At 43.1% G+C, this 71,542-nt stretch overlaps 2 protein-coding genes across 3 annotated transcripts; both read right to left on the bottom strand.

Moving 5' to 3' along the window:
• Positions 1-4,477: 4,477 nt before the first annotated feature.
• On the bottom strand, positions 4,478-34,841 carry SLC2A12 (solute carrier family 2 member 12). The gene is made up of 5 exons (XM_058835927.1): positions 34,560-34,841; positions 25,725-27,041; positions 8,322-8,444; positions 5,987-6,119; positions 4,478-4,763 (listed from the first exon to the last, which is right to left on the bottom strand). The coding sequence occupies exons 1-5, from the start codon at positions 34,672-34,674 to the stop codon at positions 4,667-4,669; spliced, it is 1,785 nt and encodes a 594-aa protein (XP_058691910.1). The 5' UTR covers positions 34,675-34,841; the 3' UTR covers positions 4,478-4,666.
• A 24,871-nt stretch (positions 34,842-59,712) lies between these two features.
• On the bottom strand, positions 59,713-68,168 carry SGK1 (serum/glucocorticoid regulated kinase 1). Of its 2 annotated transcripts, none has more exons than XM_058834658.1 (12): positions 67,787-68,168; positions 65,089-65,164; positions 64,579-64,654; positions 64,034-64,138; positions 63,521-63,604; positions 63,289-63,420; positions 62,892-63,004; positions 62,563-62,686; positions 62,121-62,216; positions 61,851-62,006; positions 61,654-61,743; positions 59,713-60,973 (listed from the first exon to the last, which is right to left on the bottom strand). In XM_058834658.1, exons 1-12 carry the CDS (start codon positions 68,022-68,024, stop codon positions 60,806-60,808), a joined length of 1,458 nt encoding a protein of 485 aa, XP_058690641.1. In that variant the 5' UTR covers positions 68,025-68,168; the 3' UTR covers positions 59,713-60,805. The 2 variants fall into 2 exon arrangements, with proteins under 2 accessions (XP_058690641.1, XP_058690642.1); XM_058834659.1 differs by lacking the exon at positions 67,787-68,168 and adding an exon at positions 65,265-65,403.
• Positions 68,169-71,542: the final 3,374 nt, after the last annotated feature.

A 71,542-nucleotide genomic window follows, 5' to 3' on the forward strand; every position in this document is an offset into this window, starting at 1 on the left:
TAAAATTGGCTCTCTGGGATCCAAGTGCACATTGCTGGGTCATGTCCATCTTTCATCCACCAGAACCTCCCAGTCTTTCTGGGCACGGCTGCTCTTGGTGTGTTCATTCCCAGCCTGTGTTGATACCAGGGGTTGCCTGGACCCAGGTGCAGGACCCTGCATTTGGCCTTGTTAAATCACATGAGATTTGCATGGGCCCACTTTTTGAGCTTATAAAAGGGGTCTTATAACCATGAAATTATGAAGCTGAGTTCAACAGTCAGGGAATTCAATATAGCATGCTATATGTAGAAAAGCTTGCTATACCTAAGTTTTCAAGTTTGTATCAAATAATGTGGACCTTGGCACTCCAGACATAAATAAGGAGGATCTTGTGCATAGTCAAAGAGCAATGAACAAACCACCATTAGGGAACACTAGTTATTTTTATTACAATTTAGAGAAAGCAGAAGGTATTTGAACAATGAACAAAATTGTAATGGGTTTTGAGGGACAAAGTTTAGTCCCAAACTGATGAATGAGGATTTGGCCATTACAACTACAATAGCTGTCATAGATAAGGTTCGCCTCTTCAAATCAAATTACAAAACTCTTGAGTGCTATCAGTGAATATCTGGAGCTTTTATGAAGCATAAGTATCTCCTAAATTTATCTGTGGAGAAAGAGAAACATTTTGCTTTGTTAGCACTGTCATGTAGTATGAAATCTGTCTCTTAGAATAAAAATGAAAGCTAATAATGAGCTGCAATGTATTAAAATGGGCACTGGTTCTTTTGAAGTGCTGCCTAGATCCATGCTAGCAGTTTGAAGCCTTTATAACAATCCATAACAGAGCCAAAAAGCACACTACCCAATTTGAAGGGTAGTATTGAAAAGAATAATAGCAAATAAAAGAACTCTTGAAATGTGTGCCCACCTGTCCTTCTAGCTCTAAGGGAGCCTCAAACTGTGAAAAGTAAATTTTAAAACCTCTGATGATGGAGGGCATCTGGTGGTGTATGCTTATTCTCAGGGATATCGCTCCTTTTCCTACTGCTCTAAATAGGCAGGCCCCCACCTCAGATTGGAATAGGCCTTGCTGCTGATGCTTTCTACTGTGTGCACACAGCTCCCCTTTGCCATTGTCACTAGTCACACTTTGCTCCTTTGCTGTGTTGTGCTGCCGCCACCCAGGCTCTCCCTACCAACTCCTGCATCCTCAATGGGCTATCCAGGCCAGACTGTGTGTCCCAGCGTGGTGGCTCTCACCGCCAGCGTGGGGAGCCATGATTTGGATAAACTTACCTGTCAATCAATCATCTCTTCCTCAGTGACCATGTTCCCTAGAGCACTGTACATCATGTCCCTGTTTCTCCATGTGGATCCCATGGAAAACTCCCCAGAGTGCTCAGCTGTAGCACTGGCAGTGCCATAAAAAGTTCATTTCACATTCTTTAGAGAGAAGGGTTGGTTCTATTTATACACCCTACTAAGGGCAGTAGATTGATAACTCTGACTCATTGCTGGCTTGTGGGTTGTCACAGCTACTGGAACTTTTCCTGCAGTTTCTATCACCATTTTATCATTCTCTGACTTGAAGTTAGTGTTACCAGAGAAAATTCTGCTTACATTTTCAGAATTGTATCCTGCTTTTTTCAGGGTATGGAAGGGATATGCCAAGTTATGAATTCCAATCCAGTCTTTCCCAGCTTAGTGTTGCCTGCATATTTAATAAGCATATTCTGTTCTTTAATCCAGTCCATTGATGAAGATACTGAATAATTTTAGATCAGGGACAGATTTCTTTGTGGAGTGCTTCAGAGATCTAGGGATGTGATTTGTAAAATGTATCCCTTTTTTCCCTTGTATTTTCATAGCTGATGAGCTGGTGAGTGCCAGCTCAGTGTCATCAGATGTGCAGGCTTTGTTATAAGAGACTGTACAATTATGGCTACATTTATAGGCTATATAAGGCTAAGTCTGTAGGACTACAGTGGAGACTGTAGATATAATGATTTTAAAAATCCTTGACTACAGCATCATCTCTTTTAGGAGTTATTTGAAAGTCTGTCAGTGTCTCATCAGTAAAACATTTATTGAAACTATCCCTTCTTCAGGAATATGGCATTTTTATTTATTTGTTACCACACTAAATAGGTGTGCATAGAAAAAATTTAGAAGAGCTTGCAATGATCCCAAAACCTGTAAACTGGGGAGACAATTTCTTTGGTATGTTCTAAGTTAAATCTATTTTTGTAAGAACATTCAAAAAATTTATTACAGCAGAGGTCTGTTTGAGAAGCTGCAATGCTGAGAAAGATTTTGCAGAAGCCCCTTACACTAAATGTAATGTAATAGAAATTAAAACCCAATATGATCTTGGATTGTATGTGCAAACATCTGCTATCTAGGGGCAGCTATCAGAAAACAGTACCAGCCACAGCAAATGGGGACACAAGAGGAAATGCAAATAGTCCACTACCTGGTAAAGTCCAGGATCAAGAAATAGGTTAATTTCCTGCAATATAGTCTTAAAATACAGTAATACTAACATTACTGGATCTAATCCCAGGTACTTGTTAGTATAAGAATGATGCTGACAGCATATTTGTAAGGCTAGCCAGAGTCACCTTATTTATATCTCTCATTTTGAAGCTGACCCAGTAGAATGCATGATACTGATAGCTGTCCTCCAGTATAAACATGAAGCAGGTGAAGAGATTTTCACAGAAAATATGTGCTATAAAATTAAGGCTCTCATCTTGAGGTAGCTAAATTTTCAGTGACTTCAGGCGAATAATGGCCTTAGCTTCAATGGTTTGTTTTCAGATTTTCAGCATGAGCTCCCTGTCTTGAGTAGACATGCTTATATAAATTTGTGGTGTCAGTATCTAGAAGCGTGACCATGTGAAAATCTGTTTAGAACTGATCTGCTTTGCTTAGAACTAAAACTTTATCTGTGTCAGTAAGTCACTTTTCCTTCAGTGCAGAGCACCGTCAGGTGGTTTTAATGCTATGAGACAGCAAATAAAGTGGGATCATGTGCTTAGTTCAAACTAGTATCTGCACTCCAGCTGACTCTGTCAGTCTTGCTGCCTCAATGAAATGCTGGAAGAAATGCCACTTTGTGGCTACAGAGATAGTCAACATGCTTTTAAAGCATGCTTTGGGTTTTTCTCTTTAAACAAAGAACCATTTATCTATCTGCTAATAAATATTTATCTACTGATCACTCTAACAACGTCTGTTAACCTGCTAAGAAAAAGAAGGCCAGTGTTCTTTTATGGGAGCCATATGGATAACCCTTTGTAGAGGCTTGTTGAGTATTTCAGGATACACTTGCTAAGCAAAAACCAAGAATTGGACAGAATTTGTGATCTGCAGTGATTACGGTTCTTGAACTCCCTGTGTGCTGCCATGTACCACACAATTCTCACTTTCTGAGTCCAAAAGTCAAAGTCTAGTGTGCCCTGTGTTGAGAAATAAAATTATTTTGGCATCAACTCTTGTGCCTTCAGTTTCCAACTTTCCTGGAAATGAGAGGCCAAAGAAATCCTCTCTCCTGTTCGGTAAGGCTGTCATCAGTTTAGGTTAATTGATTATGCAAATCATAGAATCAATAAGGTTGGAAATGCGCTCCAATATCATCGAGTCCTGTCTTTAAGTAAACACCACCATGCCAACTAAACCATAGCACTAAGTGCCAGTGTCCAGTTGTTTCTTGAACAGTCCCAGAGACGATGACTCCACCACCTCCCTGGGCAGCCCATTCTGATGCTTGACTGCCCTTTCAGTGAAAAACTTCTTCCAGACCAGCCTGAACCTCCCCTGGTGCAAATTGAGGCCATTTTTTTTCATCCTGCCACTGATTGCTTGGGAGAAGAAGCCTACCCCCACCTGGCTACAATATCTTTCAGGTGGTTGTAAAGAGTGATGCATTTAATGTCCCACATTAAACAATTTGACAGTGATTTCTGAGGAATATTTCCTAGGTCACTGAATCCTGGCCCTACTGAGCAAATGTATGTAAAATTCCTCTTACAAGTTGATTGTGCTCTGTGTTATAAATAATTAATTTCAGCTGAAGATCCTTTTTCAAATCCTGTTAAGCGGAATCCTAAATTAATTTATAAAAATTTTATATCCAGTAGTTCTGCACTAATGTCATCCTTTGCATTCCACAGTTGTCCATTTGTTGTTCCATAGCATTGTTTTCCCTAACTTACTGACAGGGAGTTGTTGACCCTTTTCAGCCCCATTTTTGCTAGCCTAAACAAACCTGTCTTTGGTAGGCTCCTCCTGTGAGACTTTCTTTTCCCTGGCACCTTGATTCTTCTTTGCACTTCTTCCAGACTGAACTCTCGCTGAATACAAATAGGAGAATTGTGTGCAATATTCCAATTTCTATTCACCTCCTGTATGCAAGAGGTGAGTAACCTCAGGGGATCGGAGTGAGGGATGCTGGTTTGAAACAGACAGAGCCCAGACCTCCAGTTAGTTATAAACTATAACGACCTTTAATGTTGGCTGTAAACTGCCACTGAAAGAAGCTCTATCAAGAAATATAAGAATATCTTGTGTATAATAACAATACCGCGTGTCCCTTAAGAGTGTGAGCATCACAGAGCATTTCATTTTTCTTCTTTTAATCAGTCTTTTGGTGAAGGTTGCTTTGCTTGCCCCGCGTCTAGTAGAGCTGCTCTTTCTCTCTCTTGGCAAGTTCCACCGGCACCAGTTTCTCTCTGCGCTGGCTCACCCGGCACAAGGGCGTCCTCACGTATTTCCTGCAGAAGCACAAAACCCCGCACACGCTGGGCACTCCGCTCTCCCTGCGGCACACACCTGCCACAGCGGGCGGGCTGCGGGGCCCGGCAGCACGGCAGGGCGCACCCCGGAGAGCCGCCCCGGGATGGCCCGGGATAGCCAGGGATGGCCCGGGATGCCCCGGGATAGCCCAGGATGGCCCGGGATGCTCCGGCGGCTGCCGGCGCTTCCCCGCCTGCCCGCTCGGGGGCGGCCCCGCCGCACGCTCCGCCCGGAGCGCCCGCGCACCGCCGGCCCCGGCCCCGGCAGGGATGGATGCTTTCCTCTAAACCCGAGGGCCAGTGGCTAGTCTGTAAACTAATTAGTCCATAAACGAGCTCCTTCAAGCCCGGCTGAGTTGCAAATATTCTCCTGTAATCTAAAAAATACAAATACAGGACGGTGCTAAGATGTTCACACATGAATTACTTTTACTGCCAAAATAATATATCTAGACTGGTAGGTTAATTCAGGCTGGAAAAGGCCTCTAAAATTGTCAAGTCCAGCTGTTAACCTAACAGTGTTATTTTCACCATTAAACCATGTCCCAAAATAACAAATCTAGATAATTTTTTAACATCTACAGGGTTAATGATTCCACCACTTCCCAGGGAAGCCTCTTCCAACACCTTATCACCCTTTCAGTAAAGAAATTTTTCCTATTATCCAATCTAAGCCTCTTCTGATGCAATTTGAGACCATTTCTTCTTGTCCTGTCTCTTCTTGCTTGGGGAAGAGACTGACCCTCACCTTTCTACAGCACTCAGTAAAGATACGAGAAAATCCAATCTACAACAGCTATCAAAATTCACATGGAGCCTTGAAGTGACACCCAGGACAAGCCAATTTGAAATACAAGATCTCTCCTTTCCATTTTCTGCATGCAACCCAAACCACACAGTCCTAAATGCAAGATCTGAGTCGTCCTCCCATCCAGGAATGCCAGACAGCAAAAGTGCTGGGGAGCCAGGCTTGGCTGCAAGTTCCTCAAAGGGGTGTTCAAAAACCACCTCACTTTTACGGCCAGTCCTTCAGCACCAACAAAATGTTTGGTTGGCTACTGAAGTCAACATATGCAAGCTCAAGCCTTGAGAGAATTGGAATTTTCCCACATAGTTTCCTTTTTTTTTTTTTCCAATATGTGCTGCTGAACGGCTTTGTCTCTCTGACATTTGGGGGATACAGTCACACACTTGGTACTTACTGTTTAGCTAGTTCCATGGATATTTGCTCCAAAGAGCATCCTTTTGTCTCTGGTATAAACATGATAACAAAAGCCAGTGATGCCAGGCTCATTATTGTGTAGATGAAGCACACCCAGGACAAGCCAATGAGCTCTACAAAGGAAGAAAATATGACTTTTTTCATTTTCAAATATGGCAATTTTTCTTCCCGTTGCTGTATTTTATAGGATGCAGCCCCTAAAGCACATGAGAAGTTAGAAAGAAGCTAGGCTGTTATTCTTAGCACACATATATCAAAAATGAAGAGTGGCTTTGCTTTTTCTAATACTTCTTATGAAATAAAATTAAGGAGTTCATATTGGCCTACTTAGCATGAACCTATTGGTTTATTTGCAATCACTCTGAATGAAAACAGTGAGTAGCCATTGTTACTGGTTTGTGGGAAGGCAGTGGGGATCACGAGTGCCTTGAATTTTTGCCTGTGTCTGGTTTTGGTGCACATTCTTTCTTGGAGCAAATCCAAGCATTTTTCACACTATTACAGTTGTGTCCAGCTAATCCTCCCCACCTGTCAGTGCCCAGCATTTCCATTGAGAGTCATGGGTTCTGTGCCAGAAAGTGGTCCAAGAGTGAGCTCCTAATGGGGCCATCCAAGAACTAGTGGTTTTGTGAGCCTGCAGTCCAGGGGCAGGTAGATCCGAGGGATGCATCTGCAGCCCCTGGAAAGTAAAGCGTGTACAAACCCAACAGTCTGCTGCAGCCCCCTTAGCCCTTTTCCCTGCTAAGATAAACCTGGACAGCTGAGACATTTGTCATTTGTGTCATGAGCTGAAAATTGCAGCTCAAGCTGCTAATCCAGCTGGTACCTCTGCATCAGCACCTGAGTACAGATGCTGCTGGCCACTGTGTCCTCCACGTGTATTCATTTGACAATAGAATCCAAATCCTGCCTTTCTGCCATAGACAAGGAATGCATATTTTCTTGTACTTACATTTTCATAAATCCGGATTAGACCCAGCTAAGCCAAGGGAGTTACTGTGGCTTTACAGTCTTTGAAACTGAGACCGGGATAACAGCGAGATGTACATTAACAAGTAACACTGCACGACAAGAGGGGATCTCCCGGTGAAACAGCTGACACCAAGCACTTGAGGTCTGCACTAGGTGGTTTTGGGGACATTTCCTTAGGAATAGCTCAAGTCTGGTCCAAGGACTGAGCAAGTGTTCGTAGCTGGACTGCCTACAATATGCATTTTCTGATTTGGTTTTGTCCAAAAGCTTGCACAGCTCTGTGATGGGCAGTGAGACCAAGGGTCTTCTTTAAAAGGAAAGTTTCCTTTTAAAGAAGACCCTTGATCCAATTAAAGTGAGAGTGTGAACACACTGAACTTCATATTCATGTCACATATGACATATATATGTCATATTTTTCCTAGTTTTAATCAAGATAGTACTCAGGATGGAGGATGTGTTTTTTTCTTTCACTCTTTTTCTTTGAAAGCAAACACAAATGTGAAACCCATTTTAGTAACAGATCAACAGATCACACTCATTTTAGTACGAGATCACATGCATTTTCAAATCTGTCTTTAACAACATCTACTGGGGTCAAAACTACCTTGACTTTTTGTGAGTTGATTGTCTGCCTCTGGTGGAGAGTAATGTAGACTTAAGGGAAACCTGGAATTTCTGCTCTCTTATATATTTTGATTTTCAGCACATATTTTCCTCACAATAAGACCAAAAACTAAAATTTGCAAAGCCTCATATAATATAAAATTAGAAAAATAAATTTGCTAATCAATAAATTTCAGCATCAGCATTTAACCTTCCCCTTTGATTATCATCATATTAGAAGTCATATACGGTAGTCTACTTTCTCACATTCAAACGTGAAAGACTTTTACCTCACAAAGACACTTTTTTCTAAAGAAAATTTTCTGAAAGCCAAGACATTCCTGTGAAAGAGAAATTAATTAAATGAGATTGTGCTTAAAAATGTCTGATCAGAAAAGCTGTGGTGTGATCTAGAACAGAACTTGCATTGATTTCAGAAGATGCAGGACTTAATCCTAAACATGATGTATTTTCAGCCTACCAAGGCAATGGTGTTTTTCAGACCTGAGTCTCACAGCCTGTGGAGTTGATGTGCGAGGTGGTCTGACAGCCAGCACTGTGAGGCTGAACTTACTGGCACCAACAAACATGTGGTGGGTGAAGTTACACCGACACCTAAACAGAGATCTTGTCTCCTGGGCTTTCACAGCTGCAATTTTAGCAATGCTTTTGTAAAAGAGAGACTTGTTTTGCCCACTAGGAGAATATCAGCTTGGAAGTACATGGAGAAATCTTACCAGTTACAGTCAAAAACGTCAAGGAGATGAGGAGATTTATACCCCAGTTCATGCTAGATGTCAAAGCCATGGCCCGTCCTCTGATCCCACCGGGGAAAATTTCACTCAAGACCAACCAGGACACTGAAATATAAAGAAAAAAAAAATATTTCTTTGAAAGGAAGGCTCTCCTTGATGTAAATCTAGGCACTCCATGGATTCAGGTGAGGCCACCTGAAAGAATAAGTTGATTTTCAGGGGGTTAGGATTGTGAAGGCCCATGCTCTGCAGGCAGCATGTGCAGCAATCAGCATCACCTCAGGTCACCATCCCTTCATCCCTGCCCAGTGGGTGCCTGAGCCAGTGACAGGTGGCACTGGACTGGGAAGGTGAGCTCTGACTGCACATCTGGGTATGAAAGGCAGTTCTGACTAAATAACTCTCGGGTGACATAGCACTAATGGAGGTGGGGCAGCAAACCAAAGCAATCTTCAGCCTCAGAGGGGCACTGTGTGTTTATGCCACCTTATAAATCAACCTGCCACACTGAAGTATGCTTGCTATTCCAGCTCTCTGCTCCACATAAATGAGATTGGTGAGGTATAAATGAAGAGGGGCTGATTTTTGACTCTTTCATATCACGCCACACCACACCACACGTGATCTAAATGCTGGTGCTGCTAGCTCACAAAAACAAATTCAGACACGAAGAGCTGGCCATGTAATCACCTTGATAGCAAGAGAAAAAAAAAAAAAAGAAAAAGAAAAATTTTTGTACCGTTTCTGATTACCAGAAAACAAATGAACAAAAACCCATACACAAACAAACCCAAAGCCCAGCCAAAAACCTGCTCCACCCTCTCCTTTTGCTGACAAGCAAGATGCATTAGCAAGAGGTTGCTGTCTGGAGAGGTTGTGGGTTAGCAGATAACTACAAGAGCACAAGAGCAGCGAGGTACTCATGGATAAGCTTCAGTGTCTTCAGACCCTTGGACATAGCCATTATAAATTGCTCATCTGTGCTGAGCACAAGCAAAATGACAAATGGGAGTTTACCCAGAACACTTGCACTGGGCAGTTCAAAAGATACATTTTAAAAATAGGCTCCTGTATGTCCAAGTGTGTTTCACACTATACTATCCCTTTGGATGCTTGTAGAATTCCTGTGTGACAGCACTGGTAAAGGTAGGAAGAAAAAGGTGCTTCAGGAGGAAATTAAAAAGGACTAGCTGAAATGGGAAAAAAACCCCTGAATTTAGAGTCAACAGAGCAAATTTCAGCAAATTCTAGATTTCTTTGTACCATAGATTTGTATTAATTTTTTTTCAAGGGACTTGGCCCAGATTTTTATATTTTTTAAAGAAAAATAAAAAAAAGCTTCACTCCTACCATGGGAGTCACCCAGAAGAGTGATAATTTTATTACTCAGGATCAAGGCCACACTTCCTAATGGCCTAAGCCTGTTGGGCTTAGTCAAGTGGCCATAACACAGCCACCACATCAAACAGCAGCCATGAGAGACTTTTGCTTCCTTTTTTTTTTTGTAAAGACTTGGATCACATCAAGCTTTAACACACTTGCTGCTGACAAGACAAATGTTGCTGTGAAGAAGCACCATCGGCGTGTTCTGTGGTGTGCCCACAGACGAGGCGGGAGCGAAGAAGAAGCGAACTGACTTCTCAAGCAGGTGTTTGTCCCTGCCAAGCCAGCTAGCCCTGCACCTGAGCAAATTCATGGGGATGTCATGATTGCATTTTGCACCCCCTCAGCACCAACTAATCGAAAGTTAGTCACAAAACTTCAGGAGCTGAAAAGCAAAGGAGCAAGGAAGCAAGAGGTGTGAGGTGTACATTCACAGCACCATGGCCTGCCAGCCAGCACAAAAGCTTGGCTGAAAAAATTGTTGCACATCAAAAACTGGCAAAAGAGATATTTGCCGTCACATTAGAATTAAAATAAAGGTAGAAAGAATCCAAACCCACTTTCTGCTGGGCATAAACCAACCTCCAGGAACAAAGCAGTGTTCTGGGCACTGGAGGATGGATGGCTCATGTTGCAGCTAAAATGTGTGACACTGTGGCAACTCCAATACCATGCAGTTTTCCAAGGACAATCTGGCCCTTTCAGCCTAACTGATAATTTGTCTGGAGGTTTGAATTGTGTTGTTTTCCTGTTAAGAAACCAAAATACTTGAGGATCTGCATCACCTGTAATAGTGGTTAGCTGCTTTTATTGCAACCACTTATTTAGTTTAGACAGATGCCACCAAAACACCAGGACTGTTCTTCGTGTCTGCTAATGATAGCTACACCCGCTGGCATGGCCCTGACCTCTGCTTAGCTGGCAAGGAGTGGATAGGCTCATTCCCCCGGGGGGAAAGAGCAGTTGTAGAAATCTGACACTACAGTCTGTTTACTCCTTTCTCCAAGCTGAAGCAGCAATAACCATCGATTCTTTGCTTTTAGCACCTCTCTGGGATTGTGTTTTCTATTTGTGCCTTTGCCAAAAAGCAGCAGCTGCTGTAGGTATGGCAGGGATGTGACTTGCTCTGGGGAAGCCAGCAGCTAGGTTCAAGCTCCCATTCATAATGACTGCCACTACCTTCTGGGCTGTGCACACAGCACTGCAGAAATTTAACCTTCACACTCCCAAAGTCACTGCCAAGCCACCCGTGTGCTCTGCCTTCACCAGCCTAAGCAGTGGCATTCTACAGGGGAAACCAGCCTGTCCTTGAAAAGAGGATCCAAGTACCACCCTCCACCCTGCCACTGCTCCATCTGCTGTGTAACCCAGCAGTATTTCCAAAGGATGCTGTGGTAGTGACCACACTGCACAAATTCTGTAGGTTTCAGTGTCTGCTCCAGCCACCCCTGGCTGGTGTTAGTGGAATGGATGGGAAAAGAGCTGGTGATCCCCAGGTCAGATGTAGGCAAGAGATGAGGCTAAGGGCTGGACAGCATGGTTCTCTGTACTCGATTCAACAGCTGCGGGATTTGTTGCTGCAGGCAGTAACTCACCTTTGCTGACCCGCACTGTGTTGTGTGTTGACGGCAGTTAAGAAAAATTGTGCAGTTTAATGGTTCTTTATTATGGTACAATATAGAGAAAAGAGCACACACTGCAAATGTAGACAGAAATATTGCATTGGATCAGAAAGCTTAACTGATTCATTACATATCACAGAAACTAGATTGCCTGATATTCCTTGCCCAAGTGAAAAGGGCAGAGGATTCAGCTATTATAAACAGCTCCATGACCAGGATGGTGGCATCCACCTCTAAACAAAGTCACAGGGGCTGTACAAGCAGGAAAGAGAATAGTAATTGAAGATTTCAGCTAGTCCCATTAAGACTGAATAAATCGCATAATTGAGCACAGTGCTGGGAGTACATTTTACAAAGCAGATATGATGGTTCCTTTTAGCACTTTGTTGGATATTTAATGAGAGAAAAAAAGGCAAATCGTGTTCCAGTGCTGAGCCTGGGTATTTCAGGATGCAACGATGATTGAGATGCTCTGTTACACTGGTTCTAACATTTAAAATTCAATATTCTTGTAGAAAGGGAAAAGTCAAGAGCCTAGCAGATTTTGTTTTGAAAAGAGAACAATATTAACACAAACATACTTTCTATAAAGACCAGGGTAAGGGCTTCAGTGGTGCTCCGGAGAATGTTTAAACTACATGGCTGAAGGCTTAAAATATACATAAAACCAAATAAATGAGAAATAGCTCAGCACAGATAAACTACTGAATGAAGAAAACTGTTAGAAATAGGGAAGCGCCTTTAGAAAAGGTGTAAATTGTGCCCAGGCAAAGGAAATACAGTATGATTGCTGAAATACTACTTGCAATATCATCATCAGGCAGCCAAGTGTTTTGAGTGTGCTGGCTAAGAGGATGAGAGGCCAGGGACAGAGGCAGCGACATCCCAGAATTAAAGGAATTCCAGTGGGATGCAGGAGGGGATCACCCCACCAGACAGTACCAAGATCCTAGCTGGAGCTAGGATAAAGCTGACTAATATCAGGTAGAAAGGGGGATATGTACAGTGTCTTGAAGAAGAGTCCTAAGGAAAACCCTGTCATTTTGAAAGAGTTAAGGAACAGGGTTAGAAATGAATGAGCCACTGTGCTTTTCAGCCTCAAAAAACTTTGGTGAGGTGCTGTGGGATAGAAGAGCAGAGGATTTAGTCACATTCTAAAAGATACAAACCAAGAGAATCCAAGTGAAATTACCAGGTACAGCAGTTAGGTGAGGCAGAAGGATATGCTTTTTCACACAATGCGTATTTATTTCAGCCATGGAACTCACTTTCACAAGATAGTTCCAATATGAAAAATATTAGTCAATTAAATCATTAAATGCTGGCTGTCAAAACATTATTTATCCATATGTGTGGAAAAAGATCCATCCAGAACTATTGTTCACAATAGTAAAAATAATTTGTCAATATTTTTCTCAAAGTTTTCTAAACTACAGATAGGCAGAAGGACAACTGTGCATGCTGCATGGACCTCCTCTTCTCTCTTCTCTCTTCTGTGTTGTCTCTCAGCACTTGTTATGTAACCTGGAGGTTATATGGTTGGAGGCAGAGTAGCACACTGATTAAGTGGACTTTTTGTCTGAGCCAACATGGCTAAACTAATGAACTTTATACCTGGGCTGTAAGCAAAGAGATGTCTCAAACTTCATGTGACATCTTCCTTACTTCCTTACTTTACTGCTACCCAGTAAATAAATTTTAAAAAGTGAAATTAACATACATCAGAGAAGCAGAAAAATCTGAGAATAACTGAAAAATACTGTGAGATTGAGGGTGCTCAACATTCAAGTGAGGTAGATGAATGAAAAACGTCCTTGTTTTGACCTTTTCCTGCCAGGAGGTAGAAGCAAATTGGAAGCTGCTCAGCAGCTCTTATTAATGAAATATTAGATTCCCTTGGTATTCATTTGTTGCTTAGCATTTTTTTCCCTATACCTGTATTGTGTGAGATCAAATTATTTATGGTGAGATTCAGAAAATTGCCATTGCAATACTTGAAAGAATTCAAGTTTCTGAGGTATAAACTCTGGAAAGTGATTAGTTTGGCTTACAGCTTAGGAGGGAAGTAGGCAGAAGTATTTTAGATTTTGAAAAAGAGGAGTGGGTTTTTAACAAAACAAGGTCCAAGGGAAGATAAGGGAGGGATTGAAGTAACACAGACAGACTATCTAAGAGTGTGCAACAAATGATGAGTGCTGGGGAAGGATACAAACAAGTCCTTGCAAAGCTACCATGAGCAGCAGGACTTGTCTAAAGACTGGCTTTGCCAAGACCAAATTGTTATTCCAGGCTTATGAAACTCAACAGGTTTTTAAGTTTCCTGGCTTCTGGCTTTGCTGGGTATTACCAGAAATATCCAAGTGGCCAACCACTCCCCACTAAAGGCCAGCTTCAGCAGTGTCTGGTCCTGATTTCAAAGGGCACATTGTGCCATCAAAGGGGATGGCACAAGCCTTCAGTGTTTGTGGTGGTGAGGTGTGTGCCTGTCACAGAACTGGCACAGAGCTGGGCTTGGGGGACACATGTGCTGCTGTCACACACCAGCACCATCCCTGCATGGCTCCCAGCACCCACACAGTGTAACTCTGGCAAAGGCTTTCACAGCAGATCCAGTGAAAGTCATCTGTGGGGCTGGCAAAAGTGAGGGAAGCTTAATCTGGAACAAGGAGAAGGTGGGAGAGAGCTGGTCCTTTTCCAAAGCATATAAAGAAGATAGGACACAGAAAAAGTGGACTTAAACTCTGTCCACAATTTTGTGCAAGAGGACAAAGTAGACAATTGTGACTGGCATTAAAAATCTATGACTTTGCTTAACAAGAGACATCTTTCTCTCTGGCTCTCCCTCTTAATATGAAAATGAAGTGGATGCTCAAAATTAATAACTGGCAACTATAAAGCAAATGAGCAGCTTTATTGCTTTGGAGAGCATGTAAGCTGCCAGCAGAGAGCCAGTCTGACAGGGTCAAGTCCTACACGGTGTGTGCACATTAGAAGGAATGGAATTGCTGTATTGCTGAGTGATGGGGGAGTCAGGAGAAGCCTCAGCTAATCTCATGTCATGGCTGCATCCTGATCTCTGCAGATGAAGACCATAAATATGCACTTTAATTCTATGGCTGCTGAGGTGCTTTTGTCCAAGCAGCAGACTACTGGCTGCATGATGCCTGATGCCGCTGATGATCCAAGGAGAGAGATGTGACAAGGTGTGCCAAATCTGAATTCTTTTTCTTTTCTTCTGGTACACAACAATTCTGTTTCTAATGGTTAACCCTTTAGGCTGACTCCTTGCAGTAACATTATTAGGATATGTGGGACTTAATCCTTTTTCTCTGAGGCTGTATCACAGCACATAAAAAGTGTTGCCCACTGTTTGCACTATTTGCATCACTATCTAATAGACGAGCTGAGCACTCCCATGCGACTTTTTAAGGAATCTTGAAGTGGACCATTGAAATCACACATGTCTCCTCCAGTTTATGACAGAGCAACAGGAGGGGTTTGGGGAAAGATACTGATTCTAAAACATTACCTCCATCATCTGTGCTCTGGGCCACTTGAGAAGGAGGGCAGTGAGATGCAATTCACATCAAATTTCCTAGTGATCCTTTCTCCCTTAGCCTTCTCATCACTGTAGGCCTGCACTTTAATGTTTGTTTTTTCTACTATTCAAATTTTCGTCTCCATGAACTCAAAAGAAATGCTATGGCTCATATGGGCTTTCTTTTTAAATGAAAGCTGTTCAATATATTCTTAAATTTGTTGTCAGTGGTCCTCAATTACTGTCCATTTTCCTCTGGAAAGAATAGTCACAAATGAGCGTTCTTAGAGGAGGTGATTCCCATCTGAAGGATTACTGGGCAAGTAGTGGTACATACATAAGGATCTAGAAATGGTAGAATTATCTCAGTTAATGTGATTTGTAGACCATCTTGCCCAATAAAAGTGCTCAGCAGAAAATCTATCAGTGGAATCCTCCTGTTTCAGCTGGCAGAGAGTCCATTTTCTTCTGAGTAGCTGGTACAGTGCTGTGTTTTGGATTTAGAAGGAGAACAATATTGATAACACGTTGATGTTTTAGTTGCTGCTAAGTAGTGCTTACCCTAAGTCAAAGACGTTTCAGTTTCCCATGCCCCGTTTTCCATTCCCAGTGAGCAGGTGCACAAGAAAGTGCGAGGGAGCATGGCCAGGACAGTTGAAAGGATCTGGCCAAAGGGATATTCCATACTATAGAGCATCATGCCCAGATTATAAACTGGGAAGAGTTGGCTGGGAACCACTGATCACTGCTCAGGAAAAGTCTGGTCATCAGTCAGTGGGAGGTGAGAATTGTGTTTTACATCACTTGTTTCTCTTGGTTTTCATTCCTCTCTCTCTCTCTGCCTCTTCCCTTTTCATCACGGTTATTGGTACTGTTGTAATCATTATTATAATTAGAATTATTATTTTTGTTTATATCAATTATTAAACTGCTCTTATTTCAACCCATGAGGTTTAACTTTTTTTTTCCATTTCTCCTCCCTAGTGGGCAAGGGGCAGGGGAATGAGTGAGCAAGCAGCTGTGAGGTACTTAGTTGCCAGCTGGGGTTAAAAAAGAATGCATCACAGCCCTACTGTTGGCAGATATGTAATAGTCTGTACCTCCCTTCAGGTACCCTAAGAAAAGTTGTTTTGAACCAATGTGTGAGATGACAATTCTGTTTGCAAGTGGATATCACAGTCACCGTTTCTCTCATCCTTTGTTATGCAGACACTCAAATTCTCCCATCAAGGCAGAACAATGTGCAGAGCAGCAGAAAAGGAAAAAAAAAAAAAAAAAAAAAAAGAGAGAGAAAAAGGAAAAAATTAAACAAGCTTTCAAGGGAGAATGTGCTTATTATAATAAAGCACATACTGCCATCCAAAAAAGGGCCTTTTAATTAAAACCTGCAATATGTATTCGTGTTTGTAGGTGTTTATTTGTTCAGAATAGTGAATCCAGGATAATCCTCTGAGGCATTTGCAGAGGAATGACTGCAGAAGCCAGAAGCCCTAATTCATGAGGAAGTTCTATGTGAATTAGTTCGGCTTATCACATATTTCACTTCTACAAAGTATGCAGAGGAGAAATTACCCAGTTGGGTGGGATAAGTGAACCTGTTTTTCCAGTACCCAAGGCTACTGGTAGTCCTTGAGGGGTTGCACAGCAGGAAAAAAACCTGTTGTGAACAGCAACTGGGGGCAATTTAGGCCTTTGCTCTTGAAGAACAGAGATTTATTTGTGTGCATGCCTTACTAAACTCCCAGTAGAAAGGATAAACAATATTTTACAACAGTGACTTAGTTAGTGAGAGGCCTGTGGTGATCCAGGTTTTTTTAAGTTCCTCACTCGAAACTGCTGCTCATCCTTTGCTTTGGCTGCTGCTGGAGGAAGGCAGAGAGGAGGAATGTGTGAAGGCTCTGGGTTTAACCACCAGAAAGTGCCTTTTAATTCTGTTTCCTCCATAAGAGTCTTCTGCACTTGGGGTTGATTTTCAAAGAAGCTGGGTGCCCTCCTGCATGCCCTTTCCCTTTGTGGAAACCTTCCTGGCTTTCTTCACAGAGCTCAGGGTGGCACAGGAACTTGGATGCCATGGGAGAAACAGTCTCCTGGCTGCATGCACTGACTTACTGCGCTCTGTGCTTTGGCTGACAGTCTCACCTTCCTCAGCAGCGACAGTAAATGATGTGATTGATTACACATTTCTACCTTTTCAGCATAACTACTTTCTCATACTTTATAATGCGTGTTTTAGTTTCATGAACTTCACAAGGGAAATAAAATCCTGACTTTGCACCTGAAGTCCTACTGACAGTTTTAGTTTCTGCACAAAGCTGGCCCAAGATCAGCTTGCCTCTAAAAAATTCTTCCCTGGCCCTCTTTCCTGAAGGAAACTGGATTTTATGAAGCTTGATAAATGACCTGCAAAGTTTTTCACATATTTCAGTATCACAATGGTCTTGTCTCCTAGAACATGGTTAAGGAAACTAATACAAGTTAAGCTGTGCATAATTTTAAGCACAGGCTCCACTTCTCTTAAGCAGCACCTTTGTGTCAATAGCCTTACTAACACAGAGCTATTGGTAAAGAGATATTTACAACAGGCAGAGCACCAAGCTCAGGATACTGACTCAAATCCCTCAAAGTGGAGCATATTATGCCAAACCACAGGAAGTCACCTACCTTTTCAACAGGAGATTGAACCACTGTCATTGCAGAGACATAGGAAGAGTGGCTGGGGCATGGTGTGGTCTCTCCCTCTTTTCACAGCAGCCAGGGCTCTGTCTCTCAGAAGCCAAAGCCTTTGGCCTGATCCACCAAGACTTTCTCTCATTAACATATTAGAGTTACAAACAGGAACATAAATGTCAGTGAAGATCATGTCTCTGATTTCAGGTGCACTTCGATATAGAGTTTAAATTCAGTCTTGGGGTTTAAATATAGTAACATAATAAAAAAATTAAGAAGCTCTCACTGATATTCCCATGTCTCATTATCACAAAAACAATTTTTCCTTCTTATGACCTTTTTGATATTTACAAAAGCCCCCCAAATTTGTAGGTTTTATCAAGGGAGATAAGACAAACCTATTCATCTGACATTTTAGGAAGCACCTTCTGTAATTTGAGATCCTATAATTAACATCCAGCTACCCAAAATTATCTTAAATTGGCTTGCACTTCACTACTACCAACCAGCCTTTTTGAAAAGGCAAACCTGTTCCTGGGATAGCTGATGTGCTAACAAGAGGCTTCAGATAAACTTTATCTGGGGCAAGGAAATAGGGAGAAGTGAGCAATTTACAACCTTTGCTTTATTTCTCATTTTGGTATGCCTTGTCTTTCTACTGCAGCTTGGTAGTAGAGACACAGTGTGAAATAAAGGCCATGTGAGGCAGCATTTGAATAGCACAGGAATGATGAACTAGATAAGCACATGGAATGTCATATTCAAACCACATGGATGCATGCATTAAAAGATGATTCAGTACAAATAAACAGTGCTAGGAATCTGGTCATAAAACAAAGAACCCAAGATAATTTTTTTTATTATGTGAAATAGGACTTTCTGTACCGTTTCTCAGTGAAACATGTGCATTCCCGAAAGTTTATTATCTTGATTAAATTCCAACATAGCATTTAAGCGCTTGGTTGGTTTTGAATACTTGATTTAGTCCCCACCACTATCCCATTTTCCAGAGTAAACTGCAAAAAAAATCTAAAATTGATTCTTCTAATTTCTGTGAATTTTAAGGTCAGGCCACAGCTTCTGTGAAAAATGTAGAAACTCAAAAATAAAACATTGTAAACAAATGTCATGTAAGGCAATGTTGAGCTAGAATGTCTATTGACATCAGATTCCTGTGCACTATAAATTAATACAACAACCACATGCTTTTAAAAGCCTGAAATACTGCTTTAATGTAGGAGATATTGAGGTGATTTCTAGGTATCTGATTTTTTTACCAGTGTTTTCCATGTGCAAAACCATTAAGCTGACAATATTTCAAAACACAGGAACAGCCATCTAAATCCGTGGAAAGTTCAGAATTTCCACACTGACAGTTCTCATTCCCACAAGATTTTCCAGTTTCAGGTCAAGCATTTGGTGGCCAAGATTAAGCCCAAGAGCATTAAGGAGCAGAGAAAAAGCATCCTGTGCAATCTGTATTGTCAGGATGGCAAGAGATATGACCTCTGTGATCGAGTCCCTGGGCTGGGCTGGGCACTGTCATGTGTCAAACCAGCAGTTCTGGGTTTTGTTACAGATGCATTTTGTTAACTGTGCTAATGAATCAAGCTTTAGGTAGCTAATTAATCTAACAAACACAGGACCAAAGTCAAAGGGACTAAATTTGCCTCCGGTATAGTTCTGTGGGATTTAAGGCAGTGGGTCTTGATTAATCCAATGAAACACATAGAGAGAGACCACCACAAACGACACAATATTGTATTAAAAAGACAGTGATGGATTGAGGATGGATTTACTTCCTTCCTCACCTCTATGGATTTCACTTTTCTTGTGAACCTTTGAGCTTTCTTCCAAACTCCTTTATCTTTCTTGCATGATCCTGCTTCCTTCTTCCCCACTTTCCCCAACACGGGTTTAAAGCTGCATTTAAATTACTCCAACAGCTCAGAATAAGATGTAAACAAGTGGGTTTTTACATGGGAATAGACTAGACCAGACTAGACTAGAATAGAATAGTTCAGTACAAAGGGACATACAATGATCATCTTGTCCAACTGCATGACCACTTCAGGGCTTACTAAAAGTTAAAGCATACTATGTGTGGAATGCTGTCTAGTTTGGTTTCCAGGTCATCCCAAAGTTCCTTTAATAGCCAGTAAGGGAGGGAGCATTGTGCCAATGGAAAGGTCAGAGATTTCACAGGTTTCACACGATGTTCTGAGTTGGAAGGGACCCACAAGGATCATCAAGTCCAGCTTTTAAGTGAGTGGCTTGTACAGGGGTTGAACCTGCAACCTTGGTTTTATTCACACCATGCCCTGAGTTAGAGAGCAGTGGTCTGAAAGCCCCCCATTGGTGGAGAAAGTATTTCTCTTCGTTGATAATCTGAGGAATCTGGCTCCTGCATCAGTTGGATTCCCAAACACATTGAAACATCTGTTCCATTTTAGGTACAAATTATCTCAGTTTAAAAATATTCATTCAAGCAGATATAAATTTAACTCAGATATACTCAATATGGCAAATCTGCCTAGGTTTAAACTAGAAATGGACACCTATCATCCTAAACTACGCTTTCATCAGTAAAAATTTGCTCTTAAGGTGTGCCCTCACTAGGGGCTTGTCTTGACCAACTTCTCTGCATGGATTTTGCTTCTCCCAGAGCTGATGATCCACACAGAGAGCTCCCACAGCAGCAAGATGTGCATCACAGAAGGGCTTGCTGGAGACCACAGTCCCTGCACCTTCTTGGGGGAACCCAGCCTGGGGGTGTACAAATCTACAATCCTGGGTTTTTCATGTGGGAGGAATTTAACCAGTGGGAAACTAATAAAACACAAAGGCAGGCTTGGTGGCCTGCCACCCTTCCCTGCATTAGGATGAAGATGAAGGAAGTGACTGTAGTGACCACAAGCCCCTGTTTGTTCACCTGTGTCTATCCTCTCTTGTGCCTGCTCCAACAGCTTTGAGTCTGCCTGCTGTAAGTGCCTCTGCATCCACACAAGGACAGGAGGGAGGTGTTAGGGACCCCCAAGCGCAGGAGGAGCTTTAGTCAGTGGTTGCTGTGAGAGAGTGGCTGAGAGTCCATCAGAGAGCCATCCTGGGGGGAAGTGCTGTCCCCAGAACTGCAGTGTCCCCATTTGTAGGTCCTGTGCTCACCTCCCCTCATACTTGGTCTGCAGAGCTGCTTTGCATCCACTGAGGGTCTCACAGCCCTGGACACTGCTGTGCTGCTCCCAGCAGCCAGCTGGTCTCCTGTTTTGTGGGTAAGGTGCTCCCTTCAGGAGCTAAAACAAAAGAGTGAGGAGCACATAATTTTTTTCCAGTTTTCCAATCAGAAATATTGACCTGATGGCTGAGGCTAGCAGATGGCCACAGAGGCCATTATATCCCAGCCTGAGAGGGCTTCCCATGGATATTTCACTCTTTTACAGGTTTTTAGCAATACCAAAGTAGTGCCAACCCTACAAGCACCCAGGAAACACTTCTCCAGCTGCAGACACTGACTTGCCTTGGTGTGTTGTGGCCACAGCAATCTGTGTGTAAAGAAGGCTCTAAGTGCTTGGGTCTGAGGGATACAGCTCTGAGGTGTCACCTGAAAGAGGAGTTTCTCTCCAAGAAAAGAGCTCTAGAGATTATCCCTTGGCTTTGAAGAGCCATACAAAGCTGGCAGCTGCTCTAGGACATGAAGTAATAGAACATCTTTGTCACAGGTTGGCAGAGACATAAGTACCTTTGGACTTCATACAGCTAAGTTTTGAGGTTTTGAGGATGATTCATGTCATGAAATTGCTCCTCAGTCCCACTTGTAGGTGTTTTTCTGGATTTCCATCTGCATGCTCAGCATGAAATGCCATGAAGCCAGCAGAGCTGATGTGATTTGCTCCAGCAGATTATCCCAAAGTTCATTGGCCAACTGCCTACATGCTTTTGCAGTTACACAGAAATGTGTTTAAAGGACACACAGAGGAAGAGCTCTTGTGCAAGGCACCAATGCCATACATGCAGTCCAAATGCATACATTTGACATCCCTCTCTCATTAAAGGTGGTCCTCATTCCACACCAAAAAATCCCTGAGACATGCATGGATTCCCTCGAACTTCGCTCCCACAATATGTGTAAAGAGGTACTGCCCAAGTCCTGTTTTGCTCACTTGCCTTTAATTTGCAAGAACAAATTCAGACTGGGAAAGCAGACGGTTTGGTCCAGACTCAGTCTGCATTACTTGCTTCTCAGCCTAGGACTTGTTGGAGCCACTCTGACTTCTTTTTGATAAAGAGCATTGCCTCTAGACCCATTGCATCTCTGCATACCTGTGTGTGGTGGTACTGTGTTCCTTCCACCTACTTACTGATGAGATCATCTCAGTCAGGGGATATACAGGAAATATGGGGGAAAGTTGTCCCTATTCAGTATGTGATCATAAATGGTGCAAAAGGAGATGGTCAAGGCACATCTTTGGTAATGGGTGCAATCTGACATCTGAATTTTGTTCATTGCGTCTGTGAGGAGAGCAGCAGAGCTCTGGGCATTCCACTCTGTTTCAGAGAGGCTACTGCTGCCCTACAGCTGCTAAAAAAGAGAACTCTCTTGCACATGCTCCATCCAAACACAGGAATCCTGTACTTACCGCCTTGTTTTGGAAAATAAATCTGATATCCCAGGAGCATGGCTTTCCTTGTTCTGGCATCCCAACATGTTGTATCACACACAGTGGTGAATGAAGGAAGTGACACCTCTTTATGAGAAAGGACCTCTAGTCTTTGCCCCTCAAGTGGTTTGAACAGAGCAATTGGCAAATGAGATGCTCTGAAACTATTTCACTCAATCCTATGTCATTTAGTAAGTGGTCGTGCATGGTCATAGCCCTGACTAGATTATTTCTGTGTGCCCTTTGTGTTAAATTAATTTCCAGGGTCACACTGAGTGAGCACATTTTAGCTTGGGTGATGAACTGGTGATCTAGCTCCACTCCTCACTTGTCTCATCAGCCTGTGCTCGCTGACCCCTGTGAAAGGCAGCAGTGCTTCCGCCAGGCTCAGACTTCTCCTGCCCACAAACAGCAGGTTCCAATGCTTCTCTTCACAAACAAGTGCTGCAAACAACGAAGAGCCCCTCTCACACTTCACATGGCAGCCAGGAGTGGTTTCTTTAGGGCTATGCAGGCATTGTTCCCTCTTCAGAATGGCTGATCCTTGTTTGTCCTTCCTGACACGCAGACAAAGGGCAACCCAAGACAAACATGGGTGTCAAGCAAGCCCCCTTAGCTAATGACTGAACGCCTCTGCAAACACCCCAAGAGAAATGGCATGTGATGTTCTGTGGTGTGATGCAACACTGATTTGTTGCATCTACAAAACGTCCTCATAATTGTGTGAAATTGAGTGTGAACAAGCAGTTGAATTGCAGTTCATCAAACATAATTAGACTGAAACAAAGCGGCAGAAATACCCCTTTTATCTTGTGTAAGGGTTGATGATATAAATACAGAGCACCCTAGAATCAAAAAATTGACTAAGGAAATGCTTGCTAGTCTGTGAATTCTTTTGTAATGGAAAAACTACTTTCATCTCTCACTGTCTATTTTTGAATGCTCATCAATGTGCTGCCTGGGTGCTTTGATAAAAGACAATAAATATATTTAGCATATGCTTGGTTCATTAAAAATATCAATCTACTTTATGTAATTTGGCAACAAAAGATAAATCATGGAAAAATATGTTTATAAATGTCTGCTACACTAATCTGGATTGTAACTATCTTTTTGACCAGACTAAAAAGAAAAAAAATGAAAAAAAAAAAAAATGAAAAAAGTACAAAGTAGTTCAAAAGATGTTAGAGCTCAGATTGTGTGATCTGTCCTGTGAAGAGTGTCTCATCTCCTTATGGTCCTACATAAAGCCTCTTTTATCCCCACAGAATATAGACTCAAAATGAACACAGAACAGAGCATGGACTCAAAATGAAGTGGGTGAATTTGTTCCAGAAATGGCCCTGTGGTATGGAAGAAAAAGAGCAAGATCCTCTCTGCTCTTTGTCCAAAGGATGCTGATTTGATCTACACGCAGAGGTGTCCTCAACAGCACCTTCACCTTAGCCAGCCTGTGCATGGAGGCAGGCATTGCATGGAGCATGAGAGCTTCCCACTGAAAACACAGTGAGTGGTGCAGGGGTTACAGTGCTTTTGTCCCCAGGCATTGCCTGGACACAGCAGCCAGCAAGTGCAGCCTCAATGCCTCCTTCCCACTGATGAGTAGACAATGGAGAGCAGTCTGGTCCAGACCACAGACCAGATTTAGAGATGAGTAACATAAACATGCTAAAACTATTTACTTTACATAAGCAGAGGGGCTAATTTTTTTCTTTACACTAAGGAAGGTTCACTGAGGGTAAGAAAGCTAGGCTTTGAAAATACATTCAGGGATTAGGGCTCCAAACAGGAGATGTTGTAGGCTGTATATGAGACACAAATTATAACCTTGCATCCCAATCTAGACTATTTAAGCACTATACATCCTTTGCAGATTCCAAAAACCTCTTGACTCTTTAACCCTTGCATTTTCTATACACTGTAAATTTTAACTGAACAGTGTACTTTCAAAGGCAAGAAAATGCCTTAGCTGCAATTTGAAATACCTGTATCTCTGCTAGACCTGGCCTTCACTTGCCAGGCAAATGCATCTTTCAGTATAAATTGCCTCACAGTGGCTTTATACATGATTTCTCCATGATGGAGCTGAGAAGGTGCCTCTTCTTTCCCATTTTCTGTTTGAAAGCACTTGAGCTCTCATGTCAGGAAAGAGGTCAGAAAACAAGCACCGGCCTCAGAGACTTCTCAGATCAGCCTGGAAAACACATCAGTTTTTGTAACCCCCAAGAAAATAGACATTGTTCTCATTAATTGTATATTAGGCCAACTCAAATGACTAAGAACCCATTTACAGCCAGGTCACCAGGAAAGCAGATTTCAGCAGGAGGCCAAGACTGAACATGTGACCCCACTCTAAGGGTCATTAAATTTATGTTTGAAACACCCAAATAAAAGTTCAAGTAACATTTTCTTTTCACAGTTTCATCCCTGGTTTTGAACCTATGTCATAGGGAGCAGAATCCAGCCCCAAGACAATCTTCAAGGGAAGGAATAATGCTGTAATAACACAGTCAAGCTTGCAGCCCTGGCAATGAATGCTTATCTCACACTGCTCTCCCAGTGAGTAATGTTTAAAATAAATAAATACTGCAGGGGAGTCATTGTTAGGGCAATTGTTGGGTTGTATCCTTGTGGCAAGCTTTTTATCATAATAGTACAGGAGAGTACGGTTTGTTTGCAAGGCAAGTTTGAGCCAGAGTGCAAAAGCACATACAACCTGTTAATAAATAATGGACTGGGCATGGGGGTTTTGCAGAGTGACTTAAAAAGTCTGCCCCTTCAAAGTACAACATTATGCAAGTGCTATTGAAACAAAACAAAAGCAAATGGAGAGATTTAATTTCTAGTACCGTGGAAGGCCAGACATGCTCTCCTCAGGAGAGAGTGGGACCCACACAAGTGTGATGGCAGATGCAGCAGTACAGTGTCAGCTGTACAGTGCCACACCTTTGTGTCCTCCCACTTGTGTGTTCAGCCCAAGCAGTGTCAATGGTACTACAGCTTGCTCATGAATTGTGATACATTGAAGGTGTTTTCTATATCTGAAGACTATTATAGTCAGAGGGACAGATCCTCGGTGGGACTCAGACAGGTTGGTATTTTGTGGATTTTATGATGTCACACCATACAGAGGTCTAGAGCTTATCACTATCTTGGGTTTAGGAGCTGGCAGCAGCAAATGCCTACATCTTAACCTTCCCAGTGTAAGGACACAATAGACTAGAAAGAGGAAAGATAGGGGCTCCATAATTTTGCTGTGCAAAGCTAACAGCAGTTCTTGACTGAAGAGGGACCAGTTAATTACACTGAACGGAAGGGAGATCAGGTCATTGACCTTAAGGGGCAGGACCTCTTCCTAAAAAGCACATACATACCAGGCTTACCAGGATGGTCTGTGACAATACCAGTGCATACTGGCAGACACTGCTCTGCCCAACTAAAGAACTGCCTAATGCCAAGCCAGGCATGTTATCCCAGCACTTAACAATGTAGGTTACAAACAGAAGAATTAAACACTTACTTGGTCCAAGACCTATGGAAAATGCAGCAACATAGACAAGCAGGCTGGCCAGTGAGAGCCATTTCAGGAGAACAGGAACCTCCCCACTTTCCATGTGAGACCCTGTTGTGCTTTTGCCTCCTGCCAGGGCAGTCCTGTTCAGTTCTTCTGTCCTGCCAACATCAAGGCTGTGTACATCAAATGACAGCCTTTCTACTGAAGTCATGCTTGCAAACAGGTCCTTGAGACTCCCATTGGTGACAGTGAAGTTTCCTGGTCTCTGGAGAGAGAAATCCTCTGGAGACTGGCTTCTACAGACCTTGGTGAAATTCACATGTATGTTACGGTTCACTAAGCCCATAGTGACCAATGATATTGCCATAACAGAAGAGCCAATACACAGAAAAGTTTTACTTCCAACTTGATCCACGAAAAACGTGGCTGGGATTGTGCTGACCACTTTAACCACTCCAACTCCAGTAGAAGCCAAGCTGGCAGCTTCATTGCTCTGGAACCCAACCGACTTCAAAACAGTCGATGCATAAAATAAAATGTTGGGTTGTCCAGTTGTTTGCACAAAGAACACTAGAGTGAGTCCTACCAGCATTCGGCCCCTCATGTTGTTTTTTGAACGAAACAGGTCCAAGAAACCGTACTGATGTTCATCTTTCAGGGAAGACTTGATCACAGTAAGCTCTTTAGTAGCATCAGATGTTTCCCGTAGCCTCTCCAGTACTTTTCTCGCCGCTTCATCGTTGTTTGTCATCACAAGAAACCGAGGGCTCGGTGGAAGGAAATACATGGCAGTAGCTTGCAAAGCACCTAATGGAATCACGAGGCCAAACATGTACTTCCAGCCATGAGATATGCTGGCAAATGCATAATTTGAAATATAGGCAAAGAGAATGCCTATCACAATCATGAGTTCATTTAGCGATACAAGGAGGCCTCTCCTGTGCTGTGGGGCGATCTCAGCGATATACACACAGGTTGCAATTGATGATAATGATATGGAAATGCCTATGGCAATCCGGCCCACGATGAGTATCTCGTATGATTCATAGGGCAGCAAAATCAGACTCCCCACCACAAGTAAAGAAGATGCAATAATAATAGCAAGTCTCCTTCCAAATCTGTCTATAAGAAATCCACCAGTAAGGGATGCAAATAAGGCCCCAAAAAGCAGGGAACTTACAATGACTTCCTGCTCTTTGCAAGACAGTGTTAAAGTGCTGCTCATCTGAAGAAGAGCTCCAGAGATAAGGCCCAACTCATAGCCCATCAGAAGTCCACTTATGGCAGCAATGGCAGAAGATAGAAAGGTGAATGTCCCACAGCCTGAAATAAGAGGATAAAATAAAAAAAAAAAAACTTGAAAGAGTGATTTCTGCAACATTCAGACAATTAGTAATAACTTTATTTGATATACCAGTTTAAAAAATCTCTCTGTAATTTTTAGGCAAAGCAGTTAGGTACAGTATACATCCAGCAGCAGTGGTGACATAAAAGCTATGTACATAAAAAGCTATTTCTGAAAAGAAAAAAAAAGTAATGAATATAAAATTGTTAGTTTTATTGCTTTTGTGCCCCTGATCTTCTTGATCAGAAGTCAGTAAGGTTTTGAACAGGTCCTAAATAATTAAATAATTAAATAATTAAACTTTCTGCTTAAGAATATTATTGCAAAAAGAAATGGTGAGAAAGAAGTTTTTGCCTTGGGATTTTTCAGTGTATTTTCCTAAACTGAGGGAGTCTCATCCACCCAACTAGAGCGCCATGAGCAAGGAAAGCATAAATTTCTTAGCCAAATTGCTTCAACCTTGACTCAAATAAGTAACAAGTTTTCCCTCACCACTTATTATTTCCTTTGTTTTGCCTGAGGGTGACATGAAGGTTGCTGGTACCATTGTCTTTATTTTGTCAAATTGGAGACTTATTCAGTGAGCACCAGGCTGATGTAGACATCTGGGATATTCTAGGGAAACTGATCTTAGAGGCAAACTCATGAACTTTGCTCAGATTCTTTGAAATATCTTGATCAAATATTTTGCATTGCTTTTGACAGCCATAATGCCAGGAATAAGAAACAGATGATGAAAACAATGCAGATTATATGCCTTTGAATATCTACTTTAAAACAAACTCATTTTATACAATTGTGATTCATTGTTTATTGTTACAAGATAGATTTGAGTGATCATATTCTACTAACTGTGAAGCCTTTTGCACCCTAAACCTTGAGGAATATATCAGTTTGTTATTGTTGGTCTTGTTCTTTCTCCCAGCATGATTTTCCTTGCATCATGATGTTGGCTGCCACACAACTAGGAAAAGAGTAAATCAACTTCTGATTTTGCAGTTAGTTAGAGAGATGGGACATGTCAGAGGAGAGGTGGCCTCTTCAGCACAACAGACTCCATATTTAGTTAATTCTCCTGTAATGAGTGGTATACGGTCTAATTGGAAATGATAAACAGAGTTTGTTTATTTTTAGCTCATTTTTCTAAGGCGTTAAGGCTCTTTGATCACACTGACTGCTCAGAATTCCTTGCCAGTAATTTTGAGCACATTGGTGAGGATCAGTCCCATTTGACGGAGGATATTACATTTCAAAAGCAAATCTTGAATAGAGAGAAGGAGAGCAGCCCTAGCAGTACCTCTGCACTGCTAAAGTAAACAATGCCAGAGCCCAGGCCCAGACCCTGGCATGTGGCCACATATCCTACTGAATTGCTGGCAGGATCCCTGGCACATCTGCACCCCAAGCCACCTTGTGTTCTCCTAACAACTCCCAGAAGCAAACAATTCCACCATCCCAGCCTGCAGCCACTGAATAGGCACATAGGTTATTTTGGAGGGTAGCACAGTGTAACTGTGAATATAAGCAATGCCCCAGGGGTCAGGGGAGATGTGCAAGCCCATTAAGTCTATTAAGATAAGTATCATTTATTAGCTCTCCTACCTTTGAGTCAAACAGCAGAAGCCAAGCAGCAGCAGCCCTAAGATACCAAGTGCACCAAATGCACCTCAGCTCACTCAGCTGCTGAGCTGGTGTGGCTGAAAAACCAGAGATAAGAGATGGGGGAGAAGCACATGGTTTTGTCTTGGTGGGCCATAAGGACACAGGGGGAATGGGATTATTGTGAAAAGTCTTTCAGTAGGCGGGGGTGGGTGGTAGATTTATTGGGATGGAGATGAGACATCTTGAAGAAAATACCAGGAACAAATTTGCAGAATTCTCCAGTGATGGAACACTAATTTCTATATTGTTGTTGTCGATATCTGTTAATATTTCAAAAGTTTTTTCTTCCTTTGTATCTGCAGTATCTGAGACCATTTCACTTATTTAAAATAGAAGCATGGGTTAGGTCCTGCTGCACTTCCTTCACCCATTGAACAGTACTTCAGAGGAAGTACTGCTGACTACAGCTAAGCTGCTTCGTGCTGCATCCTGCAATGCACACATGCAATATTTGTTTTATCATTGCAAAACATAATTTCTCCTTCCCATTTATACTTTTGAGTTGCCTTCTTGCTGTATATTATTATATCTGGAAATACAATCTTCCAGTGAATCCTGGCTGGAAATCTGGGCTGATGACAACACAGTGTTGTGCTGAAGGAATGAGCATATCAGAAACTAGACTGTTAATTTGATCATGGTACTCTGCCCAAACTACTGTTCAGTGCTGATGTTTGTGCTCTCTTCAATATCTCTGTATTTTATATCATTAAGCCACATATATTTAATGTAAGATTTTACCTCAATTTCCATATTAGGGAGTAGAGAGCATTGTGTTCATCCAGTCTGACACTCACAAACAGCACAACATAATCCTTCAGACACTCTTCAATTACATTTTATCTAAACCAGGTGATTTAAAACATTCAGCTTTGATTTAAAAATGGCTAGTGATTGAAAGCAAATTACTTTAAGTCATAAGTAATCCCAATGGTTAAATGATTTCACTTTAAGTTATCTGTAAATTATTTCTAGACTTAATTTCCTCAACTTCCAGCCATCATCCCATTCTCCATTCTCCATTTCCCCACTCTTAACTGTGTTCACTAAGTACAAACTCATAGCCTGTCACTGAGTCATCTCACAGACAACTCCTTTTTAGCTACTTACCCTGTGAGGCTTTACAAGTTTACCAATCCCTTAAGTATTCAAACCTCTTTTTCCAGACCATCAACTTCTTCAGTAAATTGTGATCTGGACCCAGTGTTCCTGCAGTGATCACACAGCGCCAAATAGAAACTTTACATAATTTTTCCAGTCTTGGTGCATATTTCCCTCTCTACTTGTCCAAGGATTCTCACAGACATGTATAGAAGCTTATCTTCTGATTATCATTCAGGAAAACCTACTTCTTTTCTGACTGGATTCTTTCCAAGGCACTGCCTTGCCCTTAAATATGGCCTGCCTCATTGTATCCTAATGAGGAATGCAAATCACTTTACATTTGTCTGTATTAAAATACATAGGATGGGTTCAACTCACCTAACTGTGAGACATCAACATCATCTCTAGATTTCTCTTGTAACCACTCAAAAAGAGTAAGCGCTTCTAGACATCGGAATTAGGTCGGATGCCTACTTCCCTCCATTGCCTATAAAAGGAAACTGTGAGGCTTGCTCAGATGCAGATGTCTAAAGTTAGCAGAGAGGAACCCCAGACAGCACATTCACTTGCAGTCAGCAGGCCAAGGCATCCAAATTGCGTTCAGCCGGTGACATATCCCATTTATTGATCACCCATCACCTTTATCACCCTGTTAAATAATCTGTTATCATTTTCTTCCAAGAAACCAAGAAAAAATGTTAAGTAACAGAGAGGCAAAACCTGAGTTTAAGGCTTTCCAGCAGAAACACAGCATGGACAGTGTACCCTACTGGTGCTTTGAAGTCTGCGTCCTGCACACTTCTTAAAATATTGGAGTGTCATTTTTGTATGGTTTCAGTTTCTGAATGAGAGTGTCAAGTCAAGTATCTTGATAGAGTCTACCACCAGCACTGTTCTTTACAATCCAGACTGTGCTCACACCAGCCTGTGGTCCTTGGATCAGAGAAACTGAGATGGTTATTTATTTTTAGTATGACAGTCTGTACAAGCTGGATATAGAGCTTGGACACCTGGGAATTGATGGGGAAGCATTCAAGCCCATATATTCCTTGCTTCTCCAAGCAGAGAAACTTGATCAATGTCTTCATGTTTGTTTGTTTTTACTGGGTTAGCTGGCATCCTTCTTCATGTGTCCACATACCCACAGTTGTGCAGAAATAGTGGAGGGCTATTTGTCCTTCTGAATTAGCAACAGCAAAGTCAGTAGTTAACCTGGTGTCTCTTGTCCCTCACAGGCACTATTCTACTGAAAAACATTGTTATATCACCATGAGGTTTTGTTTTAACTGGTGTACCCGAAACTTGCCTGCTCACAACTGCCTGCTGAGTTAAACCTTGAAATCTCTGCTCAGTTTCCCTCCACAGCCTTCCTCTAGGCAAAATTCCCTCTGACTTCAGCATATGTTTTGCTTTAACATTTCCAGATAAAGAATGTTGCAGTAGTTGTACTCACAGTCCTTTTAAGTGTCACTTTTAATGATGCTGCTGGCAGATCTTAGGCATTCTTTTTTTTTTTACAAAAAGCTTCTTTATATATATATATATATATATATATATATATATACATATATTTCTCTTATTTTTATGAGATGCCAGCAAAACATATGGCAGTATACAGCCCAGGGGAATAAAATATTTTAATTATAGCTTCCAGAGAATTTTCTCCTTCTGTCTGCCACTAACACCATGGCTAATGAGTGTGTGGCTGGTATGTGACAAGTGATTGGAAAGTCTATTCTCTAGTTTCTCATGTAAACAAAGTGGTTTCTCACAACTGTTGTTCAAGTCAAAAGCAGCCCTACTTGGCAAACAAACCTATCTTTAAGAACATTTGTTGGAAGTGTTTATGCTTGGTTCCTGAAAAGGAGACCAACTGCAGTTGTAGTACAGCAGCACAATGTACTGATGATGGGGCTGGATGGGGCCAAGTACTAAGGGCGTGCCCCTTTACTTATTTTCCAGCACATATTTGGGAAAATACAGTCCTTCCAAAGGCACATTATTTGGTCTGTGCATGTATTTTATGGGAATTATGGATAAATGATCAGTGCCAGGGAAGATCTGCAAGAACACCACTCTTCACCCACCTAATGGGAGGGAGAGATATGGGAAAGAAGCCCTTTCCAGCTCAGTTTGGCAGTACCATACTCCATGTAGGTCCAGACACAGAGATTTCTGTGATATAGTCTTTCTTTCCTTTCTCCCAAGGGATCATTCAGTGTGTATATAGAAAACTGTTGGGAGGGGGAGGAGGGAGGTTACTTTATGTAACTTGTACAGATACATCTATTTTGATAGGAGGGGACTCAACAATCTCTTCCACCATGATACTTTCTTATGTTTACTTTGATTTAATCTGAGATGATAAATGTCTCAGTTTGGAAAGGAAAGAAAGTATTTTCCTGTCAGGAAAGTTCTTTAAATCCTTGCAATTTCTTTGATCCATTTAGACATTTGGAAAGTGAAGTTCTGTCAACCATTGGTTAATAAGCACAGGTTAGAAAACCCCAATGAGTTGAATGCATTGCCTAGATATAAATCCACAGCACGAAATACCTTTTTTTTTCAATAGAATAAGATATCTACTTTTATCTACAATGAATTTTAAAACTACAGCATCTGTATTTGAAAATTTTAAGGTATCTCTCATAACATTTCTTCTCCATCTGAGTGCTGTCTGACATACAAAAAGTGTGTCTTTCAAGGGATATAATATTTAAATTTTCCAAACTGTCATTAAAGAAGATTTTACTGAAATGTATAGCATGAGGATAACTTTTTTTTTTCTTTTTTTTCTTTTTTTTAGGATAAATGTTTGATGGCATGTATTGGGAATTGCTGCATAATTAAATAATGGTTTTTCTTTTCACAAAAGGAAATTGCTATTTTCATGTTTTCATGATATTTGCTGTGCTGCCACAGTCACTTTCTCTATCATCCAGTTGTCTGGTATAAACATACGTAACCCTGTTGCTCTATTCTAACACCTGAGGTTCCTTTAGATCCAGTAGCTGCTCAGTAGGTGCATTTCTCCTGTTAGCTACAATACAACTTCTACCTGTCCCTCCAGGAGTCTGGCAAGGTAGCTGAAACAGTCACCCAACAAGATCCTACACAATGAAACAAATGGCAGCTTTGGGACAAAGCTACATTGCAAAAAAAACAGAGCTGGAAAATCTCAGAAAATATTAACCAAAATTAATGTCAGGGCCATGTGGGATCACAATTACTTGACAAATGGGTCTCCTCCCACCCAAGTGTGAAAGGCAAACCCAAATCAAATACTGTGTAAATTGAACTAAAAGAGAAGGTAGAAGGAAACCAATCCACCACTCATTTAAACTCCTCCAGTGGTGGGAAGCACTGAATACTTTGTACAGCATGAGCCACATTAATGTACTTTGTAAACAATATTCAAATCTCATGAACAAAAGCCCCCTGACAATGATGGAAAGACAGGGAATGCAGATCCTGTACAGACGCACCCTGGCCATGTCATCTCTTACTGCTCTACTATGTAATCTCATTATGTCAACAGGTAGCCTATGCCCTCATCATATGAAACAGCATTTGGGTTTTGTTTTGTTCATTTCTAGGAAGAATCAACAAGTTCTTTTAATTTCTAACTACGTAATTATATATGCCTCAGGTTACTGCTTTCATTGTTGAGGACAGATGTGTAATTTGCACATGCTCTTCTAACCTTAACCCATGTGCTGCAGAGACTTTGCTGTTTATTGCTATCCTATAACCATCTGCACTGCTCTCCTCAGTCCCTAAGGCAATGTTAAATGTGTCTGCACACCTACTGACTTTCTGTTCTTGGCTAACCTCTGATTCCAGTCTCAGGAGACATTGCTTGACAGATCACTATTACACTCCAAGAAAGCATTTGTGCCTATGGTTTCTGAATATTCCTGCATTAATCAGTTCATTCAGCTCTAAGTAAACAAAATCTGCTTGGGACATTGTCATTTCTGGCTTATGACCATGCTGTCCTGTTTGGGCACAGCTGCCTTATGGCCGTGAAATATCATGATTGTGGGGCATTATTCCCTTTAATCATCTGGGAAAGAGTTTGAAAATGCAATGCCACCCTGCATCTGGGAAGAACTGGCTGGGTAGGACAGCAAAGATGAAGAGCTATGAAATCCAGTTTCTGCTCTTAAAAGCTTACTGCAGAATAAATGTTACAGCTGATTTTTGAGGGTGTCAGCACAGAAACCCTGTTTCTCCCTGAAATGCTAGGGAAGTAAAACAGGAGGGAGACCCTATCCCCCCAGCCTGTGCCGTTCCCCTGCAGGGGCATGTGCAGCGCTTGCCTGGACTCCCTCCACTCACCCCAGTGAAAAGGGCTGAACTGCCCCTGAGTGTGCAAGGACCACATCACTGCTGTTAGAGGGCAGCAGGTTCTCCTATCTTTCAGATGGCTGATCTTCATAAAGGAAAAGGATTTGCACAACAGACAGCACCTAAGTGAGCAGTAGGACCAAGGCCTTTTAGAGAAAGTATCAAACAAACCTTCATTCAAAAGTCAAGCCGGCAGTCCCCTTCCTTACTCATACGTTCCCCTCTTGCACTTTTGGAAATGGAGAGGGCATGTCCCGAGAGTCCCTTGGCTTTGTGGGGCCGTTCTCCCCCAGCCCCGAGCATCAGCTATGCTGGCAGCTGCTGCTGGCCAACAGCTGGCACCCAGCTCCTGCCTCCTTTCCCAGCTCCTGCCTCCTTACCTGCTGCAGCCGGGAGCCGGGAGCAGCTGCTGCCCCGGCCGCCCTCCTCATCCTCCCCTGCTCTCATCGCCTGGCTCTGCTGGCTGAGGTCCTCCGTGCTCTGCCCAGGTACCATCGCTGCCCCTTCGCACCTTGGGCGGGAGCACTTCACAGGGCTGTGCTCCTTCCCCGGCCGGCCAGGAAAGGGCAGGTTGTTTTCCTCATGGCAAACGAGTTCCTGAAGCTGGCTGAAACCAAGTGCAAACCACAAAGTGGTTTGTGAAGAACTTTGTTGCTATTTCAGAAGGCTTTGCCCTTTGCAGTGACACAGGCTGTTGCTATTCTGGGGAGCCTATTGCCGGCGAGGGGAGGGCCGTCTGTCGGAAGTATTGCTGCTGCTTTTAACAAATAGTTGAGACATGTATGCACAGCTCCGTGCACATTCCTCACCCATTCACTTACAGGGTCTCTCTCTCTTTTCCCCTGTCTCTGTTTTCCTCCTCTCCCTGTTGTTCATACGCCCTATGTTCATAGGGTTTTAGCGGAGCAGGCACACTGAAGGGGAGGGTTTGAAGTGTTTGCTCTGTCAGCTGAAGTTGGGGCACTGAGCACGCACACGCGGCATCGCTTCGTTCTTGTAACTCAGGAGCAAATTATGGTGAGAAGCAGTGGAGAGGAAAACAACCATGGCAGCCCTTTGCAGCCTGACAGTAGCAACTGGGACTTTACATGGCAAAGATGCACATGATATTTTACAAGCAAATGCAGGGCAAGCCACCCTCTTTTCCATGACAGTTGTTTGTAGAAAAACTGAGACTCTCTCAGCTATATTGAGTCAAAGGCTGGATTTTGATCACTGCAGGGAGTCACTCTATCCTTACGTGCTTCTGTGGCAGCAGCGGCCAGAGGCTGGAGGGAAAGTTTGCAGCAGGTGCAGGTGAGCTGCCCGTAGAGGCTGCCTGCCCTGCTGTGTCCCTCTCCTGGTGGGAGAGCCTCCAAGTGCTCTCAGCAGCACTGAGCACTGCTGCTTCCATCGGGCAAGCTGTCCGAGTTACCCCCAGTGGGAATCACTGTTGTATAATCTGGCACTGCTGCAGGCTGCTTGTTTGTGCTTGTTTGTTTTTGCTGTAATACACTAACGCCTGCAGATAGCAGGAGAGGGAAAGGTAGATGTAGAAACTTGGTAGCTTTTGCAGTACTTCCAGACAGGAGAATTCCTAAGCATTTTTTTCCTTACGTAGAGTAGGCACAATAAGCCCTTTATTGATGTTTGCTTAGCAAGAAAAATGTGACAAAAGACATTGTAACTGCTCCATCTGACAGCTGCCTCACCGTCAGCTTCAGAAACTGGACAGCCAGAGATGCCACAGGGGCATGGCTTCCACTGGGGAGTCTGGGTTTTGGCAGTGCCTTTTACATGTAGTTAAATGAGTCAGCCTAACTCTGCTCTCACATGTTACATACTTTCCTTGTGAAATGTCTGCCTGTCAGTCGGTACAGGACGCTGTTGGCAATGTTAACAATTTCTTGACACATCCAGAGAGGTGGTGTTTCTTCATGGGATATGTGCAAAAGGTAATGTTAACTTTTAAAGAAATTATTTGTGTATTTTGGAAAAAAAATGAGAGGTTGTTTAGGCTGGGGAAGGAAAGGAAATGTTTTCACAGATCAAGCTCAGCTGTGATAAGATTCCTCTGTGATAATGTGATCTGTAATCGACCTCCTCTAACAACCCACACCTCATATAACGCACAGCTCAGCACAAGCTCTCTGGAAACTCAGCTAACTCTATAGGTGCACAGCTGTTCCCACATCCCAAGTGCCTTTACATGTAATGGTCCTGGAGATGTCAGAGAGCTGCAGAGGTGCCTGTGGCAACTTGACAGGGAGGAAAATTTTGCTCCCAGACGTGAGGCGCTAGAGGATGCTTTGGGGTTCACTCCTGCTGCTGAATCACTCATCAGCCACAGTGTGTCATTGATTTTGGCGGAAGTTAAGAGATAGAGCACAACTGTTCAAAAGCCCCCTAAACTAAATGCCATCCTCCAGCTAAATATGCTGATTATACACAGCTGCTGGCACATACAGACTTTAGGAGGATTTAAAAACTTGTCAGGAACTACACCTTCCCCTGAACAAGAAGCATACTACCCTCAGGAGTAAGTAATAAAAAGACTGCTTTACATTGAGTTTTCAAATCTTAGGGTGAACATATTTTATGAAATTAATGGTAAGTAAATACAGTAGTGAATTTCTTTCCTTTTTTAATAGAAAAAAAGGTATTTTAGACAAACAGTAGGATTTCTTTTAACTGTGTTTACACCTAGAGTTCAGTCCCCTCAAAAGCCAGGGCCTAGAACTACTTTAAATGTTTACCTCTTTGTTTTCTAAGAAATACATTATATATAAGTATATATAAATATATAAAAATAATAATAAACAATTCATTTTTCCTTTCTTGTTCTGCCTTTATCTCATGGTATCTATGCCAGCTGCAACATTAACTTTGCCTCCCGGGGTAATCTCAGAAGGCATGTACCTATCTTGCATAGAGGGTAAAGCAGCCAGTAGACACAGTACAAACCATAACGGCCAGAGAAAATATGAAGACATCCTTACTCTGAGGGCTTGTGTTTGGGCTACCCAAAGGGCAATGCACCTCACCCTGTACTGAGCTGTGGGTGCTGCTGAAGTGCCAGGAAGGTTCCTGGGCTTTGACTTGCTCCTTCTGTTGTACCCTATGCCTACAAAAACTGTATCAGTGTAATACGGTCTTTGGGAAAAAATGTTCCCAGTAACTGGAAATGTGAAATATTTTAGCCTGAGATCTTCTGTTTGCATGGTGCTGTTATGAGGGATGGGCTGCAGTGTCATCAGTTTCAGCTGATAGTGAAAAGCCACAGCTCAGCCGGTGTGAGAATGTCTCATCACAACTGTGGCAAAAATCTGAGGTATTAATGTTATTGGTGTTTAGTGGTGCTAACTGGGAACCTAGAAAAGGAAGGTACTGTAAAAAAGCTGATTGCAGCCAATGAAAGCAAACAGAAAACAAACAGCCTCTGCTGGCTCTGCAGTCAAGCCAGTTGTAGAGGGGTAGTGTGAAATGCAGCAATTGGAGCCCTTGTTGGTGGCCACAGGGTCCTGGTCCCACAACCCCCTCTGCTTCCCACCAGAAGCAAACAGTCAAGCAAACAAGAAAAGTTCCAGTACAAGAGACATGACTGGGATAAGGAGGAAGAAAAGGAAGTGTGCTTTGATGCTTTTCAGTTCTCTGTTGTTTTCCTGTTACTGCCTTGGCTGCGCACAATGCCCAAAACAATCGCTTGGCTGGGGCTCTGTGCCGGGAGCAAGGTGTCGGGATCAGGGGCAGGAGCCTGCCAAGGTGGTGGCAGACTAGGACAGCACTGCTCCTGCTCTGCCCCTCTCATGGCTACCCAGGGAGTCCTGCTGGAACCAAGGAGCAGGGAGAAATGTTGCCAGAAAGCAACAAATTCAGAATGCTGAAATGGGCAACAGATTAATGATGCTCTGAAGAGTAAGAGCCCTGGTTTCATAGCTGTGCTGCAGGAGGCTGGGCAGAAGGTCACACCCTTCAGGAGTGAGAAACAAGTGTGGGAAAGATTTAAAAGCCTCAAAGCAGGAGTGGGTCAGGAGACAGGCAAGGGTATAAGTGCAACATTCTCATGACATTCCCCTGTTGGTTTTACCCATGTGCAGTTGGCAAGAAATCAGCTTTTCTGCTATCTTCTCAGTTCCTTGCTTTCAAAATCAGCCAAACACTTTAGTGCTAGAAACATGATTAGGCTAGAAAAAGAAGATAAGATAGTCACATTAAATTGCTGAATAATCTGTCTGGAAAATCTGTGAGGCTGATGTGGGGATTTCTCCTAAAATCTCCAGTTGTGATTTGTATTTCTGGTGATCTAATAACTCAAATTTGGGGCTGTGGAGAGACAGGAAAGTTGGTGATAAGCCAATAGAAATTAATTAAGAGTTGAAGAGTTTTCTGAATCAGTTTTCATAGACCACTTTTATCAGAGTTGGGGTAAAGAAGGTCATCTTATTTCTCTGTAGATTTTTATGATTCTTAAAAAGAAGATAGTGGAAGTCTCCCAATTAATTTATTCTAAAATGTAGAAACAAAGCTTTTCAGCAAACTATGGAGAGCATTTCCTTGACATATCAGCTAACATTACTTTGCCTTCATCTTTGATTGTTGAGATTTGCTCTTAGAACAAATAATTTGCCATTTGTAGAACTTGTTTATGAGGTAGCTGGCTTGGAACAACAGGAGGAAGGCTGGGACGAAGAAAGAATGAAAGTGATGGGGAGAGGAGAGACAAGAAGGAAATGGAGAAAACCAAAATAAAACTATGCTATTTATTAAGAAACAAAAGTACTAATCTAGAAAAGCATGAGTAGCCTTTAGCATTAGTGTTGACACGTTGATACCCAGACACAAGGAGAAAAATATGCCAAAATTTCAGTTACTGAGCAATGAGAGCTGGATGAAAAAAGGCAAGAGCTGCTTCAAGAAAGTAAAATGGTCAATCCTTCAGGAACTTTGAATATAAAGATAATTATTATTACTGTTGTGCGGCAAAAGAACTATAATTCAGCAGTCAGTTTTGCAAAGACACATTTTATAAATGTAAGATATATTTCATAAACACAACATTTGGCTATGCCATTTGTGTCTTTTTGCAACTGAATAAATTACAGATACATCGATGAATGGATAATACTTAGTAAGTAAATAAATAATATAGTCTTATGTCATATAGAAAATTCATGACAACTGAGAACACAAGTTTTTTTCATTCTGAGTCCTGTGGTTTCTTACTAAGTCATACTCATTCTGTTATGTTCTTACTCATTGAGAGGCAATAATTTATACCAGTGTATTTTTATCTGCCTTTAAAAAACTCAAATCATAGACATAGTCCAGAGCTCATCACACTTCACAACTCCCTCCAGAGTCCTGCTGACTCACAGAACAAATATTTAATCTTTTGGTCTTCTGTTAGCGTCTTCTTTAAAAGTACTCTTCAGAAGTACAGTGTGGCCTTGGTCAGCAACTCTAAGAGTTATGTTTTGGCAGAAACTTGAAGTCAAACTGAAGGTAAGAACTGAAGACTGGAAAATACACTACAAATAGAATTGAGATGAGAAAATAAAATATAAATTTTAGTTCAGGTTTCCACTTTCATGGCTGTGTAGCCTTTCCAGCAAATAAAAAGAAAGGTCTTTTAGCTTCTGGGTAATCCGAAGGGGCCACTTGTACTTTGCTGCTGAATAACATGTTCTCTGTTTGTCATCACACACTGTTCTTTCCTATTTGCTTCAGATATTTCATATTTACCTTTTCTTTTTTAACAAGTCATAGAAACAGCAGCCCTTACATTTGAAAGAAAATTGTCCATCTGAAATAAAATTGGGAGGCAGTGCACATTTCCAGTGCAAGGACTGAGCCCAGAGGAGCCAGGTAGTAATGTCACCCAGTGCTTGAAATCAGGTGGTTTCTAGAAATTTCCAAATAAAGTGCCAAAAATTGAATCTTTTAAGATCATTGTACTGTGGAAAAGGGAGTTTGCTCTTTACTCTTGTGATGAATTGTTAAAAACGTGTAAGCTGAAATTCCCTTTGCCTGTTCCAGTTAAGGAAAGAGATGTACATTGTTAAGAAAAGTTTGAGCTGCTGAAATGTATTTTTTTGTTGCTGGGAAACATTTTCTCCCACATGGAATATGTCAGTCACACAGGAAATGCAGTCATTTTCATGGTTTCAATTATTTCCACTGACAAAGTGTTTTGTTTTCTCCTGAAAATCTTGTTGTTGCAAAAATAAACAACTAAATGTCATTAATGCTGTGCTTCGCCTTCTTGCTGGTTTTTGACTACAGCTGGCAATCTGAAAGCAGTTTTATATGCATTCATTAAAACCAAATGTCTGGGTAAAGCTTTCCAAAGTCCATCAAAATTTTCAAGTCAATTTTCATTTCAATTGCAGGCAAGCAGGAAATTAAACCAACCTCCAAAGCACAGGTTAATTTGTGTTCACCCAGCAGTCCTGAAGAAATGAGCAGTGGACGCTCCTGCAATGCAATAAATGCTTCAAGTCACCTTTTCCCCAGAACCTTTGTCACTTGAGTCCATTAACAGGTACCAAAGGCAGTCTTCAGTGGACACTGTGCACCTGGAGGTGTCTCAAATTTATTTTGAGACTACCATTCCCCTTCAGAGCTGGAGATACTGAAAGCTCAGTAGGTGGAGTGATAGATATATTAGAACCCAGGACAATACAGGACAGGCTCTTTGGAAAAAATGGAGGTTTTCTGCCCCAGAATCCTTTCCTCTGCACACACCAAAATCCCATCTTTTGAAATATAGGTTGGGGGAATGCTGTGCTGGCAGCACTTTGACAGGGAAGGGACAGTTTCCTTTCTCTGCTGTATGTCCTGGAGGTGCAGGTAGGCACTTTGCTGGCAGAGAGAGGCCAGGGAGAAAACAGCTTATTTGCTTCCCACTTAAATGACCTTTTCTCCTGATTGCCATGAGAAGGGAGTGGATGTCCTTTAGGCACCAGGTCTCTGGCCCCTCTCACCATATGGTGTAGCTCCTGGAGGCAGGCTGTGCCTGTGTGGGCAGTGGCTGCCTGGTTATCCAACATAGATCAGTTGGGTGGGCACCCGAGGGAGCCCCAGGGAACTTCATCAGAGACAAAACCCTCAGTTGAGCCGTGGCCTCAGCGAGGATCCCCGACACATCCTCCAAAAGCACTTGGTGTGGATTGCAGCCTGCTGCAATTCAGTGGCTGGCATAGCATTGCATTTGGCATTCAGGCATTTGAGTTTAAATTTCCTTTTTTTTTAAAGCCCAAGATACATATCACCTCTGGCAAAGCTAATTTTGTGAAGCGAACCCTCCCTCGTAATTTTCTGTTTAGTTTGCCAGTATGATTTGTATGAAGGAGTTCCCTGAGCAGCTGGGAACTGCAGCCTGCGGGGCCTGCTGCTGCCTCCCTCCACACCCCTGGTAAAGGCAGGCAGCCTCACGAGAAGGCAGCTGCCACCTGTCACCAAGCTCTGTCATCCCAACGGGGCTGCTTGGCTGACTTACTTCTGTGCAACGAGAGACTTTAGCATCAGGACTTGGGCTTCTCTGAAGACTACAGAAGGTCTGGTGCACTCATTTGCCTCCTACATGGCAGGGGCTGCCAGCCTATGAGCGACTCCACTCAGCAGACACCCTCCTCTTTCCCTTCTCATTCAGATTCAGACTCTGTGCTGCTCAGCTTGGCTTAAACCTCTTTGTTGCAGACTAATCACTGAAGCATTAGTTGTTTAAATTCACACTGATGAAATAGGTGCTGGCAAAGCCCAAGGGACTGTCAGTGGTACAGCATGTGCTGTGCTGGGCACTCACAGTGTCCTGAAGAGCACTGCGCTGCCTCTGAGCGGGAATGCCCCAAGGAAAGAATGTCTCAGATTGGGCTCACAGAAAACAGGGCACACACAATGCTTTAGCCTTCCAATACAGCTTCTAACTTCAGCAGGTCTTGTCAAACAAGAGAGAACAAAGAATAGTTTTGTAGTTAGCTCCGATAAAGTTTAGCTCTTGGAAATGACTTTCTTACCATGGACATAGTGCGTGAGGAAGACTTTTGGGTATGTGGAGCTGATAAGCAGAAAGTTGCTGACTTGGCTGACGTTATTTTCACATCACAAAAAGGAATCAGAAACTCCAGAGCAGCAGCTAGAGTGGCTACTTAGTCGCAGCTACCCTTAGGAGAGCAAGGAGTTTTGCAATTCTCTTCCTGGCTCCTCTGGGAAAGAGAAAGACCCTTTTTCCTTCTCCATCCTCATCTCCCTGATTTTTGGATAAGCTGGTGATGAGTTTTGGCACTGCCTTCAACTTCTCCCTCTTCAGACTGGGAGCTTTGAACTCACCTCTCACGCTTTACCTTCTTCTCCAAATCTTACCCTTTCCTAGGTAGTTACCAATATGCACTACACCTCTCAAAGGAAACTCTCTCCTTCCTGGTCTGTGACTTTCCTGAACTGCACCTTGGCTTTTTGCAGTGGGTATTTGCTCCTTCCTGATAGCAGCTTTAAAATTCCAGTTGTACTTAGTGAATATGACCTCACACTGTCTACCACATACACACTTGTTGTTTCTTACTCCAAACCCTTTGACCTCGTCCTCTCCTCTACCTGAGCCCACCCAAAGAGATAAAACAGTTCCAGCAGTGAGAAAAGAAATTCAGGCCTTCAGTATCCTTTTGAAAAAAGTCCCAGTTCACTGCAAGACATCTGACTTTGAAATGGCTTTCTGTGCAATTTAGGGATTTTTTTTTCTGACTAACATGTTTAGACATATAAATCCATGTTTACCGCTGTGGGGTTTGGATCCCTTGCCAATTCTAGAAGCTAATACACTTGTTCCAGCACTCAATCTCTTGAACACATGCCATGGAAATCAGAGGCAACATATTAAAGTGCCTAATTCCTGGAGTCTTATGATTATCACATCTACACAACCCACCCTCTTAGCTGTAAAAACTTAAAAGCCTGAGTTAGTTAAGCTTCATTCATAGAAACTCAAGAATGAGAACATTAAAATATGAAATAACTCAGCATTTTTATGTCTAAAAGCCATGTTTTCTAAGCCAGTATTTTGATTATGTTATGTTAGGTTTAACATTTACATGTTCAACATTTTATCTTCGGCTTGAACATACATGACATTGGAATTGAGGAGAAGAATCAGTTTTATGCATAGAAGATATTTAATCCTTCGAGTTTATGACTGCAGGAGAGTTGGAACAGTTCGGTCCTTGCACCATTGATATGGATGGGGCAGTAGTAGGCAGGTACCCTAGGGACAGTGCCCAGATGTGCAGCAACACACCCCTGGTCCCAGTTTTGGCTGAGATAGAGTTGGCTGGGGGATGCTGATCACTGCTCAGGAATGGGCTCGGCATCAGTCAGTGGGTGGTGAGCAGAGGTATTGTGCATCACTTGGGGCTTTTTAGGTTTTATCTCTTCCTATCTCATTTGATGATGATGATGGTTATTATTTAATTATTATTTTTGTTCTCATCACACTGGGACAATCTAGGGGAGTGAATGAGAGGATGCATGGTATTTAATTGCTGTCTGGGGTTAAAACACAATACCCCTAAGAGGCAGGTTTTCAATTTGCCACTTAAAAGGGAGGGCCTGAGCACAGCCTACCACTGCTTCACTCACCTGAAATCCTCCCTAGGGAAACACCTGTGCCAGTGGCAAGCTAGAGCAGTGAAGGTTGGGCAACACAGCTGCAGTGGAATTCCCCTTAATTATTTGCCTATGTATTTTTGCAGATGTTGAGAGGTCAGGGCAGGAGCAGAGTAACTTATCAAAATCTTCACCTCTTTAATGGATCCTGGGTCCTCAGAGATAATGAGTGTCATGGAGCAAGTGGGATTTGGAGGGAACATTTTGGAGAAGAAGCAGAAGTGCTACTGCTGTGCATGGTGACTGCAGCTAGCCAGGTGCTTGCAGCCAACAGATGGGTTTGCACCTCCTGCATGGACTCTGCAGTCTGCTGGAGCTGCACAGGCTGCTCTCAGATTTGGCATGTCTGCTTTCAGGGACTTCCCACATCATTCCAACACTCCAGCTTCATTTCCAAGTCACTGCCAGATCAAATTGAGGTTTGATCTCTGTAGGTTTCTGTGAGTTTAGACAGGAAAGATTTCTGGACTGCCTAAAAGGCCAGGGACCATTTGGTTCCCTGTAGATGGGGCTCCTGCCTGGACTGTGCCACTCTGGGAAAGAGGAAGCAAGGGAGCAACTCACAACTATCTCAGCAACAGCTTGTGTTGTGCCTCCCTGCTTAACTGAGCAAGGAAAGGAACCAAACAGCTTCTTCTTGAAGACAATATAAGATCACAGATATATCACAGTCATATCACAGATAATAAAATATTCTGAGTTGAAAGGAACCCACAAGGATCACCAAGTCCAACTCTAAAGTAAATGAGAGGTATGGGGATCAAACCCAACACTGTGGTGTTATTAACATCATACTCTGACCGGCTGAGCCAATCTCAGGATCCTATAAATTTTGTTCTCCATGTTTGAGTACTGCATAGGTTGATTTCATGCAAGGGGGCACCTGGAAACACTATTAAAAGAAGGCAGCTATGCACAAGCTGGTAAATCCCAGAAGCAGAGAGTATTCATGCTTCTGTTACTCTGCACCTTTGTGCACATGTACAACAGATTGTTTAAAATCTGTGCTGCATACAGGTTTTTTCACACACCCTCACTTTGTTCAGTACACAAAGAAGACAATTATTAGCTAATAACATTGTGGAGGTCTGTGGTACTTCAGAACTCAATCTGCAAAACCACAGCCATTGCTGCTTCCTTTATAACTTACAGTGATAGTGAGCATTATGATGTTTGTTTTTCTTCCAGTCTGTGGTATTAGCCTTGGAAATGGAGATAATCCTTCATGGAAATATAGCTAACAGTTTCCTCATAAAATGCTAGATGGTACAGTAATATATAAAAATTTCATAAGACTGAATTAATCCACCTTTACAACATGACAAAAAAGATGAATGGATAGCATTAACTCTACATTGGAGTTGAGGAACTAAAATGTGTCATTTTAAAGCCCAAAATATCCTTCATATTTGGATACCCAGTTTGGGAAACCTAGGCTCTGTCCTTGTGATTTAGTAATATCTTATTAAAACATATAAAGGCAGTTGCCGTTGACTTTGTTCACACTTGGGAGTCTGGAACACAGATGAAAATGAAGCTTAAGCACTTCAGAGCATGCCTAGGGGAAAAACAAGTCTGACAGCGTCCCCTGTAGGCCATCTAGTCCATCGTCCTGCCCTTAACAAAAGGTCAGCTATCTCAATCTTCGCTGGTTATCTTTATTGCTAATTTTTTCCTGTCTAACCTGCTCTGTAAAAATGCCTACACACAGATATGTCACTGTTTTCTGAGGCAGGTCTCTTCCAGTGCCTAATTATGCTCGTTGTTTGACTCATGTTTATCGTAAAGGCTCTGTACAAGTGCTAGTCCATCTTCCCTTGCTTTGTCCGCAGGGGACATGAAGAACTGTGTATTTCTCTGCTCCTTGAAGACGTTGGATATCTGCTGCTGACTCTGACAAGATTCCTCACTGAATCACACCCTCTTTGGGGAATGTTGCCCAGAATGGGACATGAAACACCAGTGGATGCCTCAGGGCTGCTGAGTAAGGCAGAAAAATTTCTTCATGACCCTTAAGTGTTACTTTTTCTGCTTCTATGTCACAGATGTGATCCTCACATTTCTGCCCCACAGTGTCAACATTATTGCTCATTAATAACACGGTGTATGCTACAACCTCAACTCCCCTTCTGAAGAACTATTAGCCAGTCTGCCGCATACTATTTCAGAATTCTGTAGTAAATTACTCTTACTTAAATGTATAATTTTGTGGTCTAAGTGACTTTCTACCCACACTTTTTTAATTCTCTACACTAATTTGTCAGTCTTCTGCCCTCCTGTGTGCCTACAGCTCCCCTCCCAGCTGTGTGTTGTTTGTGGTCTCCCACACAAAGTTAATACACATCTGCTAATGACATGAGGAAGAGGAACCAAGAGAAAATAAGTAAACCCAGGAGAGACCACTGTGGAAGCAATGACAGATTTTTCTCCAACTTGACAATTATCTGTTATTAGTTCTTAATATTTATTAAGAATTAGTAACAAATAATTGTAGTGTCCCTAGTGCAATTGTTTTCCACACATTTAAGAAATAAGGCATGTACCAGTGAACAAACTGACCTGGAAAGTCTGGTGCAAATTACTTCCCTAAGAATCAGGCACCAAATAGGCAGAGGTTGGAGCTCTACTTTCATCTACCTCCACCATGGGACAATTTCCATCATGCTGTCCAGTTCAAAACTCCCTGGGGTGGCTGGACAGGGGTAACGCTCTCTTCTTGAGGAGAGTGAAGGGCAAGGCGCAGCTTCATGGGCATCAGGAGCTGGGAAGCAAGGACATGACACACTCCCTGAAGATAGCACCTTCAGAAGACTGCAGCTTTTAAGCTCTAGCAAGCCTGTACATGCCCTAACTCCTGGTTTAACCCAATCTAGGGTTTTTCAGGAATAGAAAAGTATTCTTGGCACATAGACTACCTGTTAAGCTCATTGAGTGTCCACTGAGGGTTACTCTTAAGAAACCAATTGCCTTTAATAATTGCCTTCCTCTGGTGACAGGAAGAACAACAGGAGAGCTGACATGGAATTCATAAGAGGCTTGGAGGGAATTATCCATTACAGGTTCCTCTCCTTTTCTCAAAATTCACAGCTAAGTGCATTACACCAATGTCATGAGCCTTCTTTATCAGAATCATATCATAATATTTGCTTTACATAAATCCATCAGAGCTGTGAGCTCACAGAGGCAGATTTTGTATGGTTGCTTTCAGCTTCTTGAACATAGACAAGCAAAATAAGCTTCTGCTTTATGGGCTTCAGTTTAATACAGTTTGGAGGGGAGAAAATCCACTGATTTTAATGGGCATTTTTTGAACGATCTTTAAAAAAAAAAAAAAAAAAAAAAAAAAGGTCTATTTTTACTCCACTAGGGGTCACCAGCACTATATTTTTCAAGGAATACTGCAGGAAAGAACAAGCAAATTTTACTTCAAGAACTTCGCTTGGGACTTAACAATGTGATCTATTTGACCAGCTAATCATTCCAGATTAACTGTACCAAACTACTTTTGAGAAGCATCTCACACAGATTTCTGCTTTGGTAGCTGATAATTTTTCTGGGGAAAAAACCCCAAAACAAACCACAAAATATATATAAAAAAACCACCACCACCCTCCAACCAAACAACAAAACCCCAGCACTTTAATTTTGTACTAGCTTGTAGCTTAGAAAAATTAGACCATGCCAAAATTAGTACACTGAGCCGTTATTTTGAAGTGCTGAGACCACAACTAAAGACTATTCACTAACAGCAGAGTAAATGAAAATAAGGATTTGAAGTTAGATTCTGTGTTCCTCCTTTCCTGTAGCCAGCTCAGTAAATGAGGACCAGAGAGGATGTTTTATGTCAAGATTCATTAACCCAGACCCTATGCTTACTCCAAAGTCTGTAACACTTCACAGTAGGCTGGCTGATACCCTGATCTGTGGCACTTCTGCTGCCTCCTCAGTGCAGCCATATGGGCACCTAGTCTAGGATCACAGCAACAATTTAATTCATGAGGAACACATCAGGTCAGACACTGCTTTTGCTGTAGTACTGTGCTCTCAGCTACCTTGCCTCTTCCTGGGGGCTTGGAGCTGAGCTCAGCAAGTGGTTGGCACATCTCCATTGTGAGTGGAATCACAGTGGCTAATATCAAATTTGTTGTGATAAGTTATACAACACCCTCATCAGAACCAAGGGTGGCAGCAACAGTTATTAAATTGGTTCCCAGTCCCTTTTATATCTGGACATAGGAGTAACCCAAAGGGAGCACCCAAACTGCCCTTCGGCTGCAGAAATCTGAGGTTTCTCACTTCTCCCCTCTTGCTTCCCTGCAGCAATCTTGCATCCACTTTTCTTCCCCCTGAGCTGCACTGTGCAGTTTTCTCTCTCCATGTCGTTGCAGCAGTGTCAAATTGAAGCCCTACTTAACCTGTTATCCTAAGGCCTTAGCATGGCCTTGCCTTGACACCTCATCCTTTAAAAAGAGTCAGTCCTACAGCAGAGCCGCAGCCTATCTATAGTGGTCCAGGTTGTATTTTTCCATGGATAATGCAATCACAGGCCTCAGCATGCTTTTCCAGAGGGGAGTAGGGCCATCACACATCCTGCTGCTCCAGGAGATAAGGGTGCACAATAGCCCAGTTCATGGTGCACAGCCCATAGCACACCAAGAGGAACTTCACCTTTGCTGACATACCAGGTCAAGGGCCAGGCAACGGGAAACAAAAAAAAGTCTCTTCCCAGAAAGTCATGCCTTGCTCATGAATCAACAGATATCAATGGCAAATACAGCTGCCAAACATTCTGCAGCTCCAAGAGCAATGGCTTACACATAAACCATTTAATGAGTTCATATGTACCTTTGCAGAAGTCTTGCCTTTCTATGTTCTGCCCACAACATTTTTCAAAGCCTTACCCCAGTTATCTCCTTGTTCTCTTGTCCACTTTTGGGTCTACCCACATTCCTAACCTCACCCCTCCATGGATATCACCTTGCCTCTGCTCCACCAAAAGAGGTTGGAGACAAGGGACCATCCTCCTGTATGAAACTCAGAGTCCCCACAGCCCCATCAGCAATGGAGAAGTTCAACTTCTGCTTGTGAGAGAGCAGCAGGTGTCAGGCAGGGAGCAATTCATGATAGAGCACTAAATGTGTTGGCTGTATTGTTTCTGGGCTTCTTGAGTGCTTGCCAAAACGTTACTCCTTGCAACACCCAGCTGTGGGAGGAACACGGCAGAGAGATAGGGAATGTAGCTGCAGCCTCCTAGTGTTTCTGGTAGCAAGGAGTGGTGTAGAGGTATCAGAGACAGCAAAACCCTCACCTGCCACTTATGTTTGGGATGGCTGGAGCAGGAACTGAAGCAGATCCTTTCCAGTGCTCCATTGTGAACTACGATTTTGTAAGGAACAGCTAAGCCACTGCATATGTAACCAATTTTATTCCACACTTATAATGAAGTCTGTGTGATTTAAGAAGAACATGGTGCTTCTCCTCTTGGCTAACATCAATTTTGCCCTTTCTTGTTTAGGGTCAAAAAACCAATATGCACAGTTTAAATAAAGCTCTTGGATGGAATAAAATTAGCCTTTCACTAAATTGTGTATGTTCACCTCCCTTTTGCTCTCCTTGAGCTCATTTATAAATCACAAGTGGCATGGACAGGGTGAACAGGGATTGATCATTCACTGTCCTCTTAACACAGTAATTCTAGGTCATCGGGGAAAAGAGAGGTGGAAGAGAGATTTGGGAGAAGAGATAGTTCACAGCCTCAGTCAAGCACCACAGCTGTTCTCCCACTGCAGAAACGGGCAGGCAAGACATGACCTGTGATGTTTAACTGGACACATTTCTCTCCTGTCAGGAAATGTGGGAAATCTGTTGCCACGAGAAGGTGTGATGACAGGACAGGGAAATACACTTTGTTGAAACTTCATCTGGTGAGCCAGAATACAAGCGGTAGTGAAGAACATTTTCTGTGGTTTCTGCACAAGCTCTCTGCTGAAGTGAGCACCGTGTGTCCCCTGTGGGCCTGAGAGCCAAGACTGAAAGCCTGGCTGTCTCACCTTGCTCACTGTTGCTGTCAGAGTTGACCAGGGTAAACATCGATCAAGCTAACGATATCCCTGCAGCAGAATTGAGTGCAGGCTGTCAAAAGCAGCTAAGAAGCACAGTAAGTACTTGACCTGTCAAGCTCCCTGCTAGCAGCCCCCTGCCTAGGGTTAGGGATGTTCACGTCATCTTCACCAGAGCAGCTTACAGGTACCTTAAATTTAGTTGAAGGCTGCCTGTGCATTCATGCAGGCACGCTCTGGTTGCAGGGTGTACGCCCTCCCAGGGCCGGGTTCAACTTACAGTTTGGGAAAGAGGATTTCCTACTGCTGACATGCAATACCATGCCTCCTCCTAAGCGTGGCAAAATGGTACTTTTGTCATGTGGTTTTGGATTAACCCAAATGCGAAAAGCTTCTTATATCACTTACCTGGAGGGTAGAAAACCTGACCTACTGTGCTCTTCATGCTATTGAGGTAAAAAGGATTAAGACAGAAGTAGTATATGTGGAGTGAGAAAATACCAGGGTATACCTCTGCTGCTATCAGTGCTTGGGCTTGTGCTTTTACACCTTGTCTTCTGTTATATTTGGAGTGTAAATTAACTTGTCAGGCAAGTCATTAAGGAGATGTCATTAACAAGTTTATTTGCAGAAAATCAGTACAGAATATTTTAAATAAATGCAATTAAAATGTTCTTTGATGAAGAGTTAGAGAAGTTCTATAATCCTAGCTCTGAAAGATATATTGGCAAATTGACATATTCAAAGGAGTGGAGGGGATTAGATTTTGCACTTGATGTGATCAGCTAGGTTTTGAATTGATTCTTCATTTTAGTAACGGTGCTTTTCCAGCTGCCTTTTCAAAGTGCAGATTTCAATAATAAAAAAAATTTAAATAAAAAAGCCACATTTATAGAGGACTAAGCTTCCTGGAAATACCACAATTGAACTCACAAGCTTCTTAACATCCTTTTTATATCCTGATGGTGTAATCAGTGTATTTTTGTCTTTAGCCAGCAAGTAATTTGGCATTAGCGCTTCACCTTATTTAGGTCGGTTGAAAAAGGCTCCTGATTTATGGTGAACACAAGGGGAGAATCTAAAGTTGTAAAGACCAACAGCCTAAATTTAGGAAAGGCAACAGAAAGCATTGTAGTCAGAGCTAATAGCATTGTGGGAACAGGGTACTGTCAGACGTTTCAGCTCTTAAGCAAGACTCCCCTATTTTGTGATGGCAACAACCATGATGGCCAAATTTTGCTTTCAGTTTCGACTATGAAAACCCATAGGACTCTTCGGCCTTGCAGTAACTTATGTTGACATAAATAACAGTAGATTTTTATCTTTTTTTTTCTTTTTTTTATTATTTAAAATTTTGCCTTTTTTGAAAACTAGCCTGTTTTTAAAAAAAGATTTAGACAACATTTTCAGTCTTTCAGATAGAAATACATTTCTGTTTGGATTTAGAGCCTCCAAGACTAATTTGGAACCTAATTATTCTGCAACAAGTTGTGAGTCCATGAATTAAAAATCTCAGTTAGAATAAAACATTTCCTGGTAATAAAAAGTGGTCGATAGAGTCAGGAAAAGCTGAAATGTGCAAGGCCTTACTTTTTAGATCTGATAGGATATTATTAGAGATGTTTATAACTTTAAAAATATTTGGGTCAGTTTGTAGAGGCTTGCTATGCCATGATCAGGGCAGAACCTGAATCAAAAGACTCAGAAAGAAAGCTGTCAAAGGTGCACTACAGAAAATGAAGCTACTATCTATAGAGGGAAAAGGGAAGGTGTGAGATTTCTTTGTTGCAGAGAAAATGTGTCTGAATCTGACAAGGACTCAGAGATGAGGGTGTGACAAAGGGGAGACAAAAAGAGAGGGGTCACAGGCAACTGGGGTGATGAGTTTCCAGGTGTCATCTTTGTGAAACCAAATCCTAATTACAATTTGCTACTCAGTGGTGGATAAATAGAGAAGTATAATAGATTTATTCTACTTTTAATATGCGGTTACACAAGTAGCTGCAGGATTCTAAACTGTAAGCAATGTGTATCTTTTCTCCACGTGTCATGGGTTTGGGTACTGCACGTGGCTGTATGACTAATACAGTATACCCAAGTGTCATCCATCAGCAGTGAACACTGTGCCAGAAGAATAAGAGCACTGAAAACTGAGTTCTTGAATTCTCATCCAGGGAAGGGTATTGATATCTGTTTTTAAATAGTCGATTCAAAAAGGCAATTCTGGAACTGATGCAGCACTTTCCTTTTTTTTTTTTTTTTTCCTTTTTTACTTGAAGAGGACTCTCAGGATGATATGATAACAAAAAGGTATATTTGCTGCAAAGAGATGAAAGAGCTTAGCTGAAATGGAAACACTGAATAGAGACCATATATTTGGCTACACATGGGAAAAATAGTCACTGCTTGGTTCACGTGCATCCATAAAATGCTAGAGGATAGATGCAAGTAATCTGTTTCCAATTCCTCACACTTGATAGATATTTGTGGTTTGTTGAATTTAGAACTGTTTTATAAAACTGTCCCTAACAGAAAATGGTAAGTACATATTACCAAAAAATATTTCCATTATAAAAACCTTCTTGTAATTTTCAAGTGGTCGTGGGACTAAATTTTTTAATTGCACAGGAAGCTCGGACTAATTTCCATAAAGTCAATCTTGGGCCAGAACCAAGCTGACAGAAAGAGAGGTGAAAATCAAGCTCACTCTGTTTTTTCTTACTTCACAATCAGTGATGTTCCCAAAATAATTTTAGCAATTTATATTTATCAGACTTATCAAGTTAAAAATGTGAGGGGCATTCAGACAGTCAAAATGAGCATTCTTGGATTGCTGAAATGACTGGATACCTGATTACATAATGGGAAGAAGGAAAACTTGGATGCATGAACATCTTTAGAAGATTATCTTCTATCGAAGCTTATGTGGAAGATGACACTGCTTCTCTCAGAGCCTTCATATACACTATATGATATACACTTCATATATGCTATAGTTGAAACATAGGAACTATTTCAAATGGTTGTACAGTCCATGAACATTCCAAGTGTATGCTGGAGCATGGCTGTTGTGGTCCATAGCCTCGGGCCCTCACACACAGGGTTTACACAGACAAAACAACAAAGGTCCTGCCGAAAGCCTGAAGCCTCGGGTCAGCATCTCTAACCTCCAGCTGCAATCACACGACTCAAAGGGATTGATTTTCCATAGCCCAGCTGAGTGACCATCAGTGGCTTTAACGCATTTATCAGAGTGCTGAGACAAAGTCTCACTTCTGCCAAAATATTGTTGTTCTGCTCCCCTTTACAACTCCACTGCTGTGCTGGACCATTATTCAGTGCCATAATAAGGAAAAGGAGGGGTGTTATGGCACCCTTCTCTTTTGGTTACATGAAATGCTTTTTCAGCCCAGTGGTCTGTGGAAACACATCAGCATTGTCAGTCTAACCCAGATGTGAAGTAAAACAGCACCTAAGCATCTTGACCTTGTTTTACTTTACAGCCCCCAGCAGGGACAAAAGCCACCTCAGCAATGGCTCCATAAGGCAAGGGAGGGAATTCACAAGGACTATTAGCAGTTTTTGTTACCAGGCTGTTCCAGTCAAGGTGACATGGAAACCAATAAACATTGTACATCTGGCCTGTCCACTGCAACAGAAGCTGCACAGTTGGATTGAAGGAAAAAAGGAAATACCAAACTCTTTACTATGAGGGTGGTAAGGCACTGGAGGAAGTTGCCCAGAGAAGCTGTGGATGTACCATCCCTGAAAGTGTTCACAGCCATGTTGGATGGGGCCCAGAGCAACCTGGTCTAGTGGAAGGTGCCCCTGCCCATGGCAGGGGAGTTGGAACTAGATGATCTTTAAGTTCCATTCCAACCCAGAGCATTCTGTGATTCTATTATTATATGAAAAATACACATCAGAATGTATCAGCAAGAGCTATAGTACACACAGCAGTAGAGCAGGTATTTACCAGAACTAACTTTTTTCATGTAAATAGTCCAAATGGAGTGAATATGCTGTGGGCTTTGTGTGTTGTAAGGCTCTAAAATCTGTCTCAGAGTGACTAACTGCAGTATTTTAGCATGAACAGTTGGTGAATTATTTTTGACCCAGATGGTAAAAGGCCCCCATCAAATGTTTTGTTTGATTCATGCCAGCTGAATGGCTTTGTTAATGAAGCTCTCATGTTATATGAAAAAATGGTTTACAGGTTTACATGATTTAGTATAACTCCCTGTAGATCTTGGCAGCATTTCACACACTCTGCTGATTTTCTAATGGAGTGTCTCAGTGTCTTATCTATTTTCAGCTCTTTGCCATTACCTGTCATAATATGGTGCATGATGGCAACGTGCCAAGAGATGCAATGTCACATTCATAATTTTTAATATATAACAGGGCAGATATCCAAAGTGATAAATATTTTAGAAATAATAAAACTTTTTTTTGTTTTGCTTTGCTTTTCATCTTTCTTCTCCAGCACTTTCCATTTTATAGGCTGCTTGTTCTACTTCTCATGTCCTTGTTGTCAGTTGCTAAAATACTTCTTTGTAGTGGCCACAAAATCAGGAACAGTATATCATTTGTCATCTGTAAATCTTAATTTAAAAATCCATGCTTTGGAAGCTGTTTGTCAAATCTGTTAAGCCTTCTTCTAGCTTGCAGTCATGTTTTAAACAAATGCAGTTTTTCTCCACTAAATGTTTTTAATTGCTTGCAGGGCTTATCAGCATCTGCAGAGGTAAAATGCTTCAACTCCCTAGTGAGCTGCATCATTTCCAGTTAGTTCTATGTCTTTTGATATCAATCCCATGTGCCTAGGATGTGATCTGCAAAACACACATAGATGGTGAGCAAAATATGCACATGCAGAGTGATCATCTGAGAGGGAGGAGGAATCTGTTTTAAGCAACTGCATTTACAAATCAGTGAAAACTCCATTTATAGGCAATGGAAAGAAACCATCCCCTCCAGAGCACCCAACATGTCTGTTTAAGACAAGTGAAATCACTTTATCTCTCTGGGTACCTGGAAAGGTGCTGTAAAGAGAGACTAGGTTGCATGCTCAGGTCTGACTCAAACTGATCAAGAGGTATGATTTCATTAACTCAGCAATACACTGTTAACTGACATGTGGTCCAATGTTTCTCAGTCAGATGATATTCCATACTCAGAGTTGAAAAATTAATAACTCAATAATCTCTTATTAAGCAAGAATGGCTCTTACAAGTCTGCGAATTTATCATTCACAGCACACCAGTAAAATACAACCTTAGTACCAATCTGATGACTGGAAGCCAAAATGATCCGGGAATACAAAGAAACTTTGGACCCAAATCTGGAAGGAAACATAAGTCACATTTGAGACCCTCTTTCACATTAGCCAATTAAGCACATCCCATAGTCTCATGGTCATTACTTAAAAGAAGTATATGGATTATTTTGTCTCTTCAGAAAAGCTAGGTTCCTGTATACCCATACATCATTCTTATTATTTATTTCAGTGTTCACTTCAGCACAGTCATTAATTGCAGTTGTATGGTATGTATTACTTTTGTTCAAATCCATACAAAGGCTATTTTTTGCATCTATAATTGAATTGATACAAAGCAGTTCTCAGGAGGAAGCTTCTCTGTACGGCATATATTTTGTACTTAGGGAGACATTAGCTGTGCAGCTGTCTTCAGAGCAGTATGTGCAATTTACCTGAACTAATAAATTTCTTTCCCTGAGAAAAACAAAAATGGTAACTGGCTGACTTACAATATATTTTTGAATATATTGTTCCAGTCAAGGTGACATGGAAACCAAACTATAAAGAATATTACTTCTTTACAAAAGTAAAGATATATTTCTATACATTTCAGAAGTAAGTAGACAGATTTTCTATACCAGTGTAGAAAATCTTAATACCAAACCACTAGAGACCAATCATAAGTATAGACTCTAAAGTGCAGAGGGAAGGGCGTTTACAAAAACTGAGAAAGCAGGATAAAGTCTAAGAAGGCTTGGGCTTCTCCTCCTCATCAACATGTGAGAGACCATCCACAGTACCGAGCTCTTCACATCCTCACCCACCGGGAGAGAGAATTCAGTGAACAGATCCCTACCAAATAAACAGGCCAAGGCTGTGGATCGTTTCCTAAATAGTCCAACCTTTCCAAATAAGGAACTGCTGAAGGAGCCACGGACACAGAGCAGTGTTGGCCTTGCCTGCTGCTGCTGATCCCTCCTGCTGGAGGAGGAGAGAGGCAGCATCCATAGCAGCAGATGGCAATCTAGGCCCCAAAAAATACTCCGGAGGGAGCTCCTGTGTCAGCCTGGTGCTTCTCAGAGGCAGATGGGGATGTTACAGGGAAGACTGAATCTGACAAAGAAACCTGGGCTTAATAAGGCCTGCACAACACCAGGCACGCAGCCCCTCTATCACCGCGGGCTGACGCCTGTCTGCAAGAGGAGCCGGAGCTGTGGCATGGCTCCTGCCCTCTCTCAGCATCAGCTTGAACCTCTGGCTCATGCAGGTGCGGGGGAGGGCACCATTTCCCAGAGGCTCCGTCTCCCACGCCCTGCTGTCCCTGAGCTGGCACAGGCCCCCTCACCGCAGCCTCTCGGTCCCCGGCGGAGCCGAGCGCTGCCCGGCGGCACCACAGGGTGTCACCCTCGGCCCGGGCCCAGGGCACGGGGCACCGCGGGCAGACAGCGCCGCAGCCGCCGCTGCAGCTCTGCTGGGGCTCCCGGACAGCCCGGGCTGCGGGCCTGACCCGCACGGCTGCAGGGCACCGCACACACACGCGTGGGGAGCACACGCTGGCACCGCGGTGCCCCCCGAAACTGCGCAGGGAGGCCAGGAGCTGCCACATTTCAGTCTCTCAAAGAAGAGGCCTTTCTTTCAGAGACTGACCTGGCTCTCAAGCAATTGCTGGACAAATTGTGGCTGTGCGTGTCTGTGTTGTTTGCAACTTTCTTCTTCAGGCTTTTTTTTTTCCCCCTCCTCATTTTTGGAATGTTTTGGAAGCATTTTTGCAGAAATTTTCCATAATCAGGCCTAGCCAGCGTGGAAAATTTTATCCTGATCTTGAAATGTAGGCCTTCAGAGCAGAAACTGCAGCTGTGGGGGGCATCAGAAAGCATCAGAAAGCATCTTTACTGTAAGCTGTCATACCTACTAGGGTAACTACAGCCACATGGTATCACATAAACATCTGTCGATCTGGTACGGCAGTTAAATAGGAGTATAACATTGTGCAATATTTTGTTTTTCTTCTTAAAAGAGTCCAGATGGGCCTGGATTCATCTCAGCTACCTTTAGGTACCCCTGGTAAGATGCTGAATTAGGGCCACTAGCCAAAGCTCTTTTCTGAGCAGCGTCCCTCATTTTTAGCACCTACCTGTAGAAATGTTTCACTAGAGATGCAAGGCTGTACTAGAATCTTGTTTTTTTTCCGTTAATTTCATTAACTTTTTTTTTTTTTTCATTAATTTCTTCAGGCTTGTTATAAGTCTGACACATAGGGTGGCATAAACTACTTTTTAAGAATTTTTGGGGGGAGAGACAAGAACCTTAATTTGCTTATGATCCAGTCTGTCCTCCAGCCTGCTGAGTATAAGGAGAACAAGAAAAATAGTTACTAAGAAGTTTCTCTTATCTCTCTAAGGCTCATGAAACAGTTCATAGCTTTTGGTGCACAGAGATAAGCAGCACATACTAAACCACGTGAGATGTCTGCATTTACGTATTTAAATTTTTTTTGCATGTATTATCAATACACTCCACTCAAAGAGTATATGAAAGCCCAAGCATGCTCGCTATGCAGAGTACAATATAGTGTTTGAAGTTTAGTTGCATTGACCGTTTTGCTGAATAAAGCTATCCAAGCTGCTGGTGGTTACAACACTGCCACCAGCAGAAAGTGTGGATGACTACTTCTATTTTACAAATGAGTGAAATTAAACTACAGATCCAGGTCTTAGTCAAAGTAGCTCATAACACCTATGTCACCTGCGATTTCAGGAATCCTAGCCTTTTGCTTCTCAGTGCAGAGACATTTCTCTAAAGGAAATACAGACCTTATAGACACGGAATTCCACAAAACAAACAAAACAAGAAACCCAGCTGACTTTCACAGATTCCTCCTACAGGCATGACTGCAATACATCAAAATCAGCGAGATTAAAATCATGGACAACTTTTTCTCCTTTTCTACACCAAACAATTGAGGCGGCATGTGTTGAATATTCATTGCTAGCAGTTGCAGACTTTTGCAGAAGGCAGGAGCAGCATAATAAGCCTACGCATGGTAGAACAGTTAGAATTACAATCAGACATTGTTTTTTAAAAGGAACCCATTAAAATAATACCCTACATCTTGGCACACATGAAAAGCACATGATGTACACCTTTGAGTTGCTGAAGTTTTATACTTCTTCGTTATTAATTACTCCAGCAGGGTTCTTTTTCCTATAAAACCATAGGCGGCATTTAATGTTCTGTTACCCCGGGGCTGCAGTTCTCTGCTCGTGTATCTGCACGCAGCACCTTGCTCATGACTGGGAAATGTGAGGCAAAGATAATGTGTATGCACAGCTTCGTTGCTTGGCAAGTTGTTTCATTTTCTGTAGAGACAGATTAGCACTATATATTTTAACATCTCTAGCCTACAAAGTCATCGACACAAAAGATGTTTCAGGAGCATTATAGCAGTGGAAGACTTTGCAGAGCCTGTCAGTGCACTATTCAAAGAGTTATTGAATGCATGAATTTGGGAGTTTGTTGGGAGTTTGAGGGGGAGGTGACTGCATCTCTTTCAGATAATAACGGGATCTGAAAGGTTTCTCGGCTGCTATGAATTAGCATTTTCAGCTCTGAGTGTGGTCTCCCAGAAACAGTTTATAGCTAAAGCCATACACGTTTTTCTGTTTCTACATCGAACGGATAATAAAAGCTAGAAAATTACTGCAGGCTTTTATCTCAGAAATGTAATGAACAGAAATACCACCCTGTTAGAGATTTGCTTACGCTGCTGCTATCATAGCAGCCTGAGCAACGTTTGACTGTCCAACTTTTCTCAGCAACTGCTCATCTGGATTCCTAGAATTGCTAAGACCACCAACTGAACTACCTGATGGATAATGGGAGCTCTGAAGGAGGTGCAGATACTCAATTCCTCAGAGAAAAAGAAACATCCATCACCCAGAAGTTATCTTACTTCTTGGCCAGAAATGCCTCTTGCAGGCTTTCTCAGTATTACTCAGTAATAAAAAACTATTTAACAGTTTTAGATATATAGGCAGTTTTACCCCAGCTGCAAGCATAGGATCAGTGGCTGAAATCCAGCTCCTGACTAGGAGCACTGAATTTGGAACACTGGTAAACTCGGGGTACAGTGCACTGTCCCACATCCCAGCAGCAAGATCAGAGCCTCCAGGATGGACTCCCAATAGGGGCTGTTTCCATCAGTCCCGTGATAGCCTGTTTCTAGTGTCTGCAATGCTGTGCTAAAATAGCTCCTGACATAATTCAAGTGTCGCTGTGCTTTGTCCACACCAGAGAGCAGTATCTTCACTTTGCTTGTGGCAGAGAAACTCATTTTGGGGAAATGGGAGCATTTGTACCACAAAAGAACGCCCACAATGATACACAACCACACAGCCACAGCTGGAAGACCAAGTTGTATCCATGGTAAGATTTCTATGGGTGGAGTTTGATGGAATAACCATCACACACCTAGCAAAATTATCTTAGCTGATTGGCAGTTTGGATTTGTTTCTAATTGTTTGGGTTTTTTTAAATCTTGCTTAAACCTTTGTTTTAAAAGAAGACAGTTTATGGAAGTATTTTTCAGGATTTTACTGCAAACCTATGGGTCTGGTCACAGAAAAATATGATACATATAACCATGTTAATTATATTACATTACAATGATGGTATACATTACAAGTAAGTCTGTAAGTTTAAATATACATCTAGAGTTATAACTGAATGTACAGATCTTTTTTACAATACATACAGTCAGGAATGAAAATCCCTCAAACCCCAAGACCATAAATAATGCCCACTTTTATAGATGATATCTTTAAAACTAAAAGAGAAAAAAAAAAAAAAAAAAAAAAAAAGAGAAAAAAAAAAGAAACCAACAGCTTTGACCGACTGCAGCTGGGGCATTTTGGTCCATAAAAACCCTTTCTAAAAATAGAAATCTTTTTTCATAGCAGCAATGCTTTCTTCAAGCATTTGGATACAAGTAATTGTGAGCCCATTTCAATAATTTTAGTTGACAGTATAGATTTACAAAAGAAATTTCAAAATTACACTTAATTTATCTTCCAAATATGGAAGAAACAAACAATGCCCCACATTGTGGTATCCTGCAAGTGTCACACTGATGCTTTAAACTAAGTCCATCTGTAGTACGCAGACCACACGCATACCATTTGTTCACATAGTAAACCCACATAAATGAACTGAGAAACACACTCTGCAACAGGGAAAGCTTTGGAGCTCACAAGATCTCATCAGAATAAAGGCACATTTCATAAAATCCTTATCACGTTCAGATAGATCTTCAGGCAAGGCTTTTCGAGCACGATTACAAAACAGCTTGTTCTTACTCCTATGATCTGCCAGAGTAGTCAATGGCAGCAGTCACTCTTGTTTTTTCTTTCCCAAGGAGACAGCACCACTTTGGGGGAAGAACAAATGTAAATGAAAAGCCTGTAAAGCTCATTTAGAGAGTGATGTGCTCTTCAAAAAAGCTTCCAGCAAACAGTGTAGTTGAAATTAAGGCTGCAAAGCTGCCATGGTGGAAATGTGCAAATTCTCTTTCAAGGTGACTGGTCAACTGGCAGTTCCACCAGAAGGCCAAACAAAACAAAACAAAACAAATAATAGTTGTTATTATTATTAAAAAAGAATAAAAGAAAAATGTTCACAAGAAAGAGTCCACAGGTGGGGCATATGAGAAGCCCAAAAAAGCCTCAGCAGCTTCTTTGACACTGGCGGTGATGAGGATGCTGTCTGGGGACTGGCCAATGGAGTTAGGGACTGGCTCATCTGTAAACTCCGGATCAAAGTGTCGCAGATCACTGGGGCCGCTCTGTGGAAAGGGTGGGAAAAAAAATTTAGACCCAAGTATTTTGTGAATGTGCAATTCAATTCAATATGGAGACAAGCACCCTTGTACGGAGACTCACAGTGTTATCACCTCAGGCCCGCTGTTTAGCAGCCTTTGACAGTTTTAGTTTGACCTTTTTTGTATCGTGTTGCACACTGTCTCACTAAAAACAAGATGATTCAATTTAGTATGGCTACACTCCCACTAAGCTCATGCAACAGAAGCTAAATGCAAACATGCCACTCTGCCACACAGCAGTTTGCAGGGGAGGACTTTGATCTTCTTGTTATTAAATGTAGCTTCTAATCCACCACTTTGCATGTTAGTAGTATCTGACAAGCCAATTGTAACTCTGTCCCAGGGAAGCTACTTGTTCTCTATACCTTAACTTCCCCTTTGATAAAATGGAGAATATGCTGGGGATTATTTTTAAATTGCCATGCAATGAGGCATGTGAGACAAAAAAAACCAGCTCCATTTAGATGGATCATCAGCAAAAAGTCAATTACCACCTATTTTTAACTTTGTTTGGACAGACAGAGAAGGAAAGCTGCATTTCCCAAACAGCCATCCGGCCACTTGCCCCTGGCTCCTGGGCACACCACAAAGACGAGAGGTAAAAAGGCACTCTCATGCACTCTATAATTAGAAGTGATACGTACCACATTTGGGTTAAAAGGGGGTGTAATCTTCTTATTAATGAGATCATCCCAGTTAATTGGGGAGAAGAAGATGTGATTCTTAATCTCCATCTGTTAAGAGAGAGAAAAATAGATTAATTCAGACCCGAGCTAATGTAAACAATATGGCCCAGTCATCCTCCCGCACTGCATGTGGGCACTGGCCAGTTTGAACTTACAAAGTCCTCCTTGGCACCAAGTCTCTTTGTCCTGTCCTTCTGCAAGAGGCCTTCCAGCAGATGTCTAGCTGAGTTGGTAATATTTGGCTTCAGCTGCAAGGGTTTGTTCAAGATATTGTCGTACATTTCTGCGGTGTTCCTGCTGTAGAAGGGTGGCTGTGGGGAGCAGAAAAAGGAGGAGTTAATGAGGCTGACAGGCAGGCATGGGGTTTCTTGTGGGAAAAGGTCAAGTAAGCTAGTTTGATCTGTCACAAAGGATTTGTTGCTTACCAAGCCATAAAGCATCTCATACAGGACTGCTCCAAGGCACCACCAGTCCACAGTCCGATCATAGGGCTGCTTATGGAGAACTTCAGGAGCAAGATACTGTGTAAGAGAAGGGAAAGAGCCATGTGAGCCATAGGGATTTTTACAATCAAGAAAAAGAAAGCCTTCCCATTCATGGATGAAAGCAGCTTACTGAATCCCAGCAATATCTAAGCTAAAGGAAAGCTACAATGTTTTGTACCAGGCAGATGGCTTGAGAGCTCTCTCTCCTGCTCAGCAAGCTCCATGTGTCCTGCATGTCCTCACTGACAGCCCTATATTAGAAGGCCATAATGCCCCCTCTGCTCATGTAACCAGCTTTACATACATGGGAGAAGTCAGTTTTCACTGATGAGAACAGCTCTTGCTGTTGCTTTGAGAGTGGGGGGCTGAGGGCTGGCCGTACCTCTGGTGTGCCGCAGAAGGTGGAGGTCGTGCCATTGTGCTCTATGTTTTCTTTGCAGAGTCCAAAGTCAGTCAAGACAATGTGCCCCTGTGAATCAAGCAGGATGTTCTCTGGTTTCAAGTCACTGTAGGAAGAGATGAAAGAAGATAAATGTTAGTTTGAGGAGGTACAGTGAGAATATTTTAGGTGCAGCTGTTTACAGAACTGCACTAAGCCACTACAAAATATTAAAAGCAATTTCAAGCTCCTACTGAGCTGAACTTTTCAATGCTTATTTAACAAAGCACATGTTTTTTTTTCTGTACAGCAAACTGACTAAGGCTGCTCACCGATAAACGATGTTCAGGGAGTGCAGATAGCCCAGTGCACTGGCAATTTCAGCAGCGTAAAATCGGGCTCTCGGCTCCAGGAAGCAACGCTCCCTCTGGAGATGGTAGAACAACTACAGGAGACAGAGGGAACAAAGTTGTGTAAACACTGCCAAAGCCTGTTAACAATGCACTTAATTAGACTCAACATATATAGCAAGGGAGAACAATAGCAGGAAATGGCCTAACGATCCTTTGGTAGTTCAAAACTTGGCAGGCAGAAACATTCAATCTAGTAACTTCTCCCCCATGACTTTTCCCCTTGCAACTTTTTTTGTATTTAAAAGGAAGGGTGAAAATGTCTACCCTACCACCATGCACATGACAGGAAATACTATTTAATTTTTTTACTGCGTACCTCTCCGCCATTGATGTAGTCCAGGACAAAATACAATTTGTCTGCAGTTTGGAAGGAGAAGTGAAGCCCGACCAGGAAGGGGTGTTTCACATTCTTCAGCAAGACATTGCGTTCTGACATAATGTGCTTCTCCTGAAAACATCAGAAATTAATTTTTAGTACGCTTGCTCAATAGTAGCAAAAAAAACCTGTTTTGATGGACATTGCAATGGCAATGTGAAGGGCAGCTTACCTCCTTTTTCTTCAGGATTGCTTTTTTCTGCAGGACTTTAACAGCATAGAACTGCTCTTCTGCCTTATGCCGTGCAAGGAGGACCTGAAAGTGCATAAAATTCCAGAACTGAGCAATACTGAAATAGTACAACTCATAACACAACCAGCAACAAGCCTTTACGTTAGCTGCTGAGCACTGCCACATCTCTCTCGTTCAGTGTGCAAGTCCTTTGCTGGAAATGCCTGGCACTGTTACCATTTGGGCAGATTAATCTAGCCCAAAGATATCACCTCGAGTTCCCTTCTCTTCCAAAAGCAAAGTATATCCTTCACAGCACTAGTGAACTGAATTTCCTGGCTCTTCTATGACTCATTCAAATGCAGCCTCCCTGCTCCGTTCTCCCTGCACTGGACAGCAGGATGTGCTCAGGTGACCATGGTTCACCAAAGGCAGAACAAACCCCACTCTCCAGTATTTCACAGAAGAGCTGAAGAGTAAATAAATTTAAATGAAGGAAAAAGTTACACTTACCTTCCCAAAACTGCCTTTTCCAATCACTTTTAAGAAATGGAAGTCTGATGGTTTGGCATGTGGGTTGGATGATGGGCCGAGATTGATCTGCTGTGAAGGACTGGGCTATAAAAATAAACAGAAACCACATTCATTAAAACAGTTCAGCAGTGCGAGTCCCAACAGATTCTCTTTTTAAAAAATACAAATGAAGTGACCTTGAAAATAAAGATTAACGCTCTTATTGCCGCTAAAACTTGACCTCTAACAGATATCTTAAACTAATAGGTACTGCCTAAGAAGACTCTGACAACTACAGGTTACTTAGAAGTGCTCGTTGAAGTCTTAGACACATTCCATAATGAAATAACCAGAACACTTTTTAAACATTTCTTCTTCATATTTGAAACATCAGAAATTTCAGTCTAACCCGATTACTCTTTCTTGTTTACATTAGTGTGCTACGAGATGCACTAATGCAATACGCACGATGCTAATTTTGCTACACTTCTATTAGTGGCTGAATTGATGTTCTAAAAACGTCACACTGACTAAAATCTACTTACCGGAGGAGAAGGATTAGCATTCATAAGTTCAGGCTCTTGAGGCTGAGAGATTTTCAAGATAGACTGAACTTCAGGGCTGCAAGGATAAGAGCACACACGATTAGGAGAGTTACCAGGAGCAACAGGCAGATCTTTCCGCCAGAGGGCAAGCATGTAACGCGGAAGAAGAGTTCTGGTCGAGCCTACTACAGAAGGCAACCAAAACAATCTATTCGATTTATGGAGTAAAAATTTTCTAGGGGCATAAGTTCCGTCTTACAAAGAAACTTATTTATACTCTAAGTACAGCACATAATAGGGACTCGTCACTAGAAATCTCCGACTTATTTGTCCCAAATCCAGCTCACGCAGATCGTTGCGAAGTGAGTAATACCTCAACAAGACAAATAAACTCTTCCGTAACAGTAATGCCGGAGGAATTACAGTAAACAAACATTTTTTTAAAACTAGATCTCGCAATATCTAGTGATATTTGTGACTGAAATCCTCCCCAAAATTTATGATACTTACTGCTTGCATGCATAGGAGTTGGTGGCTATCTTCTGAATGAAGTCGTTTAGTCCCATTCTTCTCTGCTTCATGAAAGCTATAAAGTAAAAGGAAAGGAGAAACAAAATCGTTAAGCCGCCCTGACAGAAAAAACACAGCCCCTTGAGCATCTTCAAAGAAGTCCCCGCGCCGCTCACCGATGAGGATGGCCACCATCCCCCTCATCTTCGAGTAAGTCAAGGTAGGACCAGACGCCTCAGCTGCCTTCACGGTCATTTTGAAGCGAGAGGGGGACACACAGCAACCACTCAGCACCACCAGCTCCTAGCACCGCACTGACTTGGCGAAGCACCCGACGGCGTTTAAGTGGCGGCGGTGATGGGCGGGACCGGGGCGGGGCGGCCACGATCGCACCCCCCTCGACTTCCTTTGGGGGGCGACCAGTGGCCGCCTCGAGGGTGGGAGGGGAAGGCAATCGTCGCTGCCTTTTCCACCGCCCAACCTTGGGCGCAACTCTCAGGGGAGCCCCCCCCACAGTACCCCCGCAGCACCTTGCCTCAGGATGCCGAGCATCCACAGGCAAATGCATCAAATCACTTTTTTTTTTTTTTCTTGACAGCAAACTCCTGTAACCCCGGCTCTCTCTCTTCCGCTCCCCCCTTTTTTTCATCCAGTGCCTTCTTATTTTACGGTTATATAAAGTTGAAATCTGTCTCTGTCTTTAGGACGACCACCTCTTCCGAAAGTGTGGGTGTCCCCCCACCACCCCGCAGCCTGCGTCCGCTCTCGGTCCCGCAGCACCGGGTGAGCGGCGATAAGGGACGCTGACGTTTCCCTGAAGGAGCCGCAGTGACTCAGAAGAACAAAATTTCCTGCCCGGTTTTCAATAAAACAAACAAATGTCCCTTCTGTGCACTGCCCCGATCCTGGCTGGGACATAACGAAAAGGAAAAGAAAAAAAAAAGGGGGTTTTTTGTTGGTTTTTTTTTTTTTTTTTTTTTTTTTTTAATACCAATAAGGGAAACAAGGGGGGAAAAAGATAATCCGTTCCCTGAAGCTGGAGGAGAGCAGAAATCTGCTTTTAGAAAAGGTGGGGAGATGACCGAGGGCTGGACAAGTGCAGTAACGGAGGGGGAAAAAAAAGAGGTGGGAGGGGGGAACAGCCCCGCTCTGCAGATTATGTTTTTACTGTACACGGTCATTTGTGAACACGGTGTACCCGGGATTTAATGGCTCAGTCGCTTCCTTGCGGGCGCGCCGGGGGCACACCAGGAGCGCTGGTGCATGCACGAAGCCCAAGGTGAAAGGATGCAGCCGGGGCCCTGCTCCCAGGGGCCGCGGGAAGGCGCGGAGAGGGGTACTACGGCCTCCCGCCAGGCTCCCCCGCCGGGGCGCATCCCCGCTCGCAGCCCTGGCACGGGTCAGGCGCGTCCGGGGGATGCCGAGCTCCTGCGCCCTGCAGGCGGCTGGAACTTTCCACCCGACGGGGTGTTATTCATGCGCATGTTTCGCCTCGCTGTCTGTACGAACGGCGCTGGGTTGCGGCCAGCGGCTCCAGCTGCAACCTGCCCCCGTCCTCCCCCCGCCCGGAGACCGTCTTTTTACTCTTTATTTTTTTTCCTCTGTACCCGCTGCTGCTGCCTCCCCCCACAACCACTGCCGGCCGCTGGGCGGCATCCCTTGGCAGCTGTCCTGTACCCTCCGCCTCGGGGAGGGGGGATGGCGAGCGCCGCAGCACAGCAGCCGTCAAAGGCAGCAGCTCACCTTGAGCAGCAAGACGGATGACCCGGAGAAGAGACCCCTGCGAGCTGGGCACAGGTCTTTAAAAAGCGCTGCAAAGGCTTTATAGGGAAAAAGCAAAGAGGGAGGATTGCCGGCTCCGTTCCGAGCCTCCGGTGTCCTTCCCGGAGCAAGGGGCCCTTGCCCGGCCCCGCTGTCCCGGGGAAGTGGAAGGGAGCCGGCGCCAGGGAAGGAAGCGGCGACGGGAGAAGCAAGGAAATGCAGACTGCAGCTGGCGGGGCTCTAGGTTCTCCCACTTGTGGCTTTCCTCACTCTGTTGCACACAGAAATTGCCACTCTCATTAATGTAAGCGGAGAAAAAAAAAAAAAAAAAATCCCGCAATAAAGTATGGGATTCAAAACTATCCTCAGAAAACCCCGCTTGACAGATTGAAAGAGACGCAGTTTTCTCTGCCCCTTCGTACTGCTTTCAGAGTACTGTTGTGAAAAACCACTCGAGTTCCACAGTTTGGATGGTCACCAGAGTCCCCGTCCCCTGTCCGCTGCCCCCTGGCATCTCCAGGCTACACGATAATGCCCACCGGCACGTTCCTACCAGCTGTGCACAGAGGCAAGCGGCTGCCAGCCCCCGGGCAGTCTCCGGCACAACCCACACGCAGTTCTGCACAGCTTGCCAGAGGCTGCCACCCACTGCCTTTCTCCCGGCTCTGCCGCGGCCCCCCACGCCGCCCGCAAGCACCCCCGCTCCAGCCGGCTACACCGGCACCCTCGCCCCCGCTCTGAGTCGGTGTTTTTGCAAGGGCTCCGCTGCTCTCGCCAAGTCACCTGGCCTCTACTCGTGCCAAGCGCTGCCTCGGCTGTCCCCCGCACGCACCCGCCTGTATCCCCCGCTGCATCGCTGCTCGGGGACCCCGCTGCTGGGAGGGTTCTTTTCCCCGTGGAGAACAGTTCTCCTGCCAGGGCGGAGCGGCGAACCCACCTTTCAGCGACGACTTCTCCTCTTTGCCCCTCATCTTGCTGCCTGCCGGGACCCCGGGCGCGGCGCGGCGGCGCGGAGGCTGTGCCTGGGCTCCCGCTCCCGGCCGCTGCTGCAATCCCGAATAACTCCCCTTCCTGGCCGGGCGGCCCGCGGGCAGGAGGGAGGCGGCGAGGGCGGCGAGGCCGGCCGCTGCTCCGGCTGACCCCTTTATGGACGCAATATCGAGGGCGGCTGACATGCGGGAGCGTTATAAAGTTCAGCACGGGCCGCCCCGCACACTCTGCCCCGTTGCAACATCACCCTGAAAATTACTGTAATCAGCGCGCACACAAACACACGCACGGGCGGAGCGGGGCGGGGGGGCCGCTCCGGCCCTCCCTGACCTGCCGGCCGGCCCTGCCCCACGGAAGCTTGCGCTGCCCACGCTCCCCCGGCCAGGGCGCGGAGCGAGCGGCCGCGCACCCACGGCGCGGGTCCTGCGCCCCCTCCCCTCCGGGACGGGCAGAGGCGGGCCGGGAGATGCTGCTGCCCGCGGGGGGCGCGGGGCTGCGGCTACCGGCCGGGCTTCCCCGCCGGCCGGATAGCGCCGGGGTGGGACCGGCGCCCCGCTCCGACCTGGCACCCCGCGCCTTCCGCCGGCAGCGCCCCGGCGGCGCCCCCCGCCCGCGCAGCACCGCTCCCCCGCCGCCCGCCACCGCCCGGCCCGGCGCCGAGCACCCCCGGCCGCGCCCCGCCCGGGAAGCCGCTCTCCCTCCGTCCGGCACCCACCTGCCCGCTCCCGCAGCCGGCAGGACCCTCGCCCCCTCCCCGCGCTCGAGGTGCTTCGCAGCAGCGACGTTCTTAATGTGGAAGGGAGGAACGGCACCCAAGGACGGATTATTATTACTTTATTAGTTAAAATTAATGCAGCGTTTTAAGCTGATGGACCGGGTTCTCCAAAGCCCGGGGTGTCCTAAAGCTGCATTTAAAAAACTTTTCCTTAAAATGACGCAGCAAGCTTCAACAGTTGAAAGACATGAGAGAAAGCAAGACAGGAATAAGTAATCAAAGATCCCGTTTCTCAAATGCCAAGTCTTGCAGGAAAGCATCAGACAACTGTGAATATCTCAGTAAATTGCATCAAAAACTTGTAAAGACAATGGCTTTGGGCTGAATAGCTAAAAAGTAAATACAGGAAAATAATCAAAGAATTCCAGTGATGTTCCACACTCATGTTACTCTTCTACCTCAGCCTAAAAAATTGACAAACTACCCTGAAATTCTAAATTAAGAGTTTTTCAAAGCAAAACTAATAGTAATAAAGAAGGTAGATACTGAAAATAAAAAGGAAAGGGAGACTCCACAAGCAGAATATCAAAAGTTTATAAAACTCTTTGTCCCAGGATGTGCACAGTCCTCGAACAGAATGGATGAGTTCAAGAACAGATGGACGAATCAGCAGGAAAAAACCACCCAGGATTAAACTACACAGGTAGCATGTCTGACCTGAAATGTTTCTGCGTCACAAGTTCCTGTAAGCTAGGCATGGGTTGGAGCATAGCACTGAATAGTTGCCTGTTCTTTCCCACTCATGTAATAATGCAATGTTAGATAATGATAACTGACCAGCTAACCCAGTAACCCAGACTGACCTGCATGGACCTTGGGCCCGTACTGACCTTCTAACAATCTTATACTGCACTTCTGAGTGGCATGATACTGTTTTATTAGTACCGGAGTTTAATCAACTCAGAAAACTCCAGGAACTGGTTCTCACTGGCAAGAAGGAAGAGAACTGATTTGATTTGCAACTTAATGTTATTAGGCATTTGGCTCTGCCAAGCAACTGTATTCCATGTAAAAGTAGCACTAGATAAAGAGGTGATCATCAAGCTTTTCACCATGGCAGCATCCAAAGCAGGGCCCCGCATCCAGGCTGTGAGAGATGTAGAAAGATATAGACTCTACTGGAACCATAAGAGACTTAGGCAGAGACCAGAGCACACACAGCATGCTGGCTTACTGCTGTGGGTCACCACAGAGTCCTGCTGACGCAGAGATTGGGACATACCTGAAGTAAAGCCAGGAGGAATTGTGAATTGATTTATCTTAAAGAACGAATATTAGCTCATCATTAGTGTGGGCCTGTATTGCTCAAAGCAGTTCAAAGCACATTTAGCAGTAGCTGAGCAGTGTAAATTTATCTCCCTAGAAAAGCTTCACTGTTTGGAGGGCTTATTCATCTGTGGTGGGCAGGCAGAGGTTAGTCCTGGCTGACGCTGCTTTCAGGGCACACAGAAACTTCTCCCTCTTGACCTTCAGGAAGGTCAGAGGCTTCAGCAGCCCACATGATAACTGGAACCTGTGAGTTCTCAGCTGATTTTGTCCTGGTCCTCACTGTCTGATGTGGAATTTGGTGCTTCAGTCCTTCAGGAATTCAATTCTCTGATAGCTTCTGAACTTCAGTTTGGCAATGGATTCAATGCTGAATAAATGAATTCCTGATTACTTATCTTGCTGAATCAAGACCTTAGGATGCAGCAGGTTCCTAGAATTACTTGGCTGACTTTGGAAGGAAATTTCTTCAAATTCTGCACATATTTTCAGCAGCATTTGGCTTTGGGTTAATTAAACAAAGATGAAGATCAGGCTTTGGACTGCAGGAATGACACAGCCCCCAACTACAGACTAAAGACAATGGTACTTCTTAATAGCATCTGTCTTCTGAAGCAAAATCTCAGAAGCTTTTATTTTTCTCCTGTAAATCCTGAACAAACAAGTCTCCGACCTTGTAATTAAGTTTCATTTGGCTATGCAACATCCAAAACTTTCAGTCAAGACCTTCAGGCTGCCCCCACAAACTATGTCTAGGAGTAGCAGCAAACAGATAAGAAACTGAGTAGCAGCTTTAATAAGCCCAACAGAGATTTTAAATCAGGAGCTTTCCAATGCTGTCAACAGGTCTGCTAGACATTGTGTTGACAGGAGGTTTATTGACTGAAGTCCCTATTGACCTGGAAACATCTAATTGATTTCAGCATCATATTTTGTCAAATACAAATTTGAAACATCTTTTATTTCTCTTTTCTGATGCTTACAGAGCAGGTTTACTGCATTGTCAATAAGAGGCTTTAGTGCCAAGGGATTATGCTCACAGGATCACAGAGTGATGCGGGGCTGTGCTGAGAAAAAAAATCCCATCCTTGTAGAAACCAGGAAACCAGTGGAAAATTACAGCATTCTTTAGATGAACTGACCTCTAGTTAAAGTAGCTGATAAACAATGCCCTGACCCCCATTTTATTTCCAGCGCATGGATTTTAGTCTCACGCAGTTGTTGTCACTGTGACTTTATGAATAAATGTTGCAGGTATTTCAGCCTGTAGCAGCCAGAGAGGGATGACTGCAGAAAATCCGTACTTGTGTGCCTTCCTCTGAGTGTGTCCTCCTGGGAGTGTGCCACCCCAAGGTTAGTAAAAGTCCTTGCAATATTGTGTAGTCTGTCTAGCTTAGAGCTCTCATAAAACCGCATTGGATGACAGATACTTAAATTCATTATCGACATTATGAAGCTTAATGTGCCGTGACTGCACAGAATCTGGCCTTATCAGAACTGAATCGTGTTAATATGGAAAAGGAGGTGAAAACATACCATGGAAAAGTGACGAAAAATGAGTCATGAGAAAAATTAACATTCTTAGTGATGCTATGAGCTCAGTCTGCAGGTTTCCTTTGGTCACAAGGCAGCCTTATGTGAGGAGCTCCAGAATGAATAGTG

This window comes from Poecile atricapillus, chromosome 3, assembly GCF_030490865.1.
Source record: "Poecile atricapillus isolate bPoeAtr1 chromosome 3, bPoeAtr1.hap1, whole genome shotgun sequence".
NCBI classification, from domain to species: domain Eukaryota; kingdom Metazoa; phylum Chordata; class Aves; order Passeriformes; family Paridae; genus Poecile; species Poecile atricapillus.

Excerpts from the sequence above, each read along its gene's own strand:
- SLC2A12 (XM_058835927.1), bottom strand. The coding sequence starts at position 34,674 with ATGGTACCTGGGCAGAGCACGGAGGACCTCAGCCAGCAGAGCCAGGCG. Across the intron at positions 27,042-34,559 it reads CCGGCTCCCGGCTGCAGCAG|GCTGTGGGACATTCACCTTT; the intron begins GTAAGGAGGCAG and ends CTCTTATTTCAG. Across the intron at positions 8,445-25,724 it reads TTCCATAGGTCTTGGACCAA|TGTCCTGGTTGGTCTTGAGT; the intron begins GTAAGTGTTTAA and ends TTTATATTTCAG.
- SGK1 (XM_058834658.1), bottom strand. The coding sequence starts at position 68,024 with ATGTCAGCCGCCCTCGATATTGCGTCCATAAAGGGGTCAGCCGGAGCA. Across the intron at positions 62,687-62,891 it reads TCCCTGAACATCGTTTATCG|TGACTTGAAACCAGAGAACA; the intron begins GTGAGCAGCCTT and ends CTCTTCCTACAG. Across the intron at positions 61,744-61,850 it reads TTGGTGCCAAGGAGGACTTT|ATGGAGATTAAGAATCACAT; the intron begins GTAAGTTCAAAC and ends CTCTCTTAACAG.